The 68,560-nt window shown below is 38.4% G+C and overlaps 9 protein-coding genes across 16 annotated transcripts; 5 read left to right on the top strand and 4 right to left on the bottom strand.

The window, feature by feature from the left end:
* The first annotated feature begins 9,392 nt into the window (after positions 1–9,392).
* LOC112293704 (uncharacterized) lies at positions 9,393–11,115 on the top strand. Of its 3 annotated transcripts, none has more exons than XM_024543434.3 (5): positions 9,393–9,792; positions 9,977–10,036; positions 10,269–10,338; positions 10,548–10,604; positions 10,784–11,115. In XM_024543434.3, the coding sequence occupies exons 1-5, from the start codon at positions 9,521–9,523 to the stop codon at positions 10,823–10,825; spliced, it is 501 nt and encodes a 166-aa protein (XP_024399202.1). In that variant the 5' UTR covers positions 9,393–9,520; the 3' UTR covers positions 10,826–11,115. The 3 variants fall into 3 exon arrangements, with proteins under 3 accessions (XP_024399202.1, XP_024399204.1, XP_024399201.1); XM_024543436.3 differs by having other exon boundaries at positions 10,269–10,327; positions 10,784–11,067; XM_024543433.3 differs by having other exon boundaries at positions 10,269–10,327; positions 10,548–11,067.
* A 3,172-nt stretch (positions 11,116–14,287) lies between these two features.
* On the top strand, positions 14,288–18,833 carry LOC141046353 (exportin-2-like). Its single transcript, XM_073539750.2, has 4 exons — positions 14,288–14,476; positions 14,714–15,976; positions 16,272–18,265; positions 18,405–18,833. Exons 2-3 carry the CDS (start codon positions 14,817–14,819, stop codon positions 18,001–18,003), a joined length of 2,892 nt encoding a protein of 963 aa, XP_073395851.1. The 5' UTR covers positions 14,288–14,476; positions 14,714–14,816; the 3' UTR covers positions 18,004–18,265; positions 18,405–18,833.
* Positions 18,834–27,882: 9,049 nt separating this feature from the next.
* Positions 27,883–34,010, bottom strand: LOC112293703 (uncharacterized). Its single transcript, XM_090256989.1, has 15 exons — positions 33,574–34,010; positions 32,917–33,157; positions 32,511–32,597; positions 31,983–32,067; positions 31,693–31,762; positions 31,254–31,296; positions 30,653–30,824; positions 30,421–30,519; positions 30,007–30,087; positions 29,746–29,881; positions 29,392–29,617; positions 28,967–29,190; positions 28,754–28,813; positions 28,563–28,590; positions 27,883–28,317 (listed from the first exon to the last, which is right to left on the bottom strand). The coding sequence occupies exons 1-15, from the start codon at positions 33,706–33,708 to the stop codon at positions 28,163–28,165; spliced, it is 1,842 nt and encodes a 613-aa protein (XP_090113115.1). The 5' UTR covers positions 33,709–34,010; the 3' UTR covers positions 27,883–28,162.
* A 1,676-nt stretch (positions 34,011–35,686) lies between these two features.
* LOC112293756 (DNA polymerase epsilon subunit B) lies at positions 35,687–38,793 on the bottom strand. 2 transcript variants are annotated; one of them, XM_024543564.3, is made up of 2 exons: positions 36,269–38,643; positions 35,687–36,067 (listed from the first exon to the last, which is right to left on the bottom strand). In XM_024543564.3, exon 1 carries the CDS (start codon positions 38,244–38,246, stop codon positions 36,675–36,677), a length of 1,572 nt encoding a protein of 523 aa, XP_024399332.1. In that variant the 5' UTR covers positions 38,247–38,643; the 3' UTR covers positions 35,687–36,067; positions 36,269–36,674. The 2 variants fall into 2 exon arrangements, with proteins under 2 accessions (XP_024399332.1, XP_024399331.1); XM_024543563.3 differs by having other exon boundaries at positions 35,718–36,072; positions 36,269–38,793.
* Positions 38,794–39,361: 568 nt separating this feature from the next.
* On the top strand, positions 39,362–41,596 carry LOC112293757 (delta(3,5)-Delta(2,4)-dienoyl-CoA isomerase, peroxisomal). 2 transcript variants are annotated; one of them, XM_024543565.3, is made up of 4 exons: positions 39,362–39,481; positions 39,625–40,334; positions 40,553–40,737; positions 40,960–41,596. In XM_024543565.3, exons 2-4 carry the CDS (start codon positions 40,094–40,096, stop codon positions 41,365–41,367), a joined length of 834 nt encoding a protein of 277 aa, XP_024399333.1. In that variant the 5' UTR covers positions 39,362–39,481; positions 39,625–40,093; the 3' UTR covers positions 41,368–41,596. The 2 variants fall into 2 exon arrangements, with proteins under 2 accessions (XP_024399333.1, XP_073395927.1); XM_073539826.2 differs by lacking the exon at positions 39,362–39,481 and having other exon boundaries at positions 39,575–40,334.
* Positions 41,597–52,108: 10,512 nt separating this feature from the next.
* LOC112292968 (CSC1-like protein ERD4) lies at positions 52,109–56,262 on the top strand. Its single transcript, XM_024541964.3, has 8 exons — positions 52,109–52,881; positions 53,169–53,317; positions 53,497–53,772; positions 53,919–54,212; positions 54,337–54,600; positions 54,769–55,076; positions 55,215–55,470; positions 55,566–56,262. Exons 1-8 carry the CDS (start codon positions 52,608–52,610, stop codon positions 55,947–55,949), a joined length of 2,205 nt encoding a protein of 734 aa, XP_024397732.1. The 5' UTR covers positions 52,109–52,607; the 3' UTR covers positions 55,950–56,262.
* Positions 56,263–56,541: 279 nt separating this feature from the next.
* LOC112292969 (uncharacterized) lies at positions 56,542–58,672 on the bottom strand. 2 transcript variants are annotated; one of them, XM_024541965.3, is made up of 4 exons: positions 58,318–58,672; positions 57,999–58,128; positions 57,275–57,480; positions 56,542–57,061 (listed from the first exon to the last, which is right to left on the bottom strand). In XM_024541965.3, exons 2-4 carry the CDS (start codon positions 58,092–58,094, stop codon positions 56,758–56,760), a joined length of 606 nt encoding a protein of 201 aa, XP_024397733.1. In that variant the 5' UTR covers positions 58,095–58,128; positions 58,318–58,672; the 3' UTR covers positions 56,542–56,757. The 2 variants fall into 2 exon arrangements, with proteins under 2 accessions (XP_024397733.1, XP_024397734.1); XM_024541966.3 differs by having other exon boundaries at positions 58,259–58,663.
* Positions 58,673–59,745: 1,073 nt separating this feature from the next.
* On the top strand, positions 59,746–63,622 carry LOC112293522 (uncharacterized). 3 transcript variants are annotated; one of them, XR_002973050.3, is made up of 4 exons: positions 59,746–60,591; positions 60,904–61,120; positions 61,262–62,941; positions 63,266–63,622. XR_002973050.3 is itself a non-coding variant. In XM_024543030.3 (3 exons), exons 1-3 carry the CDS (start codon positions 60,451–60,453, stop codon positions 62,830–62,832), a joined length of 1,929 nt encoding a protein of 642 aa, XP_024398798.1. In that variant the 5' UTR covers positions 59,747–60,450; the 3' UTR covers positions 62,833–63,244. The 3 variants fall into 3 exon arrangements, 2 of the variants coding, with proteins under 2 accessions (XP_024398798.1, XP_090113113.1); XM_024543030.3 differs by lacking the exon at positions 63,266–63,622 and having other exon boundaries at positions 59,747–60,591; positions 61,262–63,244; XM_090256987.1 differs by lacking the exon at positions 63,266–63,622 and having other exon boundaries at positions 59,768–60,512; positions 61,262–63,244.
* A 967-nt stretch (positions 63,623–64,589) lies between these two features.
* Positions 64,590–67,566, bottom strand: LOC112293523 (uncharacterized). Its single transcript, XM_024543032.3, has 3 exons — positions 66,159–67,566; positions 65,780–65,872; positions 64,590–65,388 (listed from the first exon to the last, which is right to left on the bottom strand). The coding sequence occupies exon 1, from the start codon at positions 67,230–67,232 to the stop codon at positions 66,342–66,344; it is 891 nt and encodes a 296-aa protein (XP_024398800.1). The 5' UTR covers positions 67,233–67,566; the 3' UTR covers positions 64,590–65,388; positions 65,780–65,872; positions 66,159–66,341.
* Between the last annotated feature and the right edge of the window lie 994 nt (positions 67,567–68,560).

Below are 68,560 nucleotides of genomic sequence, written 5' to 3'. Positions count from 1 at the left end.
ATCAACAAGTACTTGCTTAGTTACAATCACATAGAGATTAAGCATAGTATGTTGCTAATAGTAAAAAGGTAGCAAAGAGTTAAAGTAAGTTATTGTGGTGGCATCAAGGATTTAGTTGGATGAAGTAGAAATGGATGTAATATCAAAAGGATGGAAGTTGCCTCGTTGATGAGTAAACCACCACCTATAAGTAAAGAGTGTTCGAAGTAAGAATCATCTTTCTCCACACTTCTCTTAGACTATAATCCTTGTTGATGTTAAGTGTTTGTAGCTTTTAGACTTCTTTTCTTCAATAGGTTATGGGCCCACTCACATTTGCTTGAGTGTTTTTTGAAGTTCTTTGAAGTGGTTTTGTAAGTGTGGAGTAGATCAACTTGTTGTTGCTGATGTTAGGCTTTGGAAGAACCTAACTTTCAGATTTAGATCTAGATCTAAATCATGGTTTGCTCTTACTTGTGGTTAAGAGCATTTTGGTATTAGTGTCTTGTTTTTCACCTATAGACAAATTTTGCATTGTACTTTTGCTGAGATGGATCCTTGGTAATCTAACTTTACGATTTCATGTCCTAAAGTTGTTGATTGTGCTTAAAAGACCTCTTATGGTGTATAGAGGTGATTTGTGAGTATATGAGAGATATTAGAGTGGCAAATCAGATTTGAGACACTTAGATAAGTCATCAGACTTGTGACAAGTCTTAGAAGTGATGTTGAGAGTGTTTTTGAGAGTTAAAACAGTAGTTTGTTTACAAAGAAGGATTTTGGGATTCTAAGGCAACAAAACCTTCTTGTTGATTTTTGACAGCATTAGGACTTCTTCTTACAATCTTTTTTGATAAAACTCTTTTTTAGACATGGCTTCAAGTGAGGGTGAAGGATTGAGAGTTATTGAGAACTTTAGAGGTGACAATTTCTACCATTGGAAGGTAAAAATGGAGCTTTTGTTGGCGTCTTTGGATCTTTGGAATATTGTAGATGAAAGTGAAGAGGCTTCAAGCAAAGATGCTGATATGAAGGAGAAGAAGGAGTTCAAACGTCGTGAAAAGAAGGCTTTTGGATTGATTACAACCAATGTGGATGAAGCCAACTTCTCTCACATTATCTCTTGCAAAGGATTAGTGGAAGCATGGAAGACTCTTTGCAACATCTATGAGATCAAAAACTTATCCAACATCAATTATATAAGGAGGAAGTTCTTCACTTGCAAGATAGAAGAAAGTAAAGACCTCATGGCTCATATCAATAAGGTAAAGGCTCTTACAAACCAACTTGCAATTGTTGACAAGCCTTTAGAAGAAAGTGATATTGTCATGACCTTACTAATAAGCCTTCCCGAATCCTACAGCTACCTTATTATGGTATTGGAGTCCATCAAGCTAAAAGAACTTATAATGGATTATGTGACGGCAAGACTTATCCATGAAGTAATCAAGAAGAAAGAAAAGAAGCCTCAAAGTGAAGATTCAACACTCTACTCACGTCAAGGCATGGGTAACTATTCAAATCAATGAGGTAATGTCAAATCTTACTTCATTTGTGGCAAAGTAGGCCATTTTGCTCCAAATTACTATGTCAAAGGTAAAAAGATGAAGAAGGAGAATGCAAATAGTATGCAAGCTAAGTTTTGAGGACAAGATTATACATTCACGGAAACAAATGGGACCTCTATGGCTACTATGTCAAGATGGATTGTGGATTCAAGTTGTTCCAAGCATATGACATCTTATAAGTATTCATTTGACACTTATGAGGCTATTCCACCATCAAACATGGTGTTGGCAGATAGTGGTATATGTGAAGTCATTGGAATTGGGTCTATTATGGTAGAGGTGGTTGTGAATGGACAAACTAATAGGATCAGATTCAAAAACGTCCTTCATGTGCCTAAGATGAAGCAAAACCTACTTTCGGTGAGTAAACTTGTAATGGAAGGTTTTAAAGTTTAATTTGACAAGAATGAATGTTTTGTAAGAACATTGAGTGGAGACAAGGTCTTCAAAGGGTTGAAAGAAGGAAATTTATACTACCTCATTTGTAAGAAGGTGAATGGAGTCGAGGTAGCCACATTTGCTGAGTTTACATCAAATCAAGAAAAGTTGAATATATGGCATTGTTGCCTTGGCTATTTGAATGTGAAGAGCATGAGAGAGCTCAAGACCATGGTAAGTGGCTTAGATCTTGGCAATACAAGCCATAATATAAAATAACTTGCATGTGAAGGATACATACAAGGAAAACAATAAAGGGCCTCATTTCCAAAGAGTGTAGCAACACGTGCTACCAAGTTGCTGGAGATTGTCTATTCTGATGTACGTGGACCTATGAAGAACACAAGTATTAGAGGATCAAGGTATTTTCTTACTTTCATTGATGATTATTCAAGAAAGATTTAGATCTATATTCTAAAAGCCAAGAGTGAATGCTATTGGACGTTTAAGGAATTTAAAGCACTTATTAAGAAATAAAGTGAATGCAAGATCAAGGTGCTGCATATGGACAATGGAGGTGAGTACATGTCTAAGAAATTTGATGTTTATTTGAAGAATGAAAGAATTGCTAGACAAACCACAACTTCATACACTGCACAACAAAATGGTGTTGCTAAAAGGGCAAATCAAACCATAGTAGAGATGGCAAGGAGCATGCTTCATGCTCAAAACCTTAGCTATGAGTTTTGGATGGAAGTTGTAGTGAATGCAGTGTATACAAGAAATAGGTGTCCAATAAATACACTTGCATCAATGACATCACAAGAAGCTTGGAGTGGGAGACAACCTTGCATTTCCCATATAAGGACCTTTGGTTGCATTGCATATGCAAAAATACCAGATTGTATGAGGTCCAAACTTGATGCAAAAGGTATAAAGTGTGTGTTTCTTAGTTGTTGTGAAGGTACTAAGGTATATAGGCTAATGTGCTTGGAAACCAACAAGATCATCAAAAGTCGTGATGTTGAATTTTTGGAGCACAAGAGTGCTTGTGAGCACTTCGAGATGTGTCCAAGTGGGAGTAATGATGTGTTTGTGGACACATCTTTGAATTCAAGAAAGGAACAAGAAGACAAAGATAATGAAGATGATGAAGATGAAAAGCCAAAAAAGGTTGAAAACATGAAGGCTCCTACAATTGCTAGGACCAGCAATAAAAGAAATGAAGATGTTGAAGATTGGGATGATGATAATGATGAAGAGTATCAACCATTGAGTGAAGAACGACAAGATTTAAGAGTTGAAAAAGAACAAGGAGTACAAGAAGGCGAATATTCTTCTACAAGTGAAAGGAGATATCCTTTGAGAGAAAGAAGGCAACATGGCGAATGGTGGAAGGATCACATCCTTCCTCAAGTAAGTAAAGAACATGCAAATGTTGTTCTTTTTGTTGATCCATTATTTTTGTGTGATGCTATGAAGTGTGAAGATGCAATCAAGTGGGAGAAGGCTACAGAAAAAGAGTACCAATCTCTTATAGACAATGGTATATGAGAATTGCCAAAAATCCAAAATACCACTCAAGAACCAAGCACATTGATGTTTCACATCATTTCATATGAGAGAAGATTGAAGATGGAATAATAGGTATGAAGTATTGTACTACAAATGACATGCTTGCTGATATACTTAAAAAGCCATTAATGAAGGATAGACATCATGACTTGATTCAAAGATTAGGATTAAAAGCCTTTTGAATATTAGCAAAGTGGAAGTCTTGAAGATCAACAAGTACTTGCTTAGTTACAATCACATAGAGATTAAGCATAGTATGTTGCTAATAGTAAAAAGGCAGCAAAGAGTTAAAGTAAGTTATTGTGGTGGCATCAAGGATTTAGTTGGATGAGATAGAAATGGATGTAATATCAAAAGGATGGAAGTTGCCTCGTTGGTGAGTAAACCACCATCTGTAAGTAAAGAGTGTTCGAAGTAAGAATCATCTTTCTCCACACTTCTCTTAGACTACAATCCTTATTGATGCTAAGTGTTTGTAGCTTTTAGACTTCTTTTCTTTAATACCTTCTTATACCAAAACTTAGATATCTCTCAATTGCACTATTATATTAATATAAAATTTTACACACACTTAGCACACTCAATCAATCAAGTACTTTTAAATTTTAAACTATAGATGTGACACCAATTGTACAAACTAGCTGAGAGTACTAGCTCTAATTGTATTGCATAAATTCTAAGTCACTAATATAAACCTTCTTTAAACAATAATTACAAAGTAATTCTAAATTGTATAAAAATAAGCCTTATATTTCTAAAACAAACTTAAATTTAGCTTAATTATCTATCTTTAAATGTCTCTTTTTTTTGTCTTAGGCTGCCATTTTAGTTGCTGGAAGTTTGATTTTGACCTTGTCCTACAAATGGTCGACCCTCAAGCATCAATTCAATCTATCTTAGGGATTTTTTAGCCCAATTCCACCTTCAATTTAATCCTGATATCAACCATACTAATTATTTATCTCTTCTATCTTATTTTTACTCATTTATGAACTTTCTAAGGCACTAAAAGAAATTCTATAATCTAGAAGGTAAAATTATTAACAAACTTTTAATCTACTAGCTATTAAGACAAGAAAATTAACTAAGAGGCTCTTATAAAAGCCATGTTTAAATATCTTAAATTATTGTTGAACCAAAATGATTTAATATTAATTAGAAATTAATTTTTTATGATATCTTTACCATATAGTTGTATTACAATACGACAATGTGACATCAATAATTAGATATTAGAAAAATTGCACTATTTTTGTATCATGTATAGCTCCCATAATATTGAGTTGGTTTTTAATTGTAGCTCATTATCTTCATCTAAGTCAAGCTATTTTTGTAGTAATGCATATTTGCTATAAAAAAGTCTTTCTTTTACAAATTCTCTTGATGCTTTGGAGTGCTTCCAACTAAGTTGGCAAAGTCACAAAAAGAGTAAATAATCCATTCAAATATACATAATAAGGACTTCTTTTTCTACAAGATATAGCTATGACCTTGAATAATTATAATTTTTTTTCATGAAAAGCATAATTAATATATATTTGAATTTAAAAAGAATATTTTTCTCTTAATTATTTTTATGCATGGAATTCTATATATATATATATATATATATATATTCATTCATAGATTTTAATGTTGATAAAAAGATTTTAAATTATAAGTAATGCTATTATTTTAATTTGTCAAGTTATTTATTATAGAGATTTAATTATTATAGACAAAATTTATTGAATTTAAGTTTGCAACAAAGATAATTAAGCTAGAAGTTTTTAATACAACAAAGATAACCTAAGTTACTTCAAATAATAAAGTAGAATGTATACAAGTATTCAAATATATATATATATATAATTAAAGATATATAAATATATATGATTAAAGATATATAAATATATATGATTAAAGATATATAAATATGACTAAATATATATATATGATTAAATATATATATATATGATTAAATATATATATATATATATGATTAAATATATATATATATATATGATTAAATATATACATATATATATGATTAAATATATATATGTATATATATGATTAAATATATATATGTATATATATGATTAAATATATATATGTATATATATGATTAAATATATATATGTATATATATGATTAAATATATATATGTATATATATGATTAAATATATATATATATGATTAATATTCTTTATTGTAATAACATAATTAAATAATATGCTTAAATAGTTAATTCATAGGTAATTATATAATATTTTGATATTAGATATATTTAATATTTTATTAATTGGAAGAAATGAAATGAAATATAATACTTTTAAAGCTTAATTAAATATTTGTATAATAATTGCAAAGATATTTTTTTAAAATTTTTTAAAAAAAATTATAATAAATATATTTCTAAAAGTTTAATTCTATAATAAGCTTACAAATTAAAATTTGAATCATTTTTATTTTTTATGTGTAATTATTACAAAAATAGTATAAATAAATGAATTGCATTGAGGTTGTAAAGTCACTTATAAAATTTGTGGCATCACCCATAGAAGAATCTATATCAATTTTTAAAACTTAAATTGTATATGTATACATGTGTTTTTTAATTTTTATTATAAAAATAGCATTTAATTGGGATAAAAAACTTATTAAATTTTATAAATATTAAATTAAAAAAAATATTTTTTATTTTTTATTTTTTAATTAGCTAATAGTATTTAAATTATTGATTTTATTTTTATTAATTATATTTTATAAGAAATAGCGAATTTTGACTAAATTTAAAATATTTTAATTCCTAATTTTTAATGACAAAACATAATAATATGAAGTTGTTAAAGCCACACCTTAATGTTGTTCAAGCTACACTCCCCAAACCAGGCGATGACTGAATTTGGAGGACAAGAAATAAGGAATGGGAATAGGGAACAAATGACAAGGGTTGGGAAGGGAGGACGGGAGACATGGAACAAAGGTTGGAGACAGGGATGGACAGGATTGATCATGAGATGGTAATGTGAGAAGCGGCTTTAATAACTCATTAATTATATATATAATAATTTTTTAATATTTATTTATAATATTATGATTTTTAAATATTAATTTATTATTAAAAAACTAATAAAACATATTATTTATGTTTTTTTTTCTTCAAAATTTTTTAAGAATGCCGGGACTAAAAAACTCACAAAATACTTGAGTTATAAAATTACTATTTGATAGTATTTTAAGAACCATCATTTTTTTATGTTTAAATTACATATAAATTTAAAAGATACATCTTTTTCTTAGAGAAAAAAAATATTAAGTGCTTGTTTTAATATATATACTATTATTTGCTTATACAAGCCATAAGAAGACAAAGTACTAATCATGAGAGAGTCCCATAGAAAATCCCTCTAGGAACATGATTCTGCACGCACAATTCACAAATTATTTTTAAGCTAGCTTCTTCCAAATCCCCTTTTTATCAAGAATTGTTAGAAGATAATCCAGCTTTAACAGGAGATAGACCTCCCCCCCCCTCGTCATTACGTGTCACAGAAACCTCCTTGTTCAATTGACTGGCTCCGCCATCGTGGGCCGTCGGATCTCAACCGCCGATGAGATTTATGGGAACGGAGGGAGGGAACGTAGGGGAACAAGGGGGCGGGCAGGTTGGAGGTTGGAGGCCGAGCAGTATGGAAGGCCGTAGGTTGGGAACTCAGAAGCCATTCCTCATTGGGCCTGCACTGAATCCACATTCATATTCATGGGTGCTGAATTTTGTTTAGTAAAAAAAAAATTAATATTTTTAAATATGAAAATTTAAAAATATATATTTTCATTTGTGCAGGATTTTTTACAATATGTAATTTTTTATTTTTTAATTTTAAATATTTTTTACAAAATAAAATTTTGAATTAGTGATTTTTATACATTATCTTCATGAATACAATATTTTCGTAAATGTATAAAGGAGCTTCTAGCACTATTAGATTTCTAAAAATAAAAAAATGCTTAATATGCTTTTTTACTTCAATAGTTAATCAATTGGTTATTTGAAAAAATTAATTGTATTAATATTATAAATTGTAAAAACTAAAATAATTTAAAGAATAAAATTATGTAAATTATTATATATATCATTAAATTATTAAATATGATATTTCAAATTTTAAACTTATAATAAAATAAAATTTATAAATTATTATTAAAATACAACTAAAAACTAACTTTAATACACCTCATGACTTCAATTATATTCTTTTCTAATGCAATTGTATATATGTAGAAGAATTGCATATGTTTTTAAAAAATAAAAATATAATAACGTAAAAGATATCATAAAGATTTTTATATTACTCCTATTTATTTTAATTATTGATTCATCTAAACTATAATTACTTTAATAATATTATTCTAATCAACATGTATCACTAAACTAGTCATGTTTCAATATATTTTTTATTTTATGCTTTTCACCTATTTTACTATTGTAAATATATTTTAGTATTTTAATTTATATACAATATTTTAATTAAAAAACATTGAACCTAATTTTTTCATATAGATATATATATATATATATATATATATATATATACACACACATAATTTAATTTTGTTATCTTTAATGTTATATAGTGTCTTATAATGCTACAAAACAAGCTTATAACTTAGATCTTTTTTTAATTTCCAATGCTTAATACGGATTTGATCTTACATTTTTTAGGAAGACTTCCATTGCAACTATTTGGATTGATATTTTAATTAGGGCTTATACTTCTAATGAACAATGAAAAATATTCATGATAAGACTAAATTAAAAAATTACAAGATTAAATAATTAATAAAACCAGTAATTTATCTAACATATCATCTTTATTTTATAATTTTTTTTATTCTTAGAAGTAAATTTGACTATGTGTAAGGTATATCTTGCTTTAAAATACATCTTTTATATACTCTTATATAAAGTTCATTTAATAATATAATTATTTGTGGTAAAAAAGGGACAATAGAATTTGACTGAATTATGTTAGATCTATAATTATTATATGTATATATATATATATATATATATATAACTCAAAACTACAATGTTTTCTGCATTATTAAAGTATTAAGACTATTATATTAAAGTTGTACTATTTTTGTCATAAAACTAAAACCTCATTAATTTAAATTCATTTTTTTTTATTGAAAGAACATATTTTATAAAGTTTTTAAAATTATCTAAATAATTATATATAATTTTTTTTCCTTTTTTTGGACCATTATAATGTATGTTAATGCAATGTGAGAAATAATTAACATTTTTATTTTTTAATTTAGTTTTATGCAATCTATATATATTATAATATATTTAATGAACAAAATATATTACTACCTAGAATTTTTATGAGTTGCAAGAATTCTTCCTGGAAACATAAGTATCATGTACAGTGTGTGAGTTTGTGTATGACTACAAAAAAGAATTGTTTGAAGCAAGAGAAAGTAGGATTGAGGGGCAGCCCTGAACAAAATTTGGCACCCATGTTTGTGAATGTGGATCAGTCCGGGCCCAATGAGGAATGGTTTCTCTGTTCCCAATCTACTGCCCTCCGTGCTGCCCGACCCCCTGGTTCCCCTACGTTCCCAGAAATCTCATTAGCGGTTGAGATTGCATCTGAGCCGTAGCTGCGATCCGACGGCCCACGATGGCTTAGCCAGTCGATTGAATAAAGAGGTTTCTGGACACGATTCTACGAGTCCTTCCTCCTTAAGTTTATTAAGAAAAAACCAAAAAGTAAAAGTAAGAGGCTGTGCCAGGTGGATTTCCGACGTGGCATCGGAAAAACGAAGCCCCACTTCGATGCTTGTTGCAATTCCTCAGAGGCAACGACCCCGCGAGGTCGGCGATTGAAAGAAGAAGAAGAGGACGAGGTGGAGGAGGAATTGGCACTGTGTTATACTCTTCGAATTGGCTGTTGTTGTTTGTTGTTTACATTGCTAGTTGGAGGTAGCGTTGAAGAGTTTCAATCGGGAATAGCGAGTCGTGAAGATGGTGCGTGAGGACAACAGTTTCGTCTTCGGGACGGAGGATGATGACGACGAAGCGATTGTAGCAGCTAAGGGGAAAGAGCTGGAGGGAGCGTGGGCCGAGACTAAACAAGAGGTGCAGAAGCAGATGCAGCTCCTGGCGTCTTTCGGAACCGCGGGCGGAGTGGCAGACGCGGCAATGGTGCCGCGGACGAGTGCGTTGTTGCAGGATCACATTGCCAATCTGAGAACCCTAATTGTTCGTTACGAGATGATTGCTCAGCAGTACTGTACGTAAGTAACGCACGAAATTCTAGGTGTTTCTTTTCACTTTTTTTTTATTTTTTTATTTGTTTTGTTTTGTTTTGTTTTTTGTTTTTTGTTTTTTTTTTTTGGCAATGTTGAATCAACCGCTTTACTTTTTGGTGATGCAAATTTTGCTTGCGTTTGTGATGTTATCTGATGCGTTGCAATGCAGGGAGGAGGGCGTCCAGGCCGCTATGAGGACTGTGCAGGAGTGGAAAGATCAAATTCAGGCGTGGGTCCATCACATCCTTTCACTTTTCAGTGGTGTCTTTCCTCAGATCGATACAGTATGGTTTAATTTTTCCGCGGCAGGAACTACGTAACGCGCCAGAAATATGACTTGATATCCTGTTCAAATTCGTGTCATTACCGAGGTCAGTGGCAGTATTGTGAAAAATCAAAAATGAAAATAAAAGCTTCTACTCGACCATGTGTGTAACTTTCAAGTTCATCTACGCGTGCAGATTACGAATGAGCTCAAGAAATGCTAATCTTCAGGCTAAACGCAACATTGATCAGGCTGGTATGAGTGAGGTCGATCCCGCATTATCTGCTGCTGTTTAATCGAAAAAAATAGGGCTTTCCTCTTTAATATGTCTTATAATTAGTTCAAGCAATTTTCCATTTTTGTAAATAAGTTCATGGTAAGACAGCTACATCAGTAGTGTGTACAATTTTTTGAGCTTTGTGGAAATTCATCACTCCTAAACTTGCAGTGATACTTTTGCCAATGTGGTTTTCAGAGGGAGCAATCTTCTTTCGGGTGGACAGGATGTCGACCTTCGCCGCAGACAGTTGCAGTATGAATCATATCGTTCTCATTCGAGCTTTTTATGCTTATGAAACTTTTCTTAGTGGTGTAAGCTTTTCATCAGATAACCTGCAAGCTGATCCCCTTCCGAAACGGAAATGATCCTACCCTACATAAATTTGGAATCCATGCCATATTCTCATTCTAATAAATGTTTCTATGTTCAAGAACACGAGCTGGTATGACTTCTGCTGCCGAGGGCATCACTGATGGATTGCGTCGCACCCGCCAATTGATGATTCAGGTCAGAGTAGAGTTTTCATTAGACACGCTATTTGTTTGCAATTTTACTAAAGTATATAGCTCGAAAGAGTGATAGCTGGAACAAATCGTCTGCCGCCTTACCCACAGTATTAGTCCTCCTTGGGTTGGACATGTTTTTGACAATATTTATCAACACGCCCCGTCTGTGGCCTGTGCCACTATCGTGGTTTCTGCGCCTTTCTCTTTAATGTTAAACACCTCGGTTGGAGGTGATCAGAAGTGCTTCTGTCATACAATGTTCATAAGGAATTTGTTTCTTTTTTTGTAGACATGAAACTAATGTTGGAAACTTGAAGTGACCATTTATGCTGCATCATCAATCCTAATTTTACACGGACAATCTTACGTGTATTCATTGTCAATGAGTTTTGTAGTATCATTCCTGCTATGTTCTAGCAATGTACCCTTCTTCATTATCTTTGTAATTTACCCTTATTCTCGAAATACTTGCAAGAAGTGGAACGAAACGCAGCCACATTGACTGTGTTAGGTAAATTCGCATGATCTCATGAGATTAGTCCACTCACTTCACATTGATGGGGTTGAAAACCTTCAGTTTATATTTTGCAGGCTTTCGTGTTCTATCTAATCAATGACAGAATATGTATGGGGTGATGCTAGATCTTCTCATCCGAATTCTGATGATGGATACTGACTAGTCATCTCGCTTATCTTGCTTAGATCAATCGAATGCGACACTTAGGAAAGCTGATGCTGAGTATAAAGGTCAACGTTCTATTCTAGGTGTTACTCGTTCCAAGATAACCTCAATTACAAGGCAGGATTTAATTGAAAGGTATAAAACTTTTAAATATTAGTAGGTGCATACGGTAGAAATGAGGATTAATGGTTCATAATTTATTTCTTATATTGGAATTTTTTCAAGCTATCGTTTTCGAATGAAATTATGGAAGGGAAACCTAGCTTTACTTACTTACTGATGCTTTGCTATCTTTGAGAAGATGTACACCATTGGTATGTATTGTCAGATTTGTCCTAGCAAAGTTGTCGATTATGACATGGTTGATAATCAACAATTTTACACCCGAGATGTATTTGTCTAATGTGATTTGCATTCTGGTGGGCTTTAGGTGATTTGTTCTATGGCGCATGTACAGCATCTTTGATATTTTTGTTTGTCATGTACAAGTCTGTACAATTCGTGCAGATGCAAGGTACTTTTTGGGCTTCAAGTGAAGCTCCATGCGGTGTGTCATTGTTGACACTTCGGGGTGTGAAAAATAGAAATGGATTTCTCAGCTGTGTTTGAAATGCGACCCTTGGGCTCTACATTTATTCTACTTAAAAAGATGTGTTGGAAAAAGATACGACAATTTGGTAGTAACACACACACAAAAGTTGGAGAAAGGTAAGCATAATTCATGCAAGTTTGTTTAAAATTCATAAAGCCCAAACTGTTTGTCCTCTACGTTAGATTCTGCACGAACCCTCAACCTAAAGCACAGTGTTTTCTTAATTCAAGTGATTATTTTGCTGAAAAATATTATGAGGAGAAAATAAAAAAATGTAAAAATAAGAGGCAATGCCTTGTTAGTGAAGAGATTCCAAAACGTTTCTTCATTCATCTTCCTCTGCATCGATGGGTGTCTTGACGAGTCAAGCGAGAGTGCCTCCACAAAACCTGTTTTACTATTTATTTACTTATTTAATCACAGAACTCCCGAGTCACATCTGAGATCTTACAATAAATGCACCAGACACCACTCGTTTTGAATTGGGTTCAGCTCATCGTCTGGAACCTGCATTTCTAAAATGGCATGAAACTCTTGAATGCCATAAATCGATCCCAGGAAACTCAAAGCACTTTTTGAAATAGGGGCAAACCCATAGTTTGTTTTGGTAGCAGGTAGTTCAGAATGTTGGAGTTTTTCAAATAGAAAGTGGTTGCAGCCAAATGGAGTTCGATGTACCATCCTGTAACTCTGGTCTCCGAGTACCTCATGTCGAGCTTGAGGATCGGACTTTGTTGCATATAAAAAACCAAAATGAGTTCATCTTGAAATCAGCTCAATACAGCAATTGAGAATTTTAAGTAATTGTACAGTAAAACCAAAGTATGTCTAACCAAGTAACAGTACCAATGAAATATAACTAAAATCATATCAATAAAGTTTCTGCCTTGCATTATAGATTACTAATATAAGAAGTATATATATATATATATATATATATACAAAATATAAGAAATTGTAATACCTTTATAACCAGTGTCATTTATAACTTTTTAACACCTTAAACATTATAGAAATAATTTATTTAAAAAAACCATCATGCAAAAAAAGCCTAAAATAAATCATTTAAATTTTATTTCTTTAAAAAAAAATCTATTGTTATAAATTTTATTCTTAAAAAAACCTCTAAATTCAACCTACAAACAAATACTACTTATCAAAATTTCATCTATGGTATGGAATCTTTTCAAAGTAGTTTTTTTTAAGTACTTTGCTAGAGCAGCAAAATATGCGATGCAAGAGTGACTAAGATGTTTTGCAACAATATTCAAGTCTTTATGCTTGATTTTTTTAACTTTTGGCAATGGTTAAGATAAATTATAACATGTGAACTCACTCTTCTTTTGAAATGTTTTTGAGTTCTCACACTTGGAATCTTTTTATTTTGTTTCAACAAAATCTCACCACCCTTGAGCTTTGGGCTATTACATTTAACAAACAAACTTAGAATTTTGAACTTGTCAATGGTTCCAACTTTAAAGTTGTTAATAATTCAAACATGTCAATTTGTCAAATATCATCCTTGAACTTTCGATTTGTCAATAGAATAAATAATACATTCATCACTCTTATTGCCTAATCTAAGAGTTGATTCTTGGTACCCTTGTAAAACAAGCTATATTTTTATTTATTCCAAAATATTAAATTAGATCAATGAGGTTGAGTTTTGGTCATCTCAGCTCATGAAAGAATTAAAATGACTAAATTGTGAGAATCACCATTTGAAAAGTTATTTCATGTCAGCTTCAACAACTGATATTTAATTTATTAAAAAACAAACATACATACATACATACATACATACATGATTTGATAGTGCAACATATCATATGTAATCTAATTTCTAATAACAACAAGATGATAAATGTAGATGAGTGACTTCAAGGAAATTAACATAGGAAAATAATTTTAATAATAATAATAAATAATAATATTATTATTAGTAACAATCTGAGTTCGTACCAAATAGGGAAGAGAAAAGCCACGTCAGATTTTCGGGGATTGGTGCCAGGTAGCAGCGTCACGAAAGCAACGCTCAAAACCATGCATGCATGCCGCGGTTCGATCAGCCCCTATCTCCGTGTGTGCCTAAGGCTGTGGCTGGCTAGCTAGCTCGCTGGCTGGCTTTGTTTCTTTTGCTTTCTTTCTTATTTTCTTTTGTTCCGTTTCGGCAGCGCCCCCTCGTTCTTCCAGCCGCTGCTCAATACTCATAAACCGTGCTTTTGGATGCGAGAGTTTGAATTCAGGGATATTGCCCTCGACCTTGGCCTCTGTCTGTATCCCCTCCGTATTTCCCTGCCTCGCTTGCGGGCCTGTCTCTCGTAGCCGTTTGAACTTTAAACAGGTCAGCATTCTTCTTGTATTAATCTTTTGGTTCCGAGGCTGTGCGCTGTGATGCGGAGCGTTTTCCATTTTGGCTGAGAGTTTATGTGGAGGTTCATGCTTGGACCCTGTGTGGCACACCTGGATAATGCATTTTTTTTTTTTTTTGTTTTGAGGCTGTAATGATGTTGTGTAGTTGTTATCTGTGTTAGGGTTCAGGGTGGGAGTCTGAGTGTGTGGTGAGAGTGAGTGTGCGCAGGATTATGTGAGGGGAAGTGGAGGAAGGTGATTGGCGTTGTACTCTAGGGTGAGGATCTGGTTGCAGTTCAGTCTCGAGCTGGTGGAGTCAGTACGCCGGCACAATGCAGTACACGCAGGAGACGGTGAAGACACTCTCGCAGTGTTTTCTACAAACTCTCGCGACTGATTCTGAGCCGCGGAAGCAAGCAGAAAATTTCTTGAAGCAGGCTGCAGATCAAGCCGGCTATGGAATGGTAATTATGCAGATTGTTTGTGAGCCCTCCGTAGAAGAGGAAGTGAGACAGGCTGCAGCTGTGAATTTCAAGAACCATATCAAGTTCCGATGGGCGACTCCAGATTCCGATGTTTCATCGTCGGTGATCTCAATCCAGGACCCGGAGAAGGAACAGATCAAAGGGGCGATTGTCAAGGTGATGCTTAGTACGCCTCCTAAGATCCAGTCGCAGATTAGCGAAGCCCTGGCTATTATGAGTCAGCACGACTTTCCTAGGAAGTGGCAAACACTTCTGCCAGAGCTTGTTAGCAGCCTGTCCTCTGCCACTGACTACACCACTATCAATGGCATCTTACAAACTGCCAACTCAATTTTCAAACTATTTAGATATAAATTCAAGTCCAATGAGCTTTATATTGATTTGAAATACTGTCTTGACGGCTTTTGTGTGCCGCTCCTGGAGATTTTTCAGAAGACTGGGTTGATCGTTGCTGCCAATACCGCAGCCCCTGCTATTTTGAAGCCTGCATTAATATGCCAGCGCTTATGTTGCCGAATCTTTTACTCTCTTAACTTCCAAGAGCTTCCTGAATTTTTTGAGGAGCATATTGCTGATTGGATGGGAGAGTTTCACAAGTATTTGACATACACAAATCCTTTATTGGCTGAAAATGATCCTGAGAAGACGAGCGTCGTAGATGATCTCAAGGCAGCAGTTTGCGAAAATATCAATCTGTACATGGAGAAAAACGAAGAAGAGTTCCAGGCCTATTTGAGTCAGTTTGCCACAGATGTTTGGGGGTTACTCATGACTGTTTCCCTAAACCCCGGTCAGGACAGATTAGCAACGACTGCCATAAAGTTTTTGACCACAGTGAGTAAGAGTGTGCATCATAAACTTTTCGCCGATCTGGCAACCCTAACACAGATTTGTGAGAGTATCGTTATTCCAAATGTGAGGATTCGAGAGGAGGATGAGGAGCTTTTTGAGATGAACCACGTTGAATACATTAGGCGCGACATGGAAGGCAGCGATCTGGATACCAGGTATAATGTCTACGCACATTGGTTGTGTGAGCATTTTTAGGTGTTGTGTAGCAGTGGTTTTTGTGTCTGTTTTTATGTTGTGCGGGTACCATGTTGTGTCGGTTGTCTTTAAAATATGCTATGATGTTTGGTTTGTTAAAGCGTCGCTTTGTTGTTGTAGAAACGGGTTAGCTACATAGATTCGATGCAGAAGGATGCGAAGAGCTTTGTTTGAATGTAAGCGATTTACACTAAAGTCAGTGTCAATCTCTGGAAGTAAGCTGTCTTTCATGACGAGGTTTTGTTGTTATTGTAGGCGAAGGATGGCGTGTGAGCTTGTGAAGGGGCTGTCTTCTCACTATCGAGAGCAAGTGACAGGAATGTTCAATGGATACATACAGTCAATGTTACAGCAGTATGCAGCCAATCCAGCTCAGAATTGGAAAGCCAAAGATTGTGCCATCTACTTGGTAGTATCGCTTGCTCCTAAGCAAGCATCGTCAGGGGCAGCTGGCACAGACCTGGTGAACTTCGAGCAATTTTTCAGTTCTCAGATAGTGCCAGAGTTACGAGAGAAGGACGTAAATTCTAACAGTCTACTGAAGGCTGATGCATTGAAGTTCTTGACCACATTCCGTACTCAGGTCCCCAAACATCTGACCCTGGAGTTGATGCCGCAGTTGATTGGGTTCCTCGTGGCAGAGTCTAATGTCGTGCACTCTTATGCAGCCCTAGCCATCGAGAAGCTCCTGGCCATTAAGGATGGGAAGCAGACCCGTTACACTTCTGCATGTCTCACTCCATATTTGCAGCCTCTTTTTGCAAATCTATTTGGTGCTCTCAAGCTTCCTGAGTCTCAGGAGAATGCATACGTCATGAGGTGTATCATGAGAGTTCTATCCATTGCAGATATCGGACCATTCGCGGTTCAATGCCTAGGCGAGCTTACCAAAATTTTGGCGGAAGTTTGCAAGAATCCATCCAACCCAAGCTTCAATCACTATCTTTTTGAGGCGGTTGCTGCACTTTTGAGAAATGCTTGCGAGAAAGATCCGGGACAAGTGGCAACTTTTGAGAACTTGCTGTTCCCTGTTTTCCAGACAGTCTTGGAAAACGACGTGACGGAGTTCGCCCCTTACGTTTTCCAAATCATGGCTCAACTGCTTGAGACTCGAAGGCCCCCTATTCCTCCAACATACTTGCACATTTTTCCTGCGCTGCTTACTCCTCTCTTATGGCAAAGGCAGGCTAACGTTCCTGGTTTGGTTAGGCTTCTACAGGCTTATTTACAGAAGGCTCCGCAAGAAATCAATCAAGGAAATCAGTTGACGCAAGTGTTGGGAGTATTTGGAAAGCTTGTCGGCTCGAAAAATTCAGACCATCAGGGCTTTTTCATCCTGAACACTGTTGTGGAGAATCTGAGTTTTGAAGCTCTTTCCCCGTATATGCCTGAAATTTGGAACGTCTTATTTACACGACTGCAGTTTCGTAGCACGGTGAAATTTACCAAGTCGCTTATTATTTTTGCTTCTCTCTTTGGTGTGAAGCACGGTCCTCAACGAGTCATCGAGACCATTAACTCAGTGCAACCTGAATTGTTTACCACCATTTTGGACAAGATCTGGATCCCAAATCTTACATTTATTAGCGGAGACATTGAGACGAAGTTGTGTTCTGTGTTTGCAACGATGCTCGTTGCACCACTGTTCCAGAGTTCAAAGGAGATGTTGGTAGGGAAGTTGATGAACAGTGTGATGACATTGTTGGTTAAGCCCGAAGAAGAGCGGGTGGAAGAAGACAAAGATGTTCCCGACATGGACGAAGTTGCAGGTTATGTAGCTGTGTATGCGCAATTGCATAATGCCGCGAAGAAGGAAGATGACCCTCTGAAGGATATCAAGGATCCTAAAGAGTTCGTGGCCAAAACTCTTGCAGGAGTCTCTCAGCAGTACCGAAACTTATCCGCGATATTGCAGCAGGGTTTGGAACCTGCTAACATGACAGCTTTGGGTCAGTTTTGCGGCGCGTATGGTGTTACTTTAGGTTGATGACACTGATGCTTTTGTTTGAGGTATTGAGTGATGAGTGAGAAGAGACCAATGTACCGTCCCACTTTTCCATGAAGCATTTTGTGGATCTAGAGAGATAAGCCCATCTTAGTGTAGGTAGGAAATCTTGAATTGCTAGAGAGTTGCAAGAGGAGTTGTGTTATGTTGAAGACATAACGTCGATTGGGCTTTTTATCGCGTCCAAGCAGTGACAAGTGAAATTTAATATGATCCTGCATGTCATTCAATCGCGTTTCCAAAGGTTTGCACCGACTCTTCCACATTTTTCTCCTTCACGTTTTCACATATTAATAATTGGATCCCTGGTTGATTTATAATATATGTCGTAGATTCTGACGCCTTCTCTCCTAATTTTCTCCTTTTTTCTTTCATGTGAGCAGATCGAATGGTTTCAATCCACAGAGACCACCAGGGAGATAAACGGAGGATTATTTTTCACGTAAATTTTTGACCAGTGTAGAAATCGCATAGTGTCTCAAGTGTATGAGTGGTACTCATAATTTGTCGTGACTCTGAGTGACAGTAATGTTCTGGATAGCATCATTGATTTGCTGTGGGTATTATCGTATCTGTTTTTACTATGGAAGGATACCATTCATGTTATCTGCCCTCTGGACTAGTTACTTGTTGTAATCTTCTTAGTGATCCATGGCAGTGGTTTGGAGCTTTCTCTCGCCAGGCTACCCAGTCAGGGTTTAGGGTATAGAATATTTATGTTGAGTGAACCGTAAGCCAACTGTAAGTAAGAATGATTGATGTGACGCGTTTTGCTTGGAAACAATTTTGAAATGCCAGAAGGTTGGAAATAATGACTCTCATTGAAGTCTTTTCGTGTGGATACATTTACCTTCACTTTCCAGTTGCGTCGTGGACACGATTGGTGCACCGGAGTAGTTGTGTGACGCGTACTCTTGGTGCATCGGCAGCGGCAGATTTGGCAGGTTTCTGTATCCGTTGTAGTCTAGATGGTTAGGATACTTGGCTGGTCGTGCGACTCGGCTAGTCGGGGGCTCCGTGAAACGCGGAGCCGCAACTCTAAACCTAGATCCGAAATTTCAGGGATGTTGATTTGTGCGTAATCTAGCAGTTTAAGTGGGGCCTTTCGAGTAGTGGTACTATCAGTGATACGAAGTGCATCTGTAGCAGCACATTTCAATCCGAATACAGGTCAAATTCGGTAGAATGGACATGAATTCTGGAACTGGTCGGGCTAGAGCACCGCAGAAGGGCAATCTTTTTGTCAATCAAGCAGTAGCAGAGCCAATAGGTAGCACAGATGAGAGGACACCACATGAACAGCTACCAGCACAGGGAGCCGTCAGAAGTCGGCGGGCGCTTAACACTTATTCGAATATCATACAAGGATCCGAATCACAGGAATTCAGGGATGCGCCCAAGGATAACCTGCACACCCTCAAGAATCCCAAGGACCGCCAACCGGAGAGACTTCTCCAGTCACAAGAAGCGGCCCGGACAACCGGAACGCCAGCATACTGGATAAGCACAAGCACACAGGTAAGTGCGGAAACCCCTCCTCATTTAACTGCTTCACAGGAGGATGCAGAATGTAGTACACCGGACCAGGACAACCGGTCTACAGGGATTCAATATTACTCACGAACGGCAAATGCAATATTCCCCCTGAACAAGGAGGAGGGAGAACTTTTGGAACCCCAAGGAGATTCAGACCTAGAAATATTCCAGGCTATTAGGAACCAAGTACAGAATCGAAGGCGAACTGGACAACAACTCTTAAGTAAGTACCCACACCTGGGACTGTCCTTTACCAACTCAGAATATGAAGAAATAGCAGCGTTGGTGACAAGAGTAGCCCCAGATTTAACAAGATATATTCAAACATACTACCCGGGCCCTCATAGCGAAACAATACCCATATCACAGAACAAAGACAATCCCAAAGAGGTACTCACACCCATCTTAGAGGAAACATGTACTAGACAGACCTCAACCACAGAGACACCAGAACAAGCCAATTTGGTACCCATTAGTTCACAAGAAAAGGAACGCCCCCCACCCGTGCGTATTACTATGACTGCAGACAGGGTGCAGACATACCAGGAAAAAATGAAAAATCTCACCAACTACATGGTCTTGGGACACATCTCGGGGCGCACACCCGGTGCCAGGAAATTATCCATGTGGGCCAAAGCAAAACTACACAGATCTTTCCATCAACTAACTATCCGATCCAACAACTACTTCGAAATCCAGTTCTCTCAGGAAGGTCGGATGAGTACGCTAGCGTCACAAGGTAGTACCTTAGAGGGGGGGGATATAACGTTTTACAGTTGGAGCCCATACTTCAATACAGATCACCCGCTCAATAAATCAGGACTAAAGATTGGAATCTGGGCACAAGTTAGAGAATTACCTCCATTTCTTCGAACCCAAGAGTTTCTGAGAATTTTAGCGAATTATTATTCGTAGATGATACGGACACATACCTTACCCGGCTATCAGGACCCAGAGTACGCATCCTTACGAGCAATGTAGAAGCCCTACCCCAATCCATAATTATTCCAAGACTAGACAATGAGGGAGAAATAGAATACTCCCTTGAATATAGCGGTCTTTCCACACAATGTAGTAGATGTCGATCGTTTGACCACTTGGTACAAAAATGCCAAGTAGCACAACGACCACCAACCAAAAGACAACACACAAAACGCACACAACGGAGCAATGGCAAGACACAGAATACTAACACAACGAGGGCTGTAGATGGGAACCCGACACCAACCTCACATACAAACCCACACAAGGGACCGAACACTAAACAGCCTACTTTCGTTTGGCAACCGAAACGGGATAAGCAGAGCAGCCAAACCTCTACAGATACACTCCAGGCAGGGACATATGGTTACAGAGCACCAGATCTACACAAAAACTTTTGGAGAGCTCTATCACCAAGCCAGATCTTGGAAACTAGAGCCTCTGCAGTAATAGTCACGGGATTCTACAGAGAGAACAAAAACCTCCTAGAGGTACTCATCGAGACCGAGGGCACCCAAAAGAAACCGGGAAACATGTTCACGCTGACACATGGACAAGGGGAAAAGGAATGGACCCAACTATCGGCTCGTACTCATGTCGTCAATGAGACCATGCTTCACATACGAGGACAAGTCGTGTTGAAACAAAAACATGTCAACCCACTCCGGGTGTGGGAGGACGCGTGCTGGCTCTTCACATGGTCAAAATCAACTACACACCCACCTCAATGCACAATCACAGCTTTAATCAAATACGATGAGGAAGTCTGTGCACCACGTAGCAGCACCAGGCAACAGTGGGAAGTACTCCCCAAGAACATACAGGATGACCTCAGGCGATTCACACAGGACAAAACACAAACCTGGGACTTAGATTCAAACGAACTACCAGTCTTCATGGGCTATAGTTTCCCAGGGGCTGCAACGTCACAGCAAAATACTACTATACTGATTCATAAAGATGATATAGAAGGGAAGTCCGCAATCCCACAACCGGACGTGATAGATGAATAACCACCTTACTCTCACGTCGCTAAACGTACAAGGACTAGGACGCGACATCATTGGAGTCCGTAAGCGACGTGAGATACGAGATTTCTTCCAGAAATCTCAACCCAAACCAGAAATAATTCTGGTCCAAGAGCACAAGTTATCACTAGAAGAAGGGAAGAGGCACACAAAACAGATTGAATTTGCAAGAGGCGTCTCTCTCTGGAACGAGGCAACCTACTGCGCTCAAAAGGATAGCTTTAAGGGGGGCACGGGGATACTATTATCAGAAAAAATAGCAAGCCTCATCTGCGAACATGGGGTCATAATGAAAGGAAGGGTTCAGTACGTTACCCTCCAATGGACATCCCTTCTGAAAATAGGGATTATAAATGTTTATGCATTCAACTATACTGGATCTCGATCAAGGTTATGGACTAAAATACGACACTATCCACTGCCTGAAGCCCACTGGATCCTAGGTGGAGACTTCAATATGATAGATCAATTAGAGGATAAACAGGGAGGGCAAGACACCATCGGCCGTGGCCAAAGAGAACAAGTAGCCTGGGGGGACTTGCAGGTACACCTAGGCCTTCAGGATAGTTTTAGAGCGGACGAATTTAGGAAACTATCCACGAAGAAGTTCTCCTGGAATAATAGACGTAATGCCCCAGGAATGATCTGTTCCCGCTTAGATAGATTTTACTTAAACCATACTCTTATACAACTTGGAGGGCAGACTGCCATCTGGCCTTCCCTTACGCACGTCTCAGACCACGCACCTGTAGTCTTAAAAATTCATCAGAAAAACTTTAGAACACAAAACCAACCGGCCTTCAATAGGCATCTATTGGAAGATGACAACGAAAAGACATTGTTGCTGGCAGAATGGAATAGGGCTATGACACTGAACTCGGACAAAACTTGGAATGCTCGGTTCGTCGAGGGACTGAAAACGCTTAAATACTACAGCGATCAAAAAACATCAGCCTACCGAGCACAACGCAGTGAAGCCTTCACAGCACAACTAACACCAGTAATCGAAGCCGAACAAGCCCTACAACACAACTGGAATGACCAGTGGGTTAGGGACACCCTTAACTTAGCACAAATAGAACTCCATATGCAACGTCAAAAACTGCTAGAATCCAAGCATGACAGACATATGTCTGAATGGACACGCATTGGTGATCGATGCAACCGGGAATTTTTCGAATTCCATACGGGATATAAGAAACCGACCTTGATTAGTGAACTCATAGACGACGGAAGATCACTCACCAACCAAGAGGAGATGCAACGTTATGTTGACTCCTTTTACATCCGACTCTACACGCGAGACGACATAGTAGAGGCCAATCAACAAGCTAGATTAGACTGCCTCAAAAGCGTCCCCAGGTGTGTCACAGAAGACCAAGGAAGGAAACTCACACAGTGCCCCACGCTACAAGAGGTATATGACGCCGTCAAGGGTCTCCCCACCGGAAAAGCCCCCGGAATCGACGGAGTCCCTATCGAATTCTTTAAAACTTTCATAGAAGAACTAGGGCGAGATCTCCTCGGACTAATCAAGGAAATATTCGAAACCAAAAAGTTATGCCGCACGTTAAATACAAGTAAGATCAGCTTGCTCCCAAAGGGAGGTGAGTTGGTATTTCTGAATAATTTCCGACCCATCTCCATACTTGGTGCAGTGTATAAAATAGTGGCCAAGCTGATAGCTAATAGAATGATTCCCTATCTCCCTACCTGGATACGAAGCTCTCAGACTGCATTTGTACCGGGACGCTGCATCTTCGACAACATCTTTATGGCCCAATCCTCAATAGACTGGGCTTTAGAAAGCAACCAAGATCTCATCCTCCTGCTCCTAGACTTTGAAAAAGCCTATGATAGGATAAGCTGGAATTTCTTGAGAGAAACCATGTTACACATGGGATTTCCCACTGATTGGGTCGAACTAGTTATGACATTATACTCTGAGGCCTCCGCTAGAACTATGCTAAACGGGGTACCTGGGGAGCAGTTTTCTCTACAACGTTCTGTGAGACAAGGGTGCCCGTTGGCACCCTATCTATACCTTCTTGTCGGAGATGTGTTAGGGCACATGCTCTCGGATCCTGATCGATCCTTGGTAGGATTCACTCTACCAGATGGTAAAACAACAACAAATCAAATGTATGCTGATGACTTGGCACTATACATCCACGGAACAGAGCATAATATAGATACTGCCATGGGTATACTGAATATCTACTGCAAGGGGAGTGGCGCTAAAATAAACTGGAATAAATCATATGGTATCTGGTCATCAAGACAACCCCGCTTGTGGCAGTGGCTACTAGATCCGGGTCTTAACTGGCTACCACCTGGCTCTACCACCAAATACCTTGGATTTCCAATTGGGGCCCTAGCACCGACAGAAGTCATCGCTAATAAAGTGATCCAAAGGTTGACTGCAGGCCTATCCGTCTGGGAATCGAAAAACCTATCCCTGGCCGGAAGGTTCATGATTGCAAACCAGTCAATATTAGCCATAATCTGGTTTCTGTGCTCATGTTCAGCAACCTCAAATACTACCTTCAAAACGATTAGAGCTCTCACGCGGAACTTCATCTGGGGGGCCAAGCTGGGTAAGAAAACGAGGGCAAAGCTAAGCTGGACACTCTTGATTCAAACAATAGCCTCGAGAGGGGTTAAAATACTAGATCCGAAACTTCAAACCCAAGCGCTAATGACAAAATTAGTAGTTCGAAGTCTTCAACCAGGATACGAACCGTGGAAAGTCTTTGCGAGACACAATCTAGGACGTACAAAACCCACAGGGGCGGGAAGATGGCCCAGACACATACATTGGATCAACGCAAGCCGAACAGCACCTGTAAGATCCACCCCGCTATGGCGAGCAACGTTTCAATCTTGGAATTCAACTAAATCCGGCCTGCAACAGATTGCCCCAATCCATCCAACGGAGGTCCTTAGACAGCCGCTATTTGGAAATACATTGATTAGACAAGCTTCTGGCACCCTCTTTGGCATTGAAGCAAATTCTAGATTTTATACATGGGCGAAGAGAGGTGTTTTTCAGATTAAAGACGTGGTATTTCAGCCAACCGGACGATGGCACACGGAAAACTTCATCAAGTCAGCTACAGGCTCACGCACAACAGCAACACAATGGGCAGCACTTAAACGGGCTATTCCTTGGGACCCTCCTTCTCAGATTCCTCTAAAAACAGGCGAGTGGATAACACTCACAACCTCGAGTATACATACCATATACCATACACAAAAAACAGACGGAAGAGAGTGGCTATGTAAAGTCTATATTGTCCTACCTTCAGAGGAAATCAAACCCATTGACAATCAACTACAACTACTACCACGAGGTAACCACCAGCATGTCAGAATCATTCGAACAATGGGAGCTAAATGTGGTGTGTTATCATATAATCCAGAAACTGTGACTGAAGATGAAAGATTATGGCTCTTCGGTACAGTTCCTATTAGTCAACTAGGGTGGGACCCTAGGGACTGGCAATGGGCCAGATTGGGATGCCTCGAACCTTGCAATTTCTTTCAATATACAACCAAGCGGGGATATCGAGAGGCTCTTAGGAAAACAAGCAAATAAATGCGTGGTCTCAAAGAATTGGAGGCACAGGGTTACTCATCTAAACAGCAACGACAACTCACACAACGGATATGGCACCCATGGATACCTCGCAAGATAGCGGCCATGCAATGGCTGCACCTTGCGGGAGGCTTACCAATAGGAGAATGGAGAGCTAAAGCTTCATCAGCAAATACATGTAGACAATGTCACTCCGACGAAACAGAAACAAGTGAACACACATTATTCAAGTGCCCAAGGGTTGCACCTACATGGCAGTACCTCAAAACACTTAGATCCCAAAGCCACCTCCCAGATGACTACTCACAATGGAATAACATCCGATTTGGTTTACTAAATCTACCTAGTAACACAGACATTGCTCAGACATCTGCATGGGATGCAGGAGCTAAGATACAAGTTAACGATAATACACCATGGGATATACTACGAGCTAGTCTTAACTGGAATATTTGGGTTCAAAAGTGTGAAGAAGAACTGAACGGCCATCCGTTTTCGCTCGGCAAAGTTTTGTTCTACTCGTGGAAAACAGTAATCCATGTTGGTGCAGAGGTATGGCGTAGCATTTTCAGACATAAACGTAGCCAAGACAAGATCACCGAGCTAACAACCCTTTTCAACACGGTCTGGACTCAGCAAGGAGTTTTTGCCACAGCTGGTAATCCACCGAACTGGAAATGGCTTCCACCATCCGCCTTTCTTCCACATGACCTAGCACAAGCTGTCCTTCAAATGCCATTAAGGCCAAGGCAACCGATCTCATCTGATGAGACAGCAAGCTCGAACTCTAGCAGAGGGTTATCCTTGGCTATAGATGATCTTTTTGATGAGGTCGACAGAGGCATATACGAACAACAACCCAGCTACACTACTCCGACACAAACATCCCCCTCCTCCCGAATCGAAGACACCATCGAACAAGCAGAGGTCATTGAAGCAATTCCGATGGAGATGGCCAGTAGTCTACAGTCAACACAATTGACAATAAACGATAACCTACACCAGACCCAATTTAACGAAGAAGAAATGGAAAGAGAGGTCGAAGAGATACTAACAAATATGGAATACGAACGACTCGATCAACCTCCAGACTCACCTCAAACGACTCAACGCCAACAAAGAATTAACGAAGCTAGACAGAGATGGTATGATGCAGTGCCATATGGACCAGAAGATCTCATCCACCTAGTAGACTCAGCACGACGAAACTCATCGTTCCGAGGTAGCATTACTGCCCTAGAAATTTATGCAGCCACAGGTCAGCACTTGCATGGCGAAACCTTTCAAAGATGGATGGCAGACGGACGTCACTACTTCGACCTAGGACCAAGACACCCAAGATGAAGACACAAATCTATACAGAGTAAGTTACTAGTAAAACCTAAGGTAACACCGTTTTCAATTAGTACCAGATTACCAATCTTGGAAGATATATGAATAGGCATGCAACGGATCTAAATCCTAGGAATGGCATATGGCGACAAGAACCAATCGTAAGATTACACGTGCTAAGACCCTTATGTAATGCACTTTAGTGCTTGTTTTTAACCCCGGTGGGGATTTCACGGTTAGGATACTCGGCTCTCACCCGAGCGACCCGGGTTCGAATCCCGGCAACGGAACCTCCCGTGTGATGTAATCTCTCTGTACCCTTTTCGGGTTCGAGTCCCGGCAACGGAACCTCCCGAGTGATGTAATTCTCTCTGTACCCTTTTCTGTGTTCCCTGAAGGAGTCAGGGAATGACAGCCGTGTGTTGTTTTATTCTTTGTCCTCTCTGCCAGGTCTCTCTTTCTCGTCGTTGCAGTCCTCCCGGCGAGAACCGAAGCCAGGGAGTGACATCCGCAGACGGAAAGAGTGCCCTTATAACCTTCGCAACCTCACCCCACTTTGGCTCTCATCAGCGCCCAAGTCATGGAACTGACACCATCACTCATAAAATAAATAAAAATCCAATCCTCCAAACAATACAAAAAATATTTGTGTACACAGTACAATACAAAATTGAGACAATATATGCTCCAATCATCAACCACATGCAAATATTGACAATAAGTTAACTTGGTCACAAATGGCAGAGAAAATGCTAGTTTCAACCAAACCTACGAGGGCAAACCATCTTAATTAACATTTCTAAATACCCCACAATTCACATATACCAGTGGTGCACCAACAAACTCCTCTCTTGATCCAAAGATCCAAAACCCTGTGGTCAAGCTTGAGCTTGGTAAGATCATCTCACCTCAGGCACTCACATCAAATTTTGCACAGCAAAGATTCACATAGATTCACATGTCAGAAGCAAAAATTTGAAGATTTTTTTTGACAATTAGGAGCTATTAGAGAGGATAGAAGTGCAGAGATGCATGTGGGTTGAATGCTAGAACAAGTTCAACAGCACCCACCAATATGATGTAAGAAGCCTACCTGAAGAGAAAAAGGTAATTGACCAAAAGGCTCACCAAGGACGCCCACATTCCATGGGCATTTCAAAGCTTCCAGAGAGCCCTTCGTAGCGAGGCCCCACTCATATGAAAACATGGAGTGTCTTGTCGTGACCATCTTCAACTGGGTGCTAGATTCATATGTCTACTGCTCAAGGTGATTCTGTCAGAAATTAAGGTTGTTGAGGCACCTTCTTAATTTATTACACCCATCTTGCATGAGAGAAGCTCAACATCCCAACCCTATCCAGTACGACATGCATGCACAAATTGTAGTTCTGTACGATTCAGAAGCGGTACCATTTCCAAGGAGTAATACAAGTTTAGCCTGTTGGCTTCGGCAATCACCTGATTTCTCCGAGATGATTCACCTGTACTAAGTCTGGTGCCATCACTTGAAAAAGAACCAATAATGATGCCAAAGTGCCACAAACCATTCACATACTAATTGGGATATAATAAAAAGAACTAACTAGGTAGTTAAAAAGAACCCTTATGATTGTAAACTAATTGCAGATAAGAGGACATCTTGATGCAATGACAATAGTTTGCGATACTAGTTCTCATCGTCATCGTCCTCCTCATCTGCTACCTCATAAATGGCATACTCAGCATCATCATCAGCTCCACCATGGCCTTCTACTTCTCCATAGCCTTGGCCAAATGGAAATTTCTTAAGAAGCTCTTGAAGAAAACCATCGGGCATTTTATCTGTCGATGACACGGTTTCATTGGAGTCGGAAGATGTAGACATTGATGCAAGTAATAATGGGTACGAAATTGTCATATAATTGCAATCCAGGAAATGGGTAAAACATATGCAAACGGGTGCGACATAAAAAAGAAGATGGAGAAAGATAAGGTTTGAAATCAAGGTCAAGAAATGTGATGTTTACTAATGAATGGTAATACCAGGAGCGTCATAGAACCAACAGCTTTGACGTAAAAAGACATACCTGATCTATCGTCCCCTAAGACTCCATCCTGCATACGCAAGCTCGAATAGCTTAGGTAACAACAAATTGGGGAAGCAGATGTCGAAAGTAGAACAGAAAATGTACATGCAGAGGTTACCAGAGACCAGCCTTCAGATACCTATACTAGGTGTCTAACAACAAAACACGCAAAATTCCTGATAAAGATATACCTGAGGCTCTGGAGGCATTTCAATGTCATCATCGTCTTCCTCTTCTTCTTCCTCTTCATCCTACATGCCAAGCATTCATCAGCAATTAAGCACAACAACTCTTACAAGAGCATCACTATTCGTTTACTAGGACTTCTCTAGTAGAAAAATATCATCAGACGAGTATTGAGGCTCCTGAAAAGAGCCAACTGCGGATTGATATCATCAGCGAACCTCTTCTTCATCGGACTCTTCCTCCTCTTCCTCCTCTACTTGTAACTCTGCAGCAGCAGCAGCAGCTGCAGCATCCTCTGCCTCTAAATCTTCTTCAGCTTCAACTGTGGGAAGATCGGCCTCACTTTCAATCTCAGCTACCGGTTCCTCCTGATAAGGGTCTTCAGAAGGTAAAGGCGTGAAATTAAGTTCAGAAAGCGTTTGTATACCAACTCCTGCATGCTCTGAACCCAACAAAAACATAACTTAGCAAAAATTTTGATCACTATTGCACAACAATCGAATAATAATAAATTGTGCGATGAAGAGAAACTGGTACAGGCACAAACACAATTATGAGGACACAACACAAGATCTTACACTTGAAAGCTGGATATCGAAGCACCAGGTATCTGCAAGGGTTTATACTGGATTGTGTTAAGTACCTGTTACAATGATAGTAGGCTCTGACGCAGGGACTTCGTTATGATGAGGTACTTCAGCATTGTTAGGGATTTCGTCATCGCCTTTCCAGGTAACAGTCTTCGAAGATATGCGTTGTAGGCTTTGTATTTCTCGTGCAAGCTCAGCAGGCATGAGGTCCAAGAAGCGGACTCGAATATGATGTCGCAATCTCTCCAATGTGGATCGACGATACCATCCTGTATACTCCTGAAAAGCCACAAATGTAATAATAATCAACAAGTAACAGAGCTGTCCTAAAAGTCACGTTAGAATTTTAATGTCATCAGATAAAAGAATACACAACATCGACTTGAAGGGACGTGGAGCGGACGTACACTACAAGAGGTTCTCTCTGGAGGTTTTCGTATTTGTTCTTGAATAAAATCGTCTTGTAGATCAAACAGTTGTACGAAAGAGAACTTTTTCGAAGGTGCTGCTTTAAAAGTGCAAATATCCCTCCATGCAGGTCCACTGCCCAAATTCATGCAACTATAAGGCACTCTACTCCAATAATGAAAAACAGTTGCAACGTTTCTGCCTCCTCACAATCATCTCAAGCAATGAATCAAAATCAAATTAATGGAAGAAGCACAAACCTATCTTTAGCACTTGAGCGCTCAGGACCACTACTACCGTCTCTTAAAGTGCGAGGTATTCGAAAATCCATCATCTGATACCTGAACAACATAAGGGCATATATGTTACTCCAAAGATCGAAAGTTCACTGGAGGACCCTGTCACTGTCTAAAATGGTATGTGATTCGCAAAGGTTCTACATGTAATTCCAATCAGAACCTCAAGTGGAACTTCAAACCCCACGATTGTTCATGAGTAGTAGTCATCCTACAACGAACAGGTTCTGGGCACGCATTAAGAAGACAAATTCCCAGATTCAGAGTATGTCACCTAATCAAGACCTGAACAGCCTTCAATATCGCATTGCTCGTAGGGAAAATAACTGAAAAATAAAAAGCATTGTGCATGATTTAAGCCATGGGTACAAAACATACATACGAGACTCTGGAGCATTTCGAGGGTCATATCCATTCCTAATCCATAGTGTTCGAAAGGGACCATAGCCGAAGTAATATCCTGTTCTGAACAGCAACCTGCACTAGAATAACACCATCAGAACAAAGAGTTGATGCTCTCATCTACCAGTTTACTCTAAAACGGCAAGCACGACCTCTGGGGGGGGGGGGGGGGGGGGTTAGCTTCGAAAAATGTGCCAAGGAGGCGCACCTTTTTACATGAGCATCCGTAATAACTACCCCTAAATCAGCCAGGCGGTCAAGGAGAGTGAGCTTTGCCCAAATTGGCCGCTCCTCAAAAAGTCGTACGGTAGCTGCTGTCAGATTGTACTCCAAGGTTTGTTTGACAAGCTCATCCTCCCACCTTGTTATTGCTGGAACTTGTATTGACAGAGTTAAGGTGAATACGATTCGATTTAGGATCATCACACCTATTCATTGCTAAATTCTTCAACCCTCGAAAGAACAGGCGCTTCTAATATGCACGCAATCAAAATATGAGCTCCGCAACCGCATATACAGGTTAAACTACAAAATCAGTATCCTTACAAGCAACACCCACAGCACAAGGTATCGTCTTCATCACTTCGTCTAAACTTGTAAAAACACAAGAACCTTACATCAGAAGGAATCGATACACAATGAAGCCACAAATCAGTAAGACCCAACAATAGTGCAATAATGTATGACATCATGTTCTCAACGCAGCAACAACCATCACACAGAAGTCAGCAAAAAGAGCAAGATTGGACTGCTCAAGTGGTACTTGAGACAGTCTGTCAGAAATAATGTAGTCTCGTCTGTGAGGATATCTGGGATCTTGAAGTCCACAGCAAAGCAAGGCATTGAATTTGCCTGCATGCAGGTGTCGCAACAACAAATTAGTTTATCAGAAAATCTTATCATTTCCAAATTGTTTTAGTGTTTCTTGCGGAAATGAGACAGTTGAGAATCATTTGAGGATGTGTTGAGCATACTCTTTTCTTACTTTCAAGCCTAATTTCTGTAAGTATTCTTAGCTAGATGAAGAAGATTCTGAGTTTGTTTGATTCAAAAGGGATAACATTCTGTTAATTTGCAATATTAACTGTTGATACCAGCAAAAAAGAGCTCAGCGGCTTAGAAGTCTAAAATCGCAAAGAGTAAAACATAGGAGTGGCTGTAACTTTCACTACGTATTCTGCAAATGTAGATCAGGACAAGTACTTGGTTGGTCCAGATCTAAGCGAGACTATCAAACTAATCACATACCTCCATGTGTGCTGTATCAGTTTTGTTCTTCCTTTTCAACTTTTTGCTGACGAAATCTGACGGGCGCATTCTTCAAAGGTAGCAGAAACACGAACCTCAAGTTTAGTGAAAACTTGGACAATACAATCAACGTTCTCTACATTTCTGCAACTCAGAGTCATTACAGCAAACAAGATGTAAATTTCTTCCGATGCAAATGCATAGAACCTCGCAGAGGAAGATGAAACCGACCGAAGAATTATTGTTCATGCAATTTTTTTGATTGGATAGGAAAGGTAAGAATTATGTACACAGTCTCCTCAGGCATGTCCTTGATAGAAAAGAGGGGCGGTACGAGCATCATAAGTTCATCCTGTTCCACATCCATCAAATTCCCTGGATAGAAGGATCAACTTAATTTCTTCCTAACAAAAACACTACCATTTTCACAGCTTAGAGCATGATCCAAATAGTAATAAAATCGTATTAATAAAAATAGATATATGTACAAGTTACACAATCACTTACTGGGATGTGTATTCCCAGACGCACATGCTAGTGTGTAGGAAGAATCCAAAGTCAGAGAGTGAAACCAGCATTCTTTAATGGATACTGCCATGCACACTTATACTAGGCGAAGAAAAAAACGAACTGATCTAATTACTAACGTCGATTATGAGTAGAGTTACAATCCCAAAACATACATTGATGAAAAGCACCATATTTCTAAGCTTTGTGAACGAGGAATTGGAACTCTTGTAGATGGAATATAACCTGCACAATTGTAACTGTTGAAAAAGATAACGCCAACTTTTGAACATGAAGGCGAGAATACTCACCTAGCCCTTGCATCTCACGCTGACGTTTCTGACGCTTTCTGGCAGCATCCGCATGTACCGCTAATACATACTGGTAGTCCGCCATGCCTACACAGTAAAGTTTTATATATTCATAGAGCTAACCATATTAGGAATTTCCAATACTCCGTCAAACGAATGAAACTAGCAACAAACTGCATCTGCAGAAAGCGAGATGATGGCAAGTCTCCATCAATCTTTATATTTCGGATTGGGTTCTGCGATGATAACAGGTAAGACTAAATCCCAGCTGCAGCTAAGAAGCATAATAGATACATTCACTGAGTTGCTATTGCAATTTTGTATCGTTAGTTTGTAGTACCACATCTAACAAATGATAGCCTGCACACCCTACACAACCATAAGAAATAGCTCAACTTAGACTTACCATCAAAATTATATGTGTGCTCTATTCTCGCAACGATGTCTGCCCTTGTTTCGAACTCCTCTGCATTATCTTCCACGTTTATGCCACTAGCTTCGTCAATTTGAGGCAGATTATTACGACGTTTCCTTCTAATGCGCAACAAAAGATCAGAGCTCTGAGATAATTCACCAAAAGCGGCATGTGCACAAGGGTCCTCTGGTCGAAACTTAAGCTCCAAATAGTTAGCCTCCGCCGAACGAGTCTGTTAAACGTGGCACAGTTAGTCGATAATACTAGAGTGAGCAGGATGTCTCCCTGTACAATATTTCAAATTGGATTTTGCTTTAAAAATCCAAATATTTGATGAGTTATTAAAAACAAAAAAATACAACTTCGAAATCCTAAGTGATAGTGTTCCAGCTACCGATCGCACAAACCTAGTGCATTTGAGGAAGAGAAATTTGTTCAACACTGGTACCTCGCGCCAGACAAAGGATGCAATCCTCTTGCTGAAATTCTAAATAAAGTGATCTTGCTTCTTTCTTTCCTTTATCTTTGTTATTGTTCTTATTATTATTAATATCTATTTATTTACTCATTCTTCTCTGACTCTTGCAGCATAGAAATTGCGAAAAATCGAACACTGTCCAGATCCTGCAACAATTCTTGAGAGCGTACCTCCGCAATGCGCGCTTCTCCACCAAGTGCCTGCGTAGCCCTCTGTAGCGAAGTAGGGTAACCAGGAAAATTCACTGCGAAAAAACGCTCTTCAGGCAGCAGCCCGCTGGCACTGCCTCCTATAATGACTCCCATCCTCCCTTCTGTCCAGTTTTCGTCAACTTCTCCAAGTCTCCAAGCAACTACATTACTTCAAAAGCTTCCAACTCTGGTACACGCCCTCGACATCCCACTGAAGTCTTCGTCCTTCCACAACAATAATACGACACGCCGTCGCTTCTAATCAATCATCTTTGAAAGATTATGTTAAGAAAAACAAAAAAATGAAAAAATGAAAAAGGAGTGAGCGGCGCTATCGTCATGTGAGGAGAACAGGTGAGTTTAAATTGGCCAGATCATTCGCCATAGCCACGAAGGAAAATGAAACGATGGTCATAAAATGCCTTCGTCAGGGTTGCGGGAGTTGCTTCGGGAAGGCCTGAACAAATTTGCCGTGTTTCGGAGGAGGCTTGAGACTCGATGCGGATGAATGTAGATGAGAAAATCCTCTATGTTGCTGCTTAGAAACATTTTTCAAATTGTATCTTTACTTTTCATGGATACGGAAGTAGCATTTTACATCCTACATTTTAAATAACAAGAATTATAATACATTTGAAAAGCAAAATAAATAAATTATACTTTATCATATATATATATATATATATATATATATGGAAATATTAAAATGAACCAATGTTTTACTAAATCAACCCACTCTATTGTAATCATCATTATAAAAATGAATCATCTCCAAAAACCATCATTACAATTATAGCCCTCATCTCCATCCATCTTGTTCTCAAGCTCCGCTCCTTCCATTCCCAACCTTCTTCATGTCAACCTCCTTGTTCTCATCTGTTTCCAAATCTCATCATAACCCTCCTCATTCCCCATAATAGGTGGGTCATTTTAACATTTCCTTTATTTATATATATAATGCTAATAAAGACAATTCAAAAGACAATTAAATTAAGAAGTTAAAGATAGTTTTTAGCTATAAAGTATGAATGCAAGCAAGAAAATAGACAATTAGTAACAATATTTCAATGAATATTGAATAAAAAATACTAAAATATAACCACAAAATAGCAATTAGAAATAATAATGGAGTAACAAGGAACAAAGGCAAGTAGGTTGAACTTAGAAAGAGAGAATACAAACTAAAGAAAGAAAGCATTAAATAAATAAATAAATGTAACAACTTAGAAACAACATTACTAAAATAAATAGAGAAACCATCACAAGGAAAGATTAGACAAGCAACAACTAAAAAAAACAGGCAATTGAGGACAAATAAATATGTCTATAGCTTCTTTAAAGTAAAGCACGACCAAACTTTTACATATTATCTACACTTTGAAGAAGCTAAAGAAACAATGCAGCCTTAATTACTATTCAATATTAAAAAATATCCATGGTATATCTTGTATAAGAAAACCTCTAATGTTTTTTTGTCAATTAAAAATATACAGGATTAAACATAGAAAATAAAAGTAAAAAGAACACATTATGCATTTTTAAATGGAACAAAATATTATTTTATCCTACTCATACTCTTTCTTTCTTATTTATCATTTTTTTTTCCTCTGTTTCATCTCAACACAACATACTTCAACTCTATAATCCAATCTACTTACAAATTGGCATATCTGCATCACTCATTTCAAAACAAATAAATGACTTTTTGGTTAAGACTTTTTATCTAACTACAATCAAATCATGGAGTGAAAAAAACCCAACCTACCTGAGATACATTTTTATTTCAATGTTTCCACCGAGGTCCCATAAAAGACATAAATAAATCTCATGTAATACATAAAAAAGTCTATGCAGGATTCTTTTTGAAACAGAAATTATTGTTTTAAAAATCCGTATTAGGATTTCTAGCTAAAGTATCTATGGTAACTCTAAGAAATATTAAGCAGATATCCCACAATTGCACATATTAACATGATATAACAGCTTGTGATAAAGTTACTTTCTAGTAATTTAAAGTCAAAGCCTTGTTTGCTTTTCACAGTGTTTTCTCATTTAAAAACTCCACTACACAAGCTACAATACATACTAGAAATTGTTGAAAAGGTCATTACTAATTACTCATATTCTTCGGGAACGATATTCATGACCCACTTTCATAATAGATGAGGGCTTCATCGACTGTGGAGTTTCCATATTCAAGTCACAAGTCACAATTTCCACTGCTAAAGAACAGCGTGTTTTATTATTTGCTAACTCAAGTAACTATGCTATCTTAAAAGCTTGTTAGCGAAGATATAACCCTGTAAGCAAAAGAGTAGCAAAACCAATACTCTACAGTTGAAAAGTCTTAGAATTATTTCAAACTTTTCAACTATTCATCCTCTATACTGAAAGACCGCTTGAGGGTGCAGACTCTGTATGATACACCTTCACTTCATGAACGTCGATTGCCTGCGATTGCAATTTTCACATACTGCTCTGGTACATGGGAAAACACACCAAGTCAGGAAAGAAGTTAAATCTACAAACAAATCAAATTCCAAGCTACAGTATTCCGACTAGCTTGTAAAGCTCCAAAGGTATGTAAGTCCTGATTAGTGAACTCCCATTTTGTACAATTTAAAAGTTTGACACATAATGAAAAGCTGAAATAGGAGATGGTATGATTCAACACCTGTCGTAGGGCGCCCAAAAGTTCCAGGCTATCTCACGGGATAATATTACTGATGATGCAAAGTTCTCAGGACTTGCATAATCCTAAGCATTGCAAATTCATCATCCTGACTTCGAAGATATAAACCCTTCCAGATATCTTAAGTACTGTGCGAGCCCCTCAGCATGATCAGATGATGTGCCACCAACAACTGTAGTGAAGTTTATTGTCTAGGCTTTTAATCAGCGTACCCCAAGATTCGAACCTGATTCGAACATAAGTCTCTTCGGTAAAGGATTCGAATCAAACCGCATCAAGAGCGCATTCGATATCACTACAGGATGTAAGTTCAAATGCTCATCCTGATCATTGAACTCACGATACACATGGTCTGACTGAGCCCAAAATACAGCATTAACAAGAATTATCACACAGCAGACACCTCCACTTCCCTGGTAGCCGGTCTGTACGCAATGAAAGTGCCATCGTTCGCAAAGGAACCAGGGTTGAAGCATGTAACACCCATGTAAGCAATCACATTCTGTGCTGCCCTATCTCCAAGAATGATTGTGTCTGGTGTGGGATAGAGGGACAAAGCATGATCAAAACTCCAATTGATGGGCTGGGTGGTGAGTGGTAGAGGACAGAGATGGTTCTGATGTAACATTGTCACTACCAGATGCTCAAAGGGGTCATTAGTTTCCTCCTCTGAAGGAGTGCAGATGCAAGAGCGACGCATTCGATATTGCAGATCCTCGCGAAACACGACGAGATCTTGCGCGTAGAAGCGGATGCGGCAAGGATTGCTGCCAAAAATGGCGTTAGGCACATGCTTGAGAACCTCTTTGGTGAAATATTTTGGCAAAGCAGGGCGTGGGAGAACATTCGATGGCCCTGGGTCACCCGGTCCTGGGACAAGCAAAAACTGGGAGCCATCTTTGATGCGAGGGTGGCTAGCAATGAGTGAGCCAAGACGCGAAAATTGTTCCCGAAGCTCAGCGAAATCATGCGAAGCCAAATTGCATGGGTAGGAGCAGAAATTCCCCAAAAGTACAAAGAGCGAGGGGACGACTTCCATAGATTCGTACCCGTCTAAGACCTCTTCCAGTTTCCCCATAGTTTCTTCGCTGTCAAGCCACACATCCGACAGAACAACAAACATATCGTTCACTGCCTGCTTCTCCAGTTTCTCTAACCGAACAAATTCTTCCATGGTCAACGGAGGCCCCGCGAGGAGACTGAGGCCCGCTGCACTCCGCAGTGAAGTTTGCCTCCTCTCCAAAGGAGGGAATCCCATCGTGTAAACCTTGAAAACTCCATTGACCAGCAACTCTCCCTCTGCTAGCACCACAGAATTTTCGGTAAAGAATCCTGCCGTGATCTTAGCCTCAGAGATATCCACAGGAACTACAGCGGACATATCCTCCAGATGGAAGCGCCCATCCTCCACCTGCAAAATCACACCCATCACCCACCGGTTCCCCGTACACCCCACCAACGATTGCAATGGCGTAATCTCACAGCTTCCGAATTGCGATGACACATGCCCTTCGAAAGCCGGCTTCGCAAAATACTTGTCCTTCAGTATACGCTGCTGCAGCAACAGGAATCTCTCTCGGTAAAACGAAGCCTTGGCTTGAGCTTCGCCATGGAGGGGGAAGTTACCAGGTTGGGTGTAGAGTATTTTTCGAGCAGGGTCGAAGCAAATCTTGGGTATATTAAAGGCATCCACGACTTGTAGAACACGCCGGCCTTGAGTATGATCGTCAAGGCCCTTCACCTCTGCAATAATGGTCTCCACAGTAGTCTTGTCCAGCATATTACTTTTCAAAGAAGGATGGTCATCAGTGCTTGCAAGCAACGACTCCAAGGCGTCGATAGGATCCAATGAAGACTGATATATGAAAGCCACCGCTGCCTTCAAAGCATCCAGCGTAAGCGTAAATCCCTTCATTCGAAACTTCTGCTGGACCGTCTTCATCCTCCGTTGCTGCTCCATTTTTCTCTTCTTTGCTTACAATCTCACCTTGGTTCTCTATACCTTCTCTATTCAATCCCGCTATTCAGCCCTAACTAGGTCTATTCCGAATGAATCCCACAACATTCCGCTCCGAATCACTCAAAAAAGTCTCTTCAGGTCCACCTCGAAAGAAAAAAGTGCCCAGAACCCAAACAATACACATTTGTAAACTTCGGCAACGCAACAATAGCACACACTAGCTGCGCACCGGAACGTGACATGCAGCACCTCCGACAAACGAAAACCACCCAAAAACCACCCACACGTAATCAAACCAAGTGGTTACAACCCCTTGCAACGACAAAAATAGCTAAAAACTAGAGACTAGATCACAGTGCAACAGACATCAACATCATGTTCGATCTTACACGACGACGGTGGAGAGATTGTGAACCCACAGACTTGAATTGAAAAACTCCCGCCCATTTCTGGAGCTCGTCGCTCACCGAAAAAGTGCGACGCTCTCGTTCATCCTTGGTCCGCGGGTATGGGAGCTTCGAAGGTTTCCCAGGGTCTGGTCCAAACCACTTGCACACTTCCATTAGAATTCAGAAAAAAACTGTATATTTCCCTGGACGGACCTGCACCCGTGAGACGCGAGCCGACCCTCAATAAACTCTAGCTTTTATGTTTACTACGAAAACTAAAAATACGAAATTTAGAAGTTGCTTCCAACGAGAGCTGAACCCAGGATATCCCGCTCAGAAGTCGGTGCTCCTGACATCTGAGCAGTAAGGGTTGGAGAGTTTGGGGGTATCGATCCCAACATATCTCAAACGCTATGTGAGCACTACACCATATTTACCAGATCTCTGTAACCGCGGCCGCCACCCTCTTCGGATGGCCCCTCATAACCGCGTACACAGTTTGGGCTTGTTTCCAACTTAACCCAAAATCCTCGCCCCCCTCTCACCTCCCATCCATTCCCCCCACACTGAGAAGAGAGTTAAAAGGCCATCCCAGGCATTGAAAATCGTCGACTGCACTGCATGAACTTAAATTTACAAAATGAATCTAGCCAAGAAACTTCTGTGAAGACAAACCCTACAACAAAGTCTGTGAAACTACTCTAGTGCACGTATTAAAAATGCACAGTATTGTTCATCTCATCAGCAACATTTTTAAAATAACGAACAGAAAAACAATTAAGTCGTACTCTCGCATATACCTTGGTGTAACTATGCAAGCAACCAGGGTGAGGACACCGAATCAAGGTCTGCAGTCCTTCATGTGTTTGGGTGTGGGATTTGAGTTTGTTTTTCAGCATATATATATATTTATCTATATACGTAATCTTTCTTCTTTTTTGTCCCTACTACAGAACCCAACGTAGTGGAACCAAATTTCCATCTTGCAGTATCCAGCTCTATACTTTCGGAAGTTAAAAAAGATGTGCGAATGAAGAAACCCCGTGGAGAGGCTCTGTAGTGAGTCCACTGAAGATGGCGTTTGCATGAGGCGTTTAGAATCAGCACTCATGAATGAATGAGGCGCAGTGCGTGGAGAAGTTAGGAGAGTTCCACCGCAACCTTGGCGGGACACTCTGTCTTATCTCTTTTCTGATATTTGCAATTAAGGAGTCGTGCTACCTTACAGTTAGTCAATCACGAGGGAATTGAACTAGAATTCATTTGAGTGCTCTCCTTCCAATCTTTGTCGTGGGAAGTTTTTCTGGGCACTGGGTTCTTGCAGTTTGCTTCTGTTTGGATTTTCGTTGAAGCTGCGGCTGCTATTCTTCGGGCTACCACTGTAGTTTTGGAGATCCAGGCACAGAGTAGAGAACTTTTGGTTAGTTTTGTAGGCGGAGGAAGGAAAGATTTGTGGCCATGGCTGCCGAAAGGGTCTGGGAGAGTGTTAAAGTGGAGGGTCCAGACAGTGCAGGTGTTGCGACGCTCACTCTCCACCGTCCGTCGCGCTTCAATGCCTTGAACCCCTCACTCTTTCAGGAAATTCCAGCTGCAATTCGTGCTTTGGACATGGACCCCGCCGTTCGAGTGGTGATATTGAATGCCGCGGGGCAGCACTTCTGCTCGGGGATCGATCTCTCTTTTTTCACAACCGTCGTTGGTATGCATAATTCCTTAGCTTTGTGCAAATTTGTCGAGAAGTGGAACTGTTCTTTGATCAATCTACCCCACTAATTCACAAATTGTTCTCTTCTTCGAGCTACAAATTTAGGGTTTCAAGGGTCTTGTAATTTTTTACTTTCGGTATTCATATGCTCCACACTGCCCATGGTAAATCAACATATCGGTCTCCTCATCTGACCAATTCATCTTCGTCAGGAAGTGATGCAAGCACGTGCTTAGGTCGTCAAAGGGAGAAATTCCGAAGGGATGTCAAGGACATGCAAGATGCATTCACCGCTTTTGAAGAATGCCGAAAGCCTGTGATTGCAGCAATTCATGGGGCTTGTATAGGAGGCGGCATCGACATGGTCACTGCTTGTGATCTTCGCTACTGCACTGAGGTATGTTCAACAGTTCACACAGTCTTCGTAGTTGTATAGCATCTTTACTTAGTCCCCCCCTCCCGCGTCCATAGATACATATATATATATATATATATATATATATATAAAAGAAAAAAGAAAAATCCCTTCGTCTTCTTTCTTCATATATGCAAAATTGTTTGCCCTTTGACCCAGTTTCTTGTCGACATTTTTCTCTCTAATGAATACCTTGTTGCACAGAATGCGAATTTTTCTGTGAAGGAGGTGGACGTTGCCATCACAGCTGACCTTGGCACCCTACAACGTCTTCCAAAACTTATCGGTCATGGTTCCGCCATGGAGCTGGCACTTACAGGTCGACATTTCAGTGGTCCAGAGGCAAAGTCGCTGGGTCTAGTGCAAGGGGTACTTCCTTCCAAAACTGAGCTTGATGCCTACGTACAGAAGATTGCTTCTCAGATTGCAGCGAAGTCTCCCCTTGCCGTCATGGGCACCAAGGCAGTGTTGATCAAGTCACGAGACATGAGTGTTGCTCAGGGTCTGGATTATGTTGGGCTGTGGAATGCTGCCATGCTTGTTTCGGAAGATCTGGAGGAAGCTGCGCTAGCTAAGATGCAGAAGAGAACGCCCAAATTCTCTAAACTGTGAGGGTATTGCCGTTCAAATGACCTTGTTTGTAGTTTGAATGATGGAATGTACATACAATAACAAGAACACATGATTAGGATAATTACTGCAGGGATTATTGACAAGAGTAAGGTTGAGAAGCGATATCTGGAAAGAGCGATGTAATGCCGTCTGTTACGCTCTCTCGATGCAGACTCTCAATCTGAAATAATCATGTTCAATGAAAGGTGGTTTGCCCCAGGTTACCAAATATGAGTCATATTCCATTTTCATGATTGGGATCTCAAGCAGATGGCTCAAGAGAAGAATCAGACGATGCTACATTCTTGTTTTGATTGAATTATAGAATCAGCAAGGAATAGCAAGACAAACGATTAATGAAAGGTTCAGGTGCCTGTGACAAACAATCTTCTTGAACTAAAAGCCTCTTGAATTCTTCAGAAAAGCATAATGAGATGATCCTATCAAGGATTTTCGTGCGACTTTTTACTTGATGGTCGAATCTCACAAGAAGCTGGACAAATTGTGCGGATGTTGGCTCGGTTATAATTTACTGCGGTTATGAGACTGTCTCAGTGGTCTCGACTTTCACAAGGGAGGCCAAGTCAACCCGGCTCCAGCTTCTACTTTTCTTCTGTTGAACCCTTCAAGCCTTCAGTGTGTTGATGGAGCCTAGAAGGGCACATGAAGCAATAATCGGACAGACAATGAGGTATTGGATTTAGAGATCAGCTGAGTTTATTTGCAATTTTTTAATGAACATGAATCAAAAACGTTTAGCAGATGAATACACAAGATTAGGAGGGGAAAGAATAGGAGAATAGGTGGTAGAGAAATGTTGGAAGAATGGAGAAGTCAAGAAGAGAGAGTGATCAAATCTCATGGAATTCACTAAATAATACAACTTTTAGTAGAGAAGAAGAAAGATTACCACAATTTTAGGAGAGTATTAATTGTAAGCATGAGTATTTGGAAAAGTGATGGATTCTATCTGAAGTTGTCATTCAATGTTTTTTTTTTTAAAAAAAATTATCAAGAGATAATTTGTGAAAAAAGGTAAATAAAGTGAACATACTATGTTATGAAAAAGAATCTATTCTACTTCAATAAAAATAAATAAAAATCAAAGTGAGTTTTGTTGAACTTATGCTTATTTACAATTTATGAATGTTTTGATTGAAGGAAGTTACAAAGGTTCCAACAACGATCAAATTACATGGTGGTTTTCTTACCTTGAAATGGGACATTATCGATGGTTGAGAAGACCTATCAACTACCTTCAAAGAGAACAATGATCACATTACGTGGCAAATATAATTTGTTGCATCTTTGACTTTGACAATATATAATCACCGCTCCTCATGGAACTTGTCTTTTAGAAGGGGAGATAATGTCATGGATATATATTTACTATAATTTCCACTTAAATAATATGAATAAGTAGAATTAGATAAAAATAGGTTAATGTCATAATATCTTTTAAAAATGCTTCCTTAAAGCTTCTTAGATGTTGTTTTGACTTTACATATGTTTGTAGTTAATTAATAGGTTAGAAACTTGGTCAACAAGCTATCTATGTGTGACATGTATTGATAGCTTGTAGAACAAGCTAATTATGTGGCATCTATGTAAGAAACTTGTCTTACAAGTCAAGATACATGTCATGCAAAGTCAACACGTTTTTGGAGCTCCTATAGAACGTTGTTACATTGATCATAGTTAGATAGTATTTACAGAGGCAAGAATAAAGCCTTCTTTACTCTTATGAATTTCTTTCTTGTTTCTAATTTAGTTTCAAAACATTCTACTTTCTTTGTGTTTTAGCAATAATCATCTTAATTTCTTTTTAATATACATATTTTTTTATTTTTATTTTTTGTCACTTTTCTCTTGACACAGATTTTCGAGGTTTATGCATCTTCTTTTAATTCATGTCTTTGACAATTATTCGAGCTTGAGGGTATTATATTTTAGGATAGATATCCAACTCTATAGTGGTTTAAGATGGATATTAGAAAGAAGTTAGGAATAGGAATTTTTGGTATTAAGGGTTTTTATTTTTATTATTTTTTATTATTATTTAAGAGGTTGGGAGTCAAAAGGAGGGAAAAGGAAAATTACTAGAATTTTTAGAGAGTAAGATTCAAGTCTAGTTTGGGATTTTGAAGGCCACTTATAAAAAAATTACCTTTTTATTCTAAAATTTTAAGAAAAGTTAGATGGTATTATTGATTTTCCAATAAATTATAGCACGCAAGAGATGGAGCTATGAGAAAAGAGGACTATGCGAATTTGTGAAAAGAGAGAGGAGGGAGGTTGATAGAGTTTTTAGGTGGTGAAATTCAAGGCTAGTTAGGGATTTCAAAGCCATTTCTTGTATTTTTTTTATTTTTATAAATTTTTTTTTGTATTCTAAAATATTAAAGAAAGCTGAATCTTATTTTTAGCTTTTTAATAAGCTATTTTATGTAAGAAAAAGAGCTATAATGAAAGATATTTATATGAATCTATTAGATGGGATTTGCCAAAGTTTTCAAGTGCCAAAATTTAAGACTAGTTTAAAACTTTCTATGCTATTTACTAGATTTTTTCTTATTTTAAAAAACTAGAAGAAGGTAGAGCTCATTGTTAGCTTTTCAACAAGCCTTAGCATGCAAGAAGAGGAGTTGTGACAAGGGAGATCCAAGCTATTTTGTAGACGAGGGTTTTAAGGTAGCAACTATAGTAAGCTGCTAATTTTTTTCTTCCTTGCTTTGATTCTCATTTCTTCAAGATTTTGTTCATGGACTTTAAAAATTTGAAGTTTTTAGCTTTAATTAAGCTCAATAAGCCAAACTTTTCTTAAATTGTATTAGTGATAAATGAATTATAGGTATTTTAATAAGTTGAGATTTTGATTTAAGATTTGAATTAAGGGTTGGATACATCTTGACACAAGAAAGAAATTAGTCTAAATTTTGTACTTAGCCTTTGGATATCTTTTTATGTTTGACTTCATTTGAGCAACATCGTACTTCTTACAATCCACTTGCAATTAACAACTTTATTTCTCTCAAGGAGGCTCACCTTTTTGACAATGGTTAATCCTTGGATATTAATCCAATCTATCCTAAAGATTTTTTAGTTTGATCCTACCTTCAACTTAATCCTAGTATCAATCATAATAATTATTTATCTATTCTAATAGTTTTATTTATTTATTTATTTTATTAATTTATGACCTTTCTAAAGCAATAAAAGAGTTTTTCAACTTAAAAGATAAAATTATTAACCAACGTTTAATCTACTAGCTATTAATACAAGAAAATAAACTAAGAAGCTTTTATAAAAGCCATGTTTAAATATCTTGAATTATCATTCAAAAAAATGATTAGATATTAATATAATATTTTTACTATATAGTCATATTATAACACAATAATATTCACAAGAGTAAAGAAGGCTTTATTCTTCCTTCAATATATACTTTCTAATTAAGAGCTACATGACAATATTCTATAGGACCTCCAACACATGTAGACTTTACTAAACACATGTCTTAACTTGCAAGGCAAGTTATTTATATGTGAACTATATAGTTAGCTTGTTCTATAAGCTACTAATACAAGTGACATTTAGCTAACATGTTGACTAAGTTTCTAGCCTATTAATCAATTATAAGTACATATAAATTCAAAGCAACGTCTATGAAGCTTGTAAGAAGATATTATGAAATTAATCTATTTTTATCTATTTTTACTTAATCATATAGATATTTATTAGAATAAATTCATATATCCATTACAACTGCATGATATCTAAATTTTTTGTGAGTTGTGTATTTGTCTTTCTACTCCTCATGTATTAGTACAAGGTCTATAAACAATGTCAAGTTTTTGTGGTAGTATCTTAGATGTTTCCACAAGTTTTTATATCATTTCTCATCTATAGGTGATAGACGTCCACGATATGATGTTTCCATGTTGTCATATTATGTGAAGTCTATTTGAGAATGTTTTGGACAACAAGCTATGGAAAGAAAAGTGGAACTTGCAATAAGATGACTTTAACAATTCTAATAGAATCTTAAAAAAACTTTAATTAAATTATAATTATATTAATTAATATTTAATTAATTCTAAAAAAATTTAAAGAACTAAAAAAAGAAATATAAAGAAATAAAAAATTGATCTTAATTAAATATATATGATATAAAATCTTTAAAAAATATCAAAAATAAAAATCTTAATTGAATCTTAATCAAATCATAATATAACCTTCAATAAATTTTAATCAAATCCTAATGTAAATTTCAATAAATATTAATTAATTCTTAAACCAATTTCAATAAAATCTTATTGAAATCCTAAATCCTAAAAAAATTCTAATCAAATCTTAAATAAATCCTAATCAAATCTTTAAAAAGTCCTAAATCTTAATCATAGGCCAAATTTTGATTAAATTTTAAATTCTAATCCTAGACTAAATTCCAATGAAATCCTAAGTCCTAATTAAATATTATCAAATCATAAATCCTAATTTTAGACCAAATCCTAATAAAATCCTAAATCCTAAATAATTCCAGGTAAATTTTAATCAATTATTACATCTATTTGAAACCTCAATAAACATGAATTGAATCATAGATCTTGACTAAAATTTTATCTAAATTTCAATAAATAAGTAATTAATAAGCATAAAAAATTTGAAAAGAATAGGACTTACCAATTACAAAAAAAACTTCCAAAATCTCTTGGTTGTTGGCTGCCTTCCTTCTTTGATTTGAATGTTAATTATTTAATACTAATTTCTCATTATTTAACCATTTAATTCCTTTAAAAATGAGATTTTGTGTAAATATTTAAGTTTTTATTGATCTTATTAAATTTTTTTTCAATCCAAGTAGTAGATATTTTTAGATCTTGGAATCACTTACTAATCCTAAATCTCAAATTTCTAAGATTGTAACCTACAAAAATCCTCATATGCTTCAATCTAATTGCTTGATTGACTTCAAATATTTCACATATATTCACAACAAGCATAATAACAAATTACCTAATTTTCACCTATATATGTACTATGAAATTTATAAAATCCTAAAATTTATAAATCTATTTTTATTTGTCAAAATCTAAATCTACTAAGTATATTATTAATTTCAAAAATCTCTCAAAATCTTAATATTAATCCAAATAATATAAAATTAATATGAAAAAATCTTTCTTAAGTCTGCTTTCAAATCTTATTCTTTAATTTTCAAAAGAACCTTAGAATTGCCATAGGTGCTCAATTTTAAGCCTCAACATTTGATTTTGACTCTGATTGGCAATTGGTCCTCTTCAAATATCAATTCTTATATTTTTGAGGTAATTTTTATTAAAACAAACTCTTAAATCATTTTTACATATGTCTATATCTATTATTTTTTAATCTATCTTATTTTGTTTTATTTATGGTTCTAAAAAATAAATAGAATCTATTTTCATAAAAGTTAGTTTTAATATTAATAGATTTTACTACCTACCTATTATTTATCTATATTTTTTTACAATACATTTTTAATTAGGCTCTTCTATAATAAAATATTTTTTTTCTTCTTTCATCTAATGGTCATGTTATTATATGACAATATAATGGTATCTTAGACTTATAATGAGATATTATTATAAATTGATTGATGCATGATCTCATCCAAGTAGCAAAAAGTGTTTTATTATAGGTTGACTTAGATGTATTGCCTCACTTATCATATATTATGCCATACATAAGAGCCTTATTAGTCATAATGATTTTAAAGTACATTAACTACTGTGGACTAGAATACCAAATTCTGCCTTTACAAAATTGAGTTTCTCCAACTTGATGTTGAAGAAAGACCTTTTAAGGCTCAAGTCAGAGGCCATGTCTCTTACTATCAATTTTGCAAGAACAACATAAGCTTGCAATTTAGAATCAAAGACTTTCAACCTCTTATGTACCCAAGTCTGGATTATAGTTTACTAGTGAATTTTAGCATGTATAGCCCATGTGACAATGTCAAATTATAGGTAGTTTCATATTAGTACTTTAATTTTTTTAAAGACTTTAGATTCTATAAATACACAAGAAGTTATATACCATATAGACGCTAGGATTACTTGATTGATAATCATAATTTTTCTTGTAAGTGAGAGTTGCTTGGATCTCTACTTAATGAGGTGTAAGGTAACTTGTCAAGTTATTTTGATTCCATTCTCTTTTGGTAATATATGAAATCCAATAAAAAATCCTAAATATTGCATTGTCGTTCATCGTTGTATCCATATGAAACCTTGTTGTTGTTTCCATTCAAAGTCTTTAGTTCTCTATAATGCCTATATTGCTGCTATTTTATGCCAATTGATTTTTGTCCTTGAAACTTGATAATAATTTTCTAATGCATTTATTATTTTGTTCAAGTTCTTGAGATTTTCTTTTAGGAATAAAAAAGTATTATCAACAAACATAGAATTGAAGTGGCAAGATTGATCAAGGAAAGTTAGCCCTTCTATTCTATTATTTTTATCATCTAGCATGTAGCCTAGAGCGTTCATAACAAATAAAAAAAAAGTAGGGAACTAGAGGAGAACCTTGACTTACTGATCACTTCAATTTGAATGGTTGATAATGTTTACCATTGATTCTTATCAATACTGTAGCTTTTATAATGAGTGCCATAACTCATTAGATCCATTTTGATGAAAAACTTATTTGTTTCATAGTATCTTGTAGAAAAGTCCAACTAATTCTATCATAAGCTTTTTTGAAGTCTAAAAGCATTAATATTAAAACTTTTTAATTTTCCTCTACATAAGTCATTGCTTCAAAGGCAATGAAGATATTATCAAATACACATCTTTAGTTCACAAATCATATTTGTGATTTACATATCTATGTAAGTAAGTTTTATACTAGGCAATTGACAAATAAATTTGCTATAATTATATAAATGATATTGAATACACACATTAGATGGTAATTAGTAATTAAGAATAGATTCCTTGTTTTAGGTATTAGAACAATCTTCTTTGTATTGAGTTTTGTAGAGAGGATGCTTTAATTGAAGACTTCTTTAATTAGTGCCACCTCATTGTTATTCATGTCTTTTCAGCATACTTAGAAGAATTTAGATAGTATCATATCAATTTAAGGTGCTTTCTCTCTTAGGAGTCTTGATGTGGCTATTTTTACGTAAGCTTTTGTAATCTCCTTTTCTAATTTTTGTATTTTAATCCTGTATTAGTAATCTAAGCATGCTTTTGAGATATTATTTTTGAGCTTCAATATTATCTTCTACTAAGTTATCTCTAGTATATAAATATTTATAATATTCTTGGATATAAATGACTATATTACTTTGATACTTCAAGATATGTCCGTTTATATTATACTATCTTATGCAAATCTTTTAATGTCTTGTTCCATGGTAATAGAAGAAGTCCGCATTACAACAATCTCCTACTATGATCCATTTAGCTCAAATAGAGGTAAATTGCTTCTTTAGCTTTTTATATCTAATTTATTGAATTTTAATTTGTATTGAGTTCAATATTTCCCTAGCCTTCAAATCATGCTAATTTTCTTGTAGTTCTAATTTTCTTGTGAGTAATTTTATGAATTACTTTTGATATTGTTAGTTCTAGGAATAATAAGTAAGAGTCATCAAAATAACTCATTCGGATATTTAGTACAAAAAAAATACAATTATTATGCTTAAAATCACAATATATAGTGAATAATATAGAAATTCTTAGAAAAAAATAAAATAAAAATATTTATTGTAGAAATGGAGTCTTAATAAGTCTTGGAGGCAATTATCTTAGTTAATTTAGTATTTTTACTTATTATTGAGTATTAAAGATTATTTTTTAAGATTAATATCTATATTGGCTTTCTATCCATATGTATTATTTATAAAAGATCATAAATATTAGTTAGTAGTTAGAAGAAGCATAAAAAAAAACATCATGTCTTTTTAATCATTGATATAAAAAATGAGATTTATAATTGATTTATATTGATTTTATTACTATGAAAAATTAATAAGATAAAAAATATATCATTAAATTTATATTAGTATTAAAGAAATAGTATAAAAAAATAGAATTTATTTAGAATATTTTAGGAATTTTTAGAGTAATTTTCAAGACTTAGATAGACATGAGTTTTACCACATTGGGAGATATTATAAAGAAATAGAGCAAGATTTAAAGATCACACAAGGTTCACAGGATAATTGAATGCAATTGAATATCATGGTGAAGTCAAAAATACAAAAATATTGGTTTTACTAGTAGAAAATAGGAGGACCAGCAGTTAGTGTAATCTTTATAAGAATGGAAGTGCATAAGTTCTATATAGATTGTAGTACCTTGAATGTAATTAGGAGGATAAGACTAAGGCCTTATAGCCTCTTTTAGAGATCCATATACACTGCATGTGAGCCTTTTTGAGGCTCAAACTCTTGACCTATAAGCAAGTTATTTTTGAAATAAAATATTTTTACTTAATTTTTTAATTATTTGCTTATTATTTTAAAACTTTTATCACTTATTCATGTAACTAGTAACTTGAATTTATATGTTTCTTACATCATTGATAAGATAATAAAAATAACTATTTAAATTTTTATTTTTTACTTTTTATTTGGTAAAAATCCAATGAACAGATTATGATTAAGTATTGAAGTGTATATTTGCTTGAATACACTCCTTTTACTTGTTTTGTGGTTGTACTTCTTTTATTCTTGTTATTTGCTTGTTTTACTTCATACCACCAATTACAAACAATTTTTAATTGAGGTCATCTTGTAATTTAGATTGAGGGGTGAAATTTACCCTCACATTTTGGTATGTCTATTGGAAGATTGTGCTTCTAATTGTGTGTGTGAATCTGGAATTAGTTAATTTTGATTGACCTTTTATGTGGACTTTTTAAGTGAGCATTTCAAATCTATTATCCATCATTGGTAAGTCTTCTACCTCTCTTCATTGTTGTTGTAAGCGAATCTTTTTTAATTTTATAGTCAAAAGTTATTTTAAAAAAAACAAACAAACAAACAGCTAGGGGACCCTCAGAGGCATCCCATTTCGGCAAAGAGTATTGAATCCACATGCAAATGTAGATTTCCCGCCCATCTTCACCTACAAACGAGGAGGAGTTACGTTTGCGAAGTGGCCATAAAACTGACTGAACTGTAGCCTCGGAGCATTCTACCAACTGTTTTTTGGTGATGGTTGAGAGGATCCGAGAGGCTTTGAAGGCGAGGGAGGAGGTGTCACGCAGACAGTGAGCCATCCTGGACCCGATTCCGACACCGTTTTTTACAGATGGAGAACCCTCCGTGTCCTGCGAAAAAGTGACATTCGAGCGGCCTGTTAATCCAGCGAGCAATACCAAGTCAACTGTGTTTGAGCCCTACTGCATCACGAGCAGGCTTGCGGTGAAGTCGCAGCGCGGGGATTGTTTTCGCCGCACCGCAATGTGTACACCTCGTCTTTGGTGTCCCTTGTAAATGAACACGAACGATGAATTGAACAGTACGGAGTGGGAAAGGTGTCAATTCACCTAACCCACCTACGGATATGCGCCTTCAGATTAATGCAACATTTTTGTCACCATTCACGCATTGCTGCAAAGCTTTTGATTCAGCTTGGGAGTGCTCATGTTCCTCTTCCCCCAGTTCATATTACGCCACACGTGTACCTCATTCTTTTAATCCAAAGCCTCTAACACAAGTCAAAGCTTTCCGAAAAGCTTTCTCGTGGAGATATCCAGGACCAGGGGGTGTGTCCGATCAAGTACGGCATCCACGAATTTCATTGCTCCGATGACGGAGAACAGCTCAAGGATCAGCTCAAAACCCATATTTGCACAAACCAAGTGGCAGCACCACCATGAGCAAAGTATCTCGGGATCAAGTCCACGGTGAAGTGTATCCCCGCCAAGACACACACATACAGGCTTTCTATGAGAGACTTGTGCCACTAGGAGGTGAACAACAGAGCGCTTCACTTTTCCGCAAAGGCGGAATCGGCAGGATGCGGTGTCATGGCCGTGAATTGGCCATCAGAGAAGTGACAAGTGTTGCTTGCCGACTTACGAGGTCGCCCCGACTGAGTTCGGTGGAGATTCAGTAGATGCCCTCCCCCTCCATCTATGAGGTTTCATCCAAAGAAAACATTATACAAACAACTCATACGAATCAATTATTTTTCTTGCATACCTTGCACTAATTTTACATGTTTCCTGATCCATGAAAGATTCCAGCACCAACCCAAGGTCAAAAATTAAAATACCCACCGAAGCCACATGAACAGTAGAATAAAAACACACCAATGATATAGAGATGGAATTTTAAGAGCACATCCTTCTAGTACTAAATTGAGAATGTGTGGAATAGTGAACTTCAAAAGCCGTTCAATACCTCCATTAATTGTTATTTTTGCACTGTAACAGATTATGCTAGAAATATGGAATGGAGGTAAATTAACAATGAGTAAACCTGTTCCACATCCACCGAAATGGAGGTAGTGTAGGTGCCAGCTCCCGGGGGGGGGGGGGGGGGGACTGAACGCCCCACGTGAAAATGATGAGTTGAGGAAGAGGAGGTTTTCATTGGTAGCTCACGCCTCCACCTGCCGAGTGTCTGCTCCAGCGAGGAGACCTCCACGTTGCATGGGGCTCTTGCGGGTCGGTGCTGGAGTTGCGCATCTCTCAAAGCCGCTTCCATAGTCCCCTCTCAACCTCACACTTCCCATTTCCTGCTGCGAGCAGTGGTTTCGCAGATCCCGCCAGCAATTGATTCCATCCTGCTGCCGCTGTTTACCCGGTCGTTCGTGTTCCTGGCATCGATCGGCTGATCTTTCTCACGTCTGTGCTATACTACAGCTGTTCTTATCACCGTTTGAAGGTGGTTGTGAGTAGTTAGCGCGGTGGGTGTTTAGGAATGTGGAAAATAGCTGAGTGGGGAAGCTGAGAGTCTGTAAACCTTGGCTCGATTCGATCTTCTTCTGGATCCTTGTTGAAGCTGTCTAGACTTTGTGTGGTGATGGAGACGGTTGGGTTGTTAGACGAGGCTGTTTGCTGATTTTATATTAGTCGCGCGAGTGTTTTTCAATGCTTGAAGTTTTAAGTTGGTACTTGATTGACAGGTAGTAGTATGTTGTGAACATAACGGGTGGTCGATTCACTAGACATCAAAGTATCGAACTTGAACACACTGTTGAATTGACAGCTGAGGGTAGAGAGTTGGACGCAGCATGGCGACCCAGTCGTCGTTCATTACGTCATTGGTGACCTCTTTAATCGTCTTTCTCGTATTGTGGCTAGTCTATGCAATACTTTCTCGTCGACCCGGGAACGCTGTGATTTACTACCCTCTTCGTGTACTACGGGGTGAAGATGGGCCAACAGTGGCTAAACGCCGCGGTGGAGCATTCGCATGGGTCAGAGAAGCCTTCAAAGCGAAAGAAGATGACATAGTCGCTACAGCCGGTTTAGATGCAGCAGTTTACATGCACCTCTTCACCGCAGGTATGTTCTGTTATTTCGCTCGAGAATGCCGTAGTAAATAAAGACCTCGCTGTCTTAGATTGTATGGAGTGCTCTCGTTTAACATTCAAGAGCTTTGCAGATTTTCGATACATGAAATTCTTGAAATTTCTTAAACAGCCTGATAGTGGGCTCCATCATCAATACAGTGTAAATCCTGTATTGACAGACAGTTGTTTCTTCAGTTAGGTGGTTGAAGTTGACTGGCAATCTATGTCTTTAAATGCAAATGGTGACGCTAATCATACATTCGCCGTTTTTCTGTTCAGCTTTTCAGATAATTCTGATCTCGGCCATATTTTGCTTGCCAATCTTACTTTCCCTTGCGGGAACAAGCAATTATAATCAACAGCAACGGATGATGGATGGAAATTTCACATACACCAATATCGACAATCTGGGCATGGGTAACATTGAGGTATGCTATTTTCAAAACCATGATACTCATCCTCGTTTCAAGTACAACTCGATGCAAAATGCAAATAAACCAGAGGGTGATTCTTAGCTACTACGATGATTATGGGATTAGAGCTCTTGTTCAAGACACGTTCTTCTGTTCTTTCTGTACACTCAAACGTGGTCGTGGAATTGGAACAGCCACAAAGTTCGAAGATATGGGCTTTCATGCTTGGAATGTTCTGGGTTTCTCTCGCCACGTACTACGTTTTGTGGAAATCCTACCGTCGTGTTGTCTACATGCGCGACAGGGCGAATGCCAATGCAGCTGCTCGCCCCCAGCAGTACACTGTTCTGGTCAGAGATATTCCGAAGCCGGTCGGCAAAGAGAGCAGAACTGATCAAATAGTCAACTTCTTCGCCAGAGTTCATCCGGGTGTTTTCAGTCGCGTGCAACCTGTACATGACATCAAACCGGTGAGTGTTCAATTTGAGGTTAAACTGGCTGAAGCTACATGTCTCGCCATTTCGAAGTGGCTTTTTAACAAGTTAAACTTGGACGCCTGAAGTTGGTTTTGGTTCCTGAAATGACATGTCTTGATCGAGTTCTGTGTCTTGGATAGGCTGGGAAGATATTCAGTGACCGTGAAGACGCATTGCGGAAGCTCGAGCACGCCGAAGGTGTATGGGAGATATCAAAGCAGAAGGGTGATGGTGCTGGACAACGCCCAATGCACAAGACCGGGTTTATGGGCCTGTTGGGCCCCAAGGTCGACTCCATCGACTACTGGCGAGCTAAAAGCCAGGAAATGAATCCACAACTGGAAGCTGAGCAAAGACACACACTCCAAGAAATGCAACAGGCAGCTGCATTCGTCATTTTCAGTGACCGGCGCTCTGCTGCTGAAGCTTCTCAGGTGCGGTGCTACGAATGCTTGTCGACGTTGCATAATGTTCAAATGCCATTTGTATCGCATTAAACATGGACTTTATGTTTATAATAACATGTAACGTTTCATGTTCTATGGGTATACTTCGCAGGTGGTGCATGCTCCTCATGCTCTGAGGTGGAGAGTTTCTCAAGCACCAGAACCCGAAGAGGTAGTTTGGAAAAATCTACATATACCTGCATGGCAGCGCGCCATTCGAAGAGGCGTCGTCGCTGTTCTCACATTTCTCTTAATTGTGTTTTACATGATTCCTATTTCATTTGTTGCGTCTCTCACAACACTCGAAAATTTGGAGGAACTTCTACCCTTCATCAGATCCATTACCCGGATCTCAGTCCTCGGAAACATTATCCAAGTAAGCGCTGCATTTGAAAACCGGATGTATTTGTGTATAAGTACTCTTATCGTTTACTATTTACTGTCAGTACACATGCTTGAATTGCCTTTAAAAAAGATCGGAATGTTCAAACGCAAATTTTGTTTGAAGTCTATGTAACGTATGCGTATGTGGGATGATTTGCAGGCATACTTACCCCAACTAGCTCTGATCCTCTTCCTCGCATTGTTACCGCATATTTTGATTCTCCTGTCGAGGCTCGAGGGATTCCCAGCACAGTCTCAAATAGTGCGATCAGCTTCAGCAAAATATTTTTATTTCGTCATATTCAATGTGTTTCTGGGAGTGACCATCTTCGGCGCCGTCTTCTCTAATCTCAGCAGTTTTCAAGTCCTTTTAGATCAGTCTAATCTGTCAGTTAGCAGAGTGGTGCAACTTTTGGGTTCAAAGTTGCCACCAGTTGCCAGTTACTTCATCACTTATGTTGCTCTCAGGTAATTCACTGTACTCTTAGCCGTTCTGTTTTGATTGAAACTTTGCCCGAGAATTATTTAGCCATCATATCAAGGTTGCATTGACGGCGTTATCATTGACTATTCGTAATCTAATATTTTATCTGTATGCTTTGGCAGGTTTTTTGTTGGTTACGGTTTGGAATTATCACGAATTATTCCGTTCATCATTTTCCACCTCAAGCGCAAATTTAAGTGCAAGACTGACAGGGAAGTAAGAGAAGCGTGGGCACCTGGGGCATTCAAGTACCACAAAAGTGTTGCAAGTGACATGCTCATTCTTACCATTACTCTTTGCTACGCAGTCATTGCACCCCTGATCCTAATCTTCGCCGCAGCGTACTTCGGTCTCGGATGGTTAGTCATGCGTAATCAGGTCAGTTCACTTACTGAACAATACTCGCTGATTGCTATTCATCACTAATTGCTAATCGTATGCTCATGTAGATGCATTGTCGTTGTCTCCTGTAGGCTTTGAACGTCCATGTTCCCGACTTTGAGAGCCATGGAAGCTTTTGGCCGCACATCCACAATCGTGTTCTGGCAGCCCTGTTCGTTGCTCAGATTACTGCTATTGGTTACTTTGGAATCAAAGAGTTCCCATTTTCGCCCTTCTTGATTGTTCTACCCATTCTTACTGTAGTTTTCTATATGTTCTGCAAGAAAAACTATTATCCATCGATCAAAGTGGTGTCCTTGTACGTGGCGGCTGACGTTCCCAAAGCTCAGCCATCTGCCGAAAGCATTGCCCATACGTATACGCCTGTTCCTCTGCAGGAGGGACATCCGGGTATTGTTGATAGACGATCAAACTTAGCTACCAAAATTGATAGCACTGTTAATGCGGTTGTTTAGATTCTCCAACTTCCTTTTAGGTACTTCATGTATGACAGTGGAGCTCTCTTTTTACTGGAGAGATGTGCTTTATTTGCGTGCGATGCCAGAGCGCGTCTTGGTCAGATTTATTTGCCGCAATAGACAAGTGAGATTTAGAATCTGCTGTAATTTAATGTACACACGCTTAGGAGAGGGTAGTCTTATAGTTAGCAAATAGACTCATCAATGGCAACTTGAAAAGCCGACGTCTAGTGTAGGTTAGGGAGTGGCCAGATTGTATATTGACGATCTATGTATCCTGCCATTCGTGAAAAGATTTGTGTTCAGTTTCTCTCTTGCGTGAACGGTGTAATGGTGGTTTTGATCTTATGAGAACTAACTATAACACTTCTCTACCAGTCTATACCATTTCCGATTACGTCAGGCAAGGTACACACCAGATGAATTCTAGGTCATTGCATCTGGGTTACTTGTGTTGTGTCCCACGCTCTAACGAATGTATTATCCTCTTGGGCATTATATTACGTGCTAGCATAAATCAGATAACGCATGTTCATGGGTAATTTGGCACCATGTTGTCACCGGACACTTTTGGAACTAAATGCAAACCTGGAATGAAAAATACTAAACATTCTGTGTAAAATACTGTGCAGTTTCTCCATGCATCTTCTTCATGTGGTTGGGCACTCTTCTAACAGGCTGAAAACCTTTTGGACAGACTTGAAATCTGGCTGCAAATGAATACTCTAACAACTTCCTGAAAAAAAATTACTTCGTAGAGCGTACCATGTCTAGACTAAAAAGAAAAATAAACAAATGAGGCGCTCTAGTTGTAAGCTGTCATATTAATAGACGGGCCGTTGTGCTCACCGTAGCGATCGTCTCCTCCTCGATACGATCGCAATTTGTTGTCTTTGCTTTCAGCCTTAGCTTGGAAGACGTAGTATAACAGACTGAACACCATTGTCAAGAATGTGAAGGCGGCCCCTGCAGCAAAGATGGCCTTCTTCATTTGCCTACAGTAATTCTCATTTTCACCCACAACTCCAATGTCGACTTGACCTTTTGTTCGGATATTGTTCACAACTGCACCGTAGAGTAGAATTATCTCAGAAACGATGAAAGTAAGCCTGCAACAACCAAGCCAACCTTTTCTTTGAGTTCAAAAGCCGCAGACTACTTGTGACGATAACAACGAACACAGAAAAACAAAATGAGATCAGAAAGTCGATCCACGTTCATTCCTCCCAAAACGTGCAGGGCAGTGACCTAATGCTTGAAAATCGCCTGGTTCTATTTTAAGAAAAACACATGAAGTATTGAGAATGTCTGAAGGGTCTTACCAGGAGAATATAAAGAGGAAAATTGCACAAACTCGTGAAAAGCCAGCGTTGTAAACAGCTTTTCCAAAGCACATGCAGCTAGTAACGACAGTGACTAGCACATGACCAAAGAAGAGAAAGACAAGAGCCAAGGCTGCTAGACCAGTAGCTGTGTCTTTCGTGTACTCACAAGTGAGGTACCCAGGAACAGCATCAGTTGGTTTTGCCTGCAGAAACCAACATGATTTGAAGGTGAGCGAATGTATAAATAATAACCATTTGCACCGAACAAGCGCACTTTGATTTGGCAACTGTCTCTCAAATCAGACCATTGCCTTGAGAGAAAAATAATTACACTTATGCCCTCGATGAACTCCGAGGATGAGGGTGAATTATCAACAATGTTTTACTTTATTTTATCAAAAAGAAAGTTTAAAGTGTGGTAAAAAAGGGAGGATACTGGTCATAATCAGTCTGCTGACTATCATGACTAAAGAGACCCTATTTCACTACTTGAAAGATCTGACTCCCCAGTATGCGTGCGGATGTTGGAATCCGTTGATACTCTCTTCACTAATTTACTCCTCGAGGATACTGACAGTCCTTTCCTCTTATTATAGACATCCAATCCATTCAACCTTAAGCAGCTACACATGCATTCGACTTGTGGGGAAGAATTGTCGATGCATAATGCAGCGACCCGATCCGTAACATTGGTATGTACGAAGAGGAATATCAAACTGACCTTACTGCGCTTAGCCATGGCGCCCAAGGCAAGCCCAAAAGCAGTGATGTCGAGAATCAACGCTACGCCCAATACCGGCCATGAGAACCTCGCCATGGTGTAGGTTTATGCGCAGCACACAACTCTTCCGCTGCATTTACACAATCCAATTGAAACTTCCTCCAGAAACTCTATGCAACTTGATTCAACACCCACACTACAACATCCATGGAGCCGATTCCGGCTTAATCCAATCAACCCAAACCAAAACGTACACTCACGTATGCAAGAGCAGCAACCTCGTCCTCACGGCACAACCAAGCACTCAACACCGTTTCACCTGATGCCTCCCTCGTCTTCCGTCTCCTCCCTCGTGCCAAACCCGAAGCAACCCACTTCGCTATCTCCAGCCGCTCAAAATTATTCTCACTCCATGCATGCAGCTTCACAACAGCCAAGATGCAAGTCACTGCAGGTTATGGAAGGCTCAAAAAAACATGAAATCAAGAGCTGCATTTTCCTACACTGTCTCCAATTAACATCCACCCAGCTTCTGAATCACTCAGGCACTTGTTTTGCAATGCTACTAGATTGCTGTGCTGTAGAAGTGAGTTGGGCGACAATGATCGGCAAGCACTTCGGCGATGAGGAATGAATGTGCTGGTTTTCCAGCAGCAGCAACAATTATTGATTGAAACTCCCTCTCTGGCCTCTAAAGAGGAAGCTGCTTCACCTTTTTTCCCTCATTCGTCATGCTCCGTTGACGAAGGATCCGCTCGTTCTTTCGTTCGTTCGTTCGTTCGTCGGGTGTTCTACGTCCACGTCCATGTAACTGAGATTCACAATAGAATACATACTTTTTCACTCCTGAAAAGGAAAAAAGTGGGTAGAGAAGTCGTGGGAATACATAATAGCTGTCAACCAAAGTTATGTGATTTGTTGATAGCGTTTCTTTGTTGGAGAACCATCTTTTTTATAATAATGAAAATGAAACAATGAAAAAGAGATACAATTTCATAAGTGTGAAAATGTGACAAAAAAGAAATGTGAAAAAAAAATGAATCATATTATTGCTGGTTTGTGGGACATTTATAAAAAATCGCTATTAGAAAATTAGCTAGATATATATATATATATATATATATATCAAGTAAAATTTCATAACATGTTTATATATGTATGTCTGTATATGGCGGTTTGTAATAGTAGTGTCCAAAAATTTAAGATTTTTTTTTTTGTTTTTTTATCCAAACTTCATGAATCGCATACTTAGCTCTTTCTTTTAGTTATCTTTTGATGTGACATACTTATGCCTCAAAATGTACATTAACTTTATCCCGATAATTAAAATTTCGAATAAAGGATCAGTGTGTTATAACTTGATCTGATGATGAAAAAAATTATTAAAGAGCATAGAATTGAAAAAAGTGTGAAAAAAATGATAATTTCACAATCCGTGGATTATTTGAAAATCCCTCTAAAATCACAACCTAGACAATCAATGAAAATAAAATTTGAAATAGCTCCCTGCAAAAGAGCAACAAAGGAGAGACGAATAAGTGTAAAATCACAATACATGAAATTAGTTAATCAGGATAATGTCTGTTTTTTCCATCAAGGACAAACAAACAAAACGGAATCACATTCACACTGCACAAAGTGGGACCGTGCATCCCGACCTACGACCGTGACCGAACGGCACGGTAAGACGATCCGAATCCTAAATACAAAAACCCAAAACCCATGAAAGGCGAGAGAAACTGCGACGTCTGTGCCGGCCCGAGTAGGAGGAGGAGGTTGGAAGCATTATCCCCCAATTCATTCCTCTTATGCTGCTACTTTCATGGATAATACCGCAATTGCATCGCCATTCCGCGATTGATTGATGCTGTCCCCAGCTCAGATATAGCAATTTTGTTCCTTGAGTATGTTGCCGTGTTTTACCTCTGTTTCGTCATATCCTTATTGTGGTGTCAATGCGTGCTGAGCCTTGCGTTTGCTTTAGCAGAGTGTGAGTTTCGGATGTGAGCGTGGTGAACGTCGCAGCGTTTTGAGTAGACGCGGAGTTTGTTTCCGAGGAAGTGTAATTTTAGGCCTTACGTGCCTTTTTAGGCCTATTAGTGAGGTGGGTTTGTGGGTTTTTGGGATCTCGGGTCCTAGGATGAGGTTGTGGTAGTTGAGATAGCTCTGGACCTATTCGTAATTTTCTTCCCTTAACCAAGGATAGTGGCGTTAAGGTGGGATCAGGATATGTACCTTTTCTGAATGAAGACGTAATTCTTGAATTTGGAGAGGAAGATTGTAGCTTGATGTACCCGCTTTTGTGAAGGCTTGGGAAGCCGTGCTCTCGTGACGACATAATTCCATAGTTCGATTCCATAGTTGTATTGTTGCACGGCACTCTGCCTTATTGAATTGGAGCCACTGAGGAGGTGAATTCACAGCGTTGAGCCATGGGATCATAATTATCGCAATGTATCAGCATTCCATGGCGTTTGCGGCTGCAACGTCACCTGGTGTTGCGGGGCCAATAAGGTGCAATAGTGAAACCTCTCAAAGTAACAGGAAAGAGATCAAATCTTTCCTAATTCAATGTTCTATTTCTCAAATCCAGGTTAGAGGTCTTCGACATTCACCCATTCTACATTCCCTGTTCTTGGTTGTCTCTCTTGTTGGACTCGCATTTGAGGACTCTGCAGTTTCGAGTATATCAATTGCTACATAGTTCGGTGCGGTAACGGTCTTAGGATTAATGCTTTTTGATGCACATGGCGCAATATGCAGTTACTGAGGTTAAAGATGCGTTGTCTAAATGGTTTAGCTCCCGGAATAGATGTTGCTTCTGGTCGCATTACTCATGTCCTAAAGGTGGACTACAGAAATTGGCACGTGATTTTAACTAAATTCGTTGCCCTCTGGAATCCAGCTGAAGCACCGCAGAAGTGTTACTCCATACTTGCAATGTTGCCCCCTCTTTGCTGGACGTATGCATAGCAACATTGCACAGCGCAGGGGGAAATATGGAAGATTTGTGGTTGCATCCTATGCTAAGGACATTCTCTTTAGTAAGCGATCGTCATCAGCACCTCAAGTTGGGATTGCTGAGCTGACTGGTATTTTGGGAATCCCAACATGCCCACAAGGTAATTCAGGGTCTGGTAATTTTGTTGTTCTCTAACAGCAGTTGTGCGTGGCTATTTGTTGATCATAGATCTTTTCGGCCTTCTGCACCGCTGCAATTTTCTCCAAATGGAAATCCTTACGATGTACAGTTGTTTGTATAGGACCCTCACGATTCACAAATTTAGAGTCACTGAGGTGGGCCGCTGCAATTCTCAGATCTGAGGTATCAGAGAGAGGATCAAGTGTGAGGACATACGCCGGACGTAACAAGAAGTGGCGCAATCTAGACAAAAAAGGACGTTTAGAAGGAAACAGCCGAACTAGAGGCAATGGCAATGCCAACCCTGGAAAGTCCAAATCAACGCAGAGTGGTGACACTGACGACGGAACCGAGAATGCTTCTAGGGTTAAACCCAAGAAAGGTCCAAAGCCCAAAGAGCGAGTTTCTTGGGCTGGTCAGGACATGCTGTTGCTCAACACTAACGAGAGGTTCAAAGTTGGGAAAGAGGTCACACCTTGGGCGTCAGTTCCAGGTGAAAGGATGCCGGATGACTATTACAAGTACGGGCCTTTCGGTCCTCATGCTTGGAAGGGAGTTTGCGTTGGAACTCCTAAGCAAGGTACACTTTGCGACCAGCTCGTTGTTTTCTTCTCTAGCGTAAGAGACGAAGAAGAGCATGAACTGGGAGACATTCAAGATGCCATGGTAGGGTATGGGAAACGGGTTGATCAAATGGACGCCAGCGTTGGGATACAGTATTACTTCGTATTTGTGCGTCAGGTTCAAAAGCTGAAGGATTTGCCACCATGGGAGGAATGGACATTGGTTGCGCAAGTCGCTATTGAATCTGGAGAAGTTCTGGATAAATGGACACTGGGATTTGGTCTTCACCCTAAACTTCGAAAAAACCTCACAGAATGTGTGGCATGGTATCGTCCCGATCTTATCTATGTCAAAAGGCCTGCGTACCAAGTAAGATTTGAGCCGCAGAATGAGTTTTTGGAAGGGCTGCTTACATTACTGAATCCAGATGGTGAGGACTTCTATTTTCAGAGGCTTTGCAAGTTGCTTGGAGTGGATGTTAGCGAGACGGCAGATCAAGCGAGTGTCGCATTTGATGGCTTGAGTGAGAACAGGAAACTTGAGTGCGTAGAACATGTGCTTACCGCCAATTCAGTTACGCTCCTGGGCCCTTACACTATCCAAGCTATGAAGCAAGATCAGCAGCGAGGGGCAGTGGGTTTCGACGAGAGCATTGGCCGCGAGGAGGGGGAAAGTAATGAAACTGACGAAGCTGAAGGAGATTGGAGCGAGGATGCAGACGAGGATGAGGACGAGGAAGATGACGAGGAAGAATTTGAATCTGAAATGGAAGCATTTAATGGCCAGTTCGGAGAAGATTTCGACTTCGATGAACAAGGTGATAGTCAATCGGATGGGAATGAGTGGGAAAAAGAAGAGGCTAAGTCATTAGCTGCTATGCAAAGATCTTCTGATGCAGAGACTGTCGATGTGGACGATGAGGGTTGGGATGAACAAGCTGTTAAGGCCTACTCTGAGATTGGCATTACGACCCAGAAAGGACATCGAATAGCCGAGGAAACGGCAACACAAAAGGATGATGAGACCTTTCTTGATGCAGCTGTTCGACCTTTCAATTTCTCGAATCTGATCCAGGAGATATTTATCATCCGGGAAGCGTTACTTGAGTATCCAGAATTACGGCACTGAACCCAAGGAGAACTTGAACAGCTGCGACTTGCTGCAAGCTATACCTGCCTGCATTGTCCAAGCCCACGAGTGCATCCATACTCCCATTTTGAAGAAAAACACTGATCGAGTAAGCTTTCATTGTAATTTGATTCTTGATTGATTTCATGACGAGCTGTAGATTTAATAGATCAAGGATAAAAGCCTTCTAAATCTTGAGCAGACATATTAGTGTAGAAGCTCACTGTCGATTCTATGATCAATGTTACATCATCAAATTGGATAGCTGCCCAGACCAGGGCTGGAGATTGCTGATTTAGACTCTTTCTTCTGCACTTACTGACATGGGTGCAATTGGTTTCACACAAGTTCGCTGTTCCATGGTAGTACTGCCATAAAATACACCTCCAGACGTCCATAAAATTTCCTTAAATTGTGATGCCTCATGTTGCAGTGAGCGAGTCCAATCGAATGAATTTTCAAGACATGTGGCTCAGCAGTGAGTCCACCGAAGGATTTATAAAGAAATAGTGGATTGCATACTCAGTATCAGTAATGCATCCAGATGGCATTTCTTTTATCATGAACGCTTCACCATGGCGGTACATTAGTTCCTGACCTGAAAGAAGTTACACTCACCGAATGCACTAAACACAGAATGTTCTGTCTGTCTAATATCGACCAGATGAAGGTGGTTGTCTCTGCGCAATCCATCTTCGTGTCAGTTTCAAACGTTTTTTACATAACTAAACGAGTAATTTTCAATGACTAAGGACAAGAGAGATTTTTATAAAATGTTTTCTTATATTTTCTTAAAGTGGATTAATATCTAAAATATTTATGTTTGGATTTAGGCAACTTGCTGTGAAATACAAGTTGAATTAAAATAAAATAAGATTAGCCACTAGAAAAGATGTGAAGAATATTAAAAGTAGTATCTTGAGTTTGCACTTCCATGCCAAAAATGTAGAATATTTTCGTGATGACATAAGTTGAGAAGTTACAACATTGTGTTAAGGATTTTTAACATTTTAAATTCTAAAAAAATGATCAAATTTCAACCATAAAAAATAATCTTACATTTCAAACCAAAAATAACTGAACAAAATCTTAAATCTAACTTGATTTTTTTATTATATATATATTTAAAAAAAACTGATAAAATAAAAATATATGCTACAGGCGTATTGTACACAATTAAAGTTAAATCTTGTATCTAACACTAATGAACATGAATTCTACTCACTTTAACCAAGCTTTTTTGTATTTTGCATTGTTGTAGCTTTATTAATTGATTATGGATCAGATTGGAGATTCCAAACATTGTTCCATACTTAAGAGCCTGCTACTTGTTGGCAGGTAGGATGAAAAAAAAGAAAACTCTTTGCTTAAATCCTTAAATGGATGGAATTTAGCAAGAATATCTATCCACACATGACTCCCCTTGATGCAAGTGTAAGAAGTGTGGTTATACATTTATATGTATGGAAGTTGAAGTGGAGCTAATAAATGTATTGTCAACACTTTGAGCTGGAAAACACTTAAAATCTGTCAGCTACAACATATCCATATCTTTATGATATTTCTACTAAATTTTACTTTCAACCAACCTATGTTGACTTTCGCACAATGAAGATTAATTGTAAGTTTTGATACACAGGTAATACATCAGTAAATAACCAGAGTGTCCACATACGGAATCTATGGAGTAATTATATAATGAATGTAGTGAATTTACAAAGTATAACAATAAGACATAAATTGAAAGGTGGACCAACTGAAAAAAGTCTTCAAGCGTAAGATTATTTATTCAAAAGTCCTACATCCAGTACAAAGTGAAGGAGAAATACCAATTCTCACTAATTTAGATCAGTTTTGAAGTATGTCGGACTATGCTTCTGCTTTTTTTTTTGAAGAAAAAGTAGATCCACGACTTTTTGAACATGTAATAGTAAAAATTTAACCAAAATGATTAAAATTTCAACTTTCACTCTGTTAACAAGCCTCTACTAGTTGCCTTAATACGAAAAAGGTTGAGAAGGTACTTCGAAGACTCTTCAGAAGACCAAAACAAAAAAAAACACAAAAAAACAAAAACAAAATACAAAATGCACGAGCCTTGTTCCACAGCTTTCGCAACGCAAATCTCCACAAAAGCCTGATTAGATCAATAGCTCATCTAGACTTGCTAAGGCCTGTGGTCACCCATCACTATCTCTTTCAGCTGCATGGCACTGTGCAATTGCAGAAAAACGTCGAACATGAAATGAAGTTGATTCCCTCTCTGCCTTAAGTAGTTCTATGCCAAACGATTCTCTCTACTAGTTGCCTTAATACGAAACTCTCTGAGATGACGATTATAATCACCAACAAGTGATACCAGTAAGGAATACTGAACACAATCTTCTCCGCGAGTAAACAGAGACATAAAGTTTCGCTCAAGCGCAAATCCACCAGACTTCATGTAATTAATTCAGAGTCAAAAACGAAGTGTTGATGAGAGTGCTCCGCCTCTTGTATACTGCAACCTTGCGCAAAGAGCGAAGCGAAATGTATATTTGGAGGGAGCACCTATACCTGAAAACGGCAACTCCAAAGTTCTTAGATGACACAAATTTCAATTAGTAGACTTAGAAACAGGATTTTGTGCCATTAAAAAGAAGCCCGGGACGGCACGACTGCAAGCTCTTCAGGTCGCCTAGAAAGGCAGATATAGGGTGTTAAGGACTGTATCAGTTCCTCTAGGGCCACTTAATTCCAAACATTGGATTGAAGTGAATGCACAACTAAGAAGCTGAAGGTTTACTTGTTCAAGCGCGGAAACATGAAACTACGCTACAAATCTACTTAGGAAATAGCAAACAGCATTCAACATTAAAAGTTCACCGCGGAATGCAAATTCATCTGAATGAAAGAGGGCACAATGCTTCACTGATAAAGTAGTAAAGTTTTCTCCAACGCAACTTACTTGAGTGTTGAGCATATATACTCGAACCTCTTCGAAAGCCTAGAAATTCAAGTTCTTAAGCCCATCGACACGGCAGTTCGTATTTCCATCTACCTGTACAGACACGCGTAAACACATGAATCTAGTACGATTACATCCAATTAAGCCACCCTCATTCCATTACGAAAAATTAAACCCGGCAGTCCTGGACTTTCGAAAGGAATCACCAAGCTGCAAGAAAACGACAATGAGATAGACAACATTACACAAATGGTGCGACTGTGGAATGAGACACGGATAAACGGTAGATCAGCTGATATTACAGGAAAAAGATTTAAGACCCATATGTCGTGCTATCATCTACTATTGGGTGTAAGGCAATGCAAGAACTCGAAAAGACCTGTGAATAAATATATTGGGCTCTGCCAACTGAGCTAAGATGGCACTGAGGACCCCTTGACGATGAAAAGTATGAGTCGACAGGACAACGTTCTTCTATATAGCTTTCTGGATCGTTGATCTTCTTATCGAGCCTGAGCAGGGAGGATCATTTCTTCAAAAATGAAGACTCTACACGTCTGTATCACTCCATATCAATAAGTCCAAGAATCTCATCTGCGAGAAGGTCTTCTTCGGTAGGAGCACCGACTTCTTCCTTCTGCACAATCTCGGAGGCATTTTGGCGCTTGCGCTTGGGTTGTGAAGGTTGCATTCTAAGAGGAGGAATCTCCAGTCCGTTAATAGAAAGCAGATCCTTCTTTTGAATTTCCCAATCGTCCGCTGTTTCCCTTAGTTCCTCAGCGAAGTTAGGAACAGCACCCGTCCTATCATCTCCCAACACCCCAAGCCCTGTGAAGACCTGCTGCTTGGCTTCAGCGTAGTCCCGCACGAGGGACATTACCGAGTCCAACGACAAATCCTCAGTCAAGCTACGGTAAATATGTTCTTGCAAAGGAACATTCGCCAACAACTTGAAACGGGCGTGCTTCAGGCGAGCAGCAGCCTGATTAGCCAGCTTCTCACAAGCGTCAGCGATACTTTTCTGATCAACAGACACGCACCCGAACAGGAAGGCTTCTTTACGCAACATCGTGCGCAAGACCTTCAGAGCCTCTGCGTGCTCAATGCGCCGCAACTCCTTGACCAACCCATGCAACCTCTCCAGGTCTTCCAAAGACAAATAAATCAGGTAAAACGGCTCCACATACTGAGTCTCGTACAAGCAATAAAGCACAAACAATCCACCGAGCTTCCACGACAAAGTCCTTTCCACACACTTTACGTGCCCAAGCGCAGACGAGTACAACGACTGCATGAAAAACGCCTGCGTAGTATCCTTCGGACACGCTTCGTGTATGAAGGAGAAGCCGCGAATCTTCCAAAGCTCCTTCAATTGCCGCAAAGACATTTCTTCCGCTTGCGCAAATGCTTCCACAAGTTCGTGTATATCCCGACCCGCTGCCGACAGGTCCATGCTGCTCCACGCGCTCAGAGCAGAGCGAAACGATCAACCAGACCGAGAAATCACAGCGAGGGAGTTGAAGGACCTGCAAAACCCTAAACTCAGAATCCCGACTGCCTAAAATAAAAAAAAAGAAAAAAAAGAAAAAAAGGCAACTCATCGTGATTGCGCTGTCACATCGCCGGCTCCATAACCCGAACACCTTCGAATAGACCAGTCTACAATGGTTGCACGATTTCGCAGCTAAGCCGATTCGAAGGGACACAGCCTCGCAGATTAGGATTTCGCCAGGACCAGAGAAAACGTCGAAACCCTAATTTCTCGGGAGCTCCATGAGACAGAGCCTTCAAGGTAAAGTGCCACGAGGGCAGTATAAGGGTGTATATGCTGAGGTGGAAAAGGATAACAGCTGTTCTCCCTCGCCACGTCATCAGCGCCAAAGGCTTTAAAAAGTTGGTCTCCATCTGTTCACATGAACTGCTTATTTATCATAATATTCACCGTAAGTTTTACATTTCTTCTTTTATATTTTTGATATGTGAAAATGTCTTGAAAGTATGATATAGTTGTTAATGAAGATATATCCAAAATATTTTTTAAAATCTTTGTACCAATCTTTGTTATTGACTTAAGAACATGATAGCTTTAATTTATCATCTATGAAATTATGAGACTATCTTGTATATAATATGATATTTGATATGTTTTATTTTTATAAAAACTTATGTTTTAAAAAACTTTGCTTATAAGTTATATATACATATACATATATATATGAATTTGGATATGTATGTGTGTAGGCATGCATATATATATAATAAATAAGCAATGATTTTATAATATAAATTTTATATGGATTTAGTTCCTAGAGCTATGGTGTATCCATCCATAGTTATTAGAAGAAAGCCACACAATCAGCCTAGTTCTTAGCAAAAGAATATATTAATGACTATTTTAAAATCTAATACATAATGGTTTTAGTTTCAAAAAACCATCTATCATTTGCAATTTTTTTTAATGCCATTAGAAGTAGTCAATTTAAGATGGCAATAATATGGTTAACTAATAGATAATAGTTTCAATTATCATATAGCCAATATGTGGGAGAATAGAAGAAGTAATACAATCTATATTGGATTGTGTAATAAAGTGTGATTCTTAACAAAATACTCAACAAGTATTGCAAGTGTTGTAAATAGTCTATATTGTAAAACTAATGTTTCAATTAGAGACAACCAAGCAATCAAACAAACTTACTAAAAAGTAAGAGGCCTACGAGTCCATATAAGTATAATTAACCATTATTATAATTATATTCTTAGAAGTAAGTCATCCACTTT

This window comes from Physcomitrium patens, chromosome 16 (genome assembly GCF_059467195.1).
Source record: "Physcomitrium patens ecotype Gransden chromosome 16, ASM5946719v1, whole genome shotgun sequence".
Taxonomy (NCBI): domain Eukaryota; kingdom Viridiplantae; phylum Streptophyta; class Bryopsida; order Funariales; family Funariaceae; genus Physcomitrium; species Physcomitrium patens.
Note: the sequence above shows the minus strand (reverse complement) of the source record. Positions and strands in the feature narration are given on the sequence as shown.

What these genes read in the sequence shown, in the direction of transcription:
- LOC112293704 (XM_024543433.3), top strand. Translation starts at nt 9,521, where the DNA reads ATGGTGCGTGAGGACAACAGTTTCGTCTTCGGGACGGAGGATGATGAC. An exon ending in ATTGCTCAGCAGTACTGTAC is followed by an intron (nt 9,793 to 9,976) that starts GTAAGTAACGCA and finishes GTTGCAATGCAG; the next exon opens with GGAGGAGGGCGTCCAGGCCG. An exon ending in TGGAAAGATCAAATTCAGGC is followed by an intron (nt 10,037 to 10,268) that starts GTGGGTCCATCA and finishes CTACGCGTGCAG; the next exon opens with ATTACGAATGAGCTCAAGAA.
- LOC141046353 (XM_073539750.2), top strand. Translation starts at nt 14,817, where the DNA reads ATGCAGTACACGCAGGAGACGGTGAAGACACTCTCGCAGTGTTTTCTA. An exon ending in GGCAGCGATCTGGATACCAG is followed by an intron (nt 15,977 to 16,271) that starts GTATAATGTCTA and finishes TTGTTATTGTAG; the next exon opens with GCGAAGGATGGCGTGTGAGC.
- LOC112293703 (XM_090256989.1), bottom strand. Translation starts at nt 33,708, where the DNA reads ATGGGAGTCATTATAGGAGGCAGTGCCAGCGGGCTGCTGCCTGAAGAG. An exon ending in AATGCTCCAGAGTCTCGTAT is followed by an intron (nt 30,088 to 30,420) that starts GTATGTTTTGTA and finishes TATGTTGTTCAG; the next exon opens with GTATCAGATGATGGATTTTC. An exon ending in CAGAGAGAACCTCTTGTAGT is followed by an intron (nt 29,618 to 29,745) that starts GTACGTCCGCTC and finishes GTGGCTTTTCAG; the next exon opens with GAGTATACAGGATGGTATCG.
- LOC112293756 (XM_024543563.3), bottom strand. Translation starts at nt 38,246, where the DNA reads ATGGAGCAGCAACGGAGGATGAAGACGGTCCAGCAGAAGTTTCGAATG.
- LOC112293757 (XM_024543565.3), top strand. Translation starts at nt 40,094, where the DNA reads ATGGCTGCCGAAAGGGTCTGGGAGAGTGTTAAAGTGGAGGGTCCAGAC. An exon ending in TTTTTTCACAACCGTCGTTG is followed by an intron (nt 40,335 to 40,552) that starts GTATGCATAATT and finishes CATCTTCGTCAG; the next exon opens with GAAGTGATGCAAGCACGTGC. An exon ending in ATCTTCGCTACTGCACTGAG is followed by an intron (nt 40,738 to 40,959) that starts GTATGTTCAACA and finishes CTTGTTGCACAG; the next exon opens with AATGCGAATTTTTCTGTGAA.
- LOC112292968 (XM_024541964.3), top strand. Translation starts at nt 52,608, where the DNA reads ATGGCGACCCAGTCGTCGTTCATTACGTCATTGGTGACCTCTTTAATC. An exon ending in TGGGCATGGGTAACATTGAG is followed by an intron (nt 53,318 to 53,496) that starts GTATGCTATTTT and finishes GAATTGGAACAG; the next exon opens with CCACAAAGTTCGAAGATATG. An exon ending in GGTTAGTCATGCGTAATCAG is followed by an intron (nt 55,471 to 55,565) that starts GTCAGTTCACTT and finishes TGTCTCCTGTAG; the next exon opens with GCTTTGAACGTCCATGTTCC.
- LOC112292969 (XM_024541965.3), bottom strand. Translation starts at nt 58,094, where the DNA reads ATGGCGAGGTTCTCATGGCCGGTATTGGGCGTAGCGTTGATTCTCGAC. An exon ending in CCATGGCTAAGCGCAGTAAG is followed by an intron (nt 57,481 to 57,998) that starts GTCAGTTTGATA and finishes TGGTTTCTGCAG; the next exon opens with GCAAAACCAACTGATGCTGT. An exon ending in TTCCTCTTTATATTCTCCTG is followed by an intron (nt 57,062 to 57,274) that starts GTAAGACCCTTC and finishes TGGTTGTTGCAG; the next exon opens with GCTTACTTTCATCGTTTCTG.
- LOC112293522 (XM_024543030.3), top strand. Translation starts at nt 60,451, where the DNA reads ATGTATCAGCATTCCATGGCGTTTGCGGCTGCAACGTCACCTGGTGTT. An exon ending in GTTCTATTTCTCAAATCCAG is followed by an intron (nt 60,592 to 60,903) that starts GTTAGAGGTCTT and finishes TCTGGAATCCAG; the next exon opens with CTGAAGCACCGCAGAAGTGT. An exon ending in AATCCCAACATGCCCACAAG is followed by an intron (nt 61,121 to 61,261) that starts GTAATTCAGGGT and finishes TTGTTTGTATAG; the next exon opens with GACCCTCACGATTCACAAAT.
- LOC112293523 (XM_024543032.3), bottom strand. Translation starts at nt 67,232, where the DNA reads ATGGACCTGTCGGCAGCGGGTCGGGATATACACGAACTTGTGGAAGCA.